The sequence below is a fragment of the Salvelinus fontinalis genome, chromosome 3, assembly GCF_029448725.1.
Source record: "Salvelinus fontinalis isolate EN_2023a chromosome 3, ASM2944872v1, whole genome shotgun sequence".
Lineage (NCBI taxonomy): Eukaryota > Metazoa > Chordata > Actinopteri > Salmoniformes > Salmonidae > Salvelinus > Salvelinus fontinalis.
Window position 1 is genome coordinate 19405271 of NC_074667.1, and position 72089 is coordinate 19477359.

The 72089-nt window shown below is 43.1% G+C and overlaps 2 protein-coding genes across 4 annotated transcripts; both read right to left on the reverse strand.

Annotated features, from left to right (window-relative positions):
• Window positions 1–17782: 17782 nt before the first annotated feature.
• LOC129840603 (proto-oncogene tyrosine-protein kinase Src-like) lies at window positions 17783–59077 on the reverse strand. 3 transcript variants are annotated; one of them, XM_055908598.1, is made up of 14 exons: window positions 58587–59077; window positions 57109–57447; window positions 47777–48049; window positions 42020–42119; window positions 41034–41051; window positions 40416–40514; window positions 38322–38425; window positions 33170–33319; window positions 32547–32702; window positions 31683–31862; window positions 31266–31342; window positions 30876–31029; window positions 19514–19645; window positions 17783–19119 (listed from the first exon to the last, which is right to left on the reverse strand). In XM_055908598.1, exons 3-14 carry the CDS (start codon window positions 48039–48041, stop codon window positions 18911–18913), a joined length of 1644 nt encoding a protein of 547 aa, XP_055764573.1. In that variant the 5' UTR covers window positions 48042–48049; window positions 57109–57447; window positions 58587–59077; the 3' UTR covers window positions 17783–18910. The 3 variants fall into 3 exon arrangements, with proteins under 3 accessions (XP_055764573.1, XP_055764579.1, XP_055764589.1); XM_055908604.1 differs by lacking the exon at window positions 57109–57447; XM_055908614.1 differs by lacking the exon at window positions 41034–41051.
• A 4261-nt stretch (window positions 59078–63338) lies between these two features.
• manbal (mannosidase beta like) lies at window positions 63339–66740 on the reverse strand. The gene is made up of 3 exons (XM_055908628.1): window positions 66597–66740; window positions 66141–66310; window positions 63339–65885 (listed from the first exon to the last, which is right to left on the reverse strand). The coding sequence occupies exons 2-3, from the start codon at window positions 66288–66290 to the stop codon at window positions 65775–65777; spliced, it is 261 nt and encodes an 86-aa protein (XP_055764603.1). The 5' UTR covers window positions 66291–66310; window positions 66597–66740; the 3' UTR covers window positions 63339–65774.
• Window positions 66741–72089: the final 5349 nt, after the last annotated feature.

Here is a 72089-nt window from a genome sequence, read left to right on the forward strand (position 1 = left end):
GTTTTGTTTGTTCTTCTTCAAATTAAAGAGAAGATGTATTTTGCACACGCTGCGCCTTGGTCCTCTCTCTCTCCCTTTGACGATCGTGACAGAATTCCCCACCAATCTACGACCAAGCGGCGTGTCAAGCGGCAACAGGATCCACCTACACAGGATTCATGGACATGGGAGGAGATACTGGATGGTAAGGGGCCTTGGGCACAACCGGGAGAATATCGCCTCCCTCGTGAAGAGCTGGAGGCAGCTAGAGCCGAGAGGAGGCGATATGAGGAGGCAGCACGGAAGCAAGGCTGGAAGCCCGTGAGTACAACCCAAAAATTTCTTGGGGGGGGGGGCTTAAAGGGAGTGTGGCAAAGTCAGGTAGGAGACCTGCGCCTACTCCCTGTACTTACCGTGGAGAGCGAGAGTACGGGCAGACACCGTGTTACGCAGCAGAGCGCATGGTGTCTCCTGTACGCATGCATAGCCCAGTTCGGTACATTCCAGCTCCACGTATCGGCAGGGCTATATTGAGCGTTGAGCCGTATGTCATGAAGCCGGCCCAACGCATCTGGTCACCAGTGCGTCTCCTCGGGCCGGCGTACATGGCAACAGCCTTACGCATGGTGTCCCCGGTTCGCCTACATAGCCCGGTGCGGGTTATTCCACCTCCCCGCACTGGTCGGGCGACTGGGAGCATACAACCAGGTAAGGTTGGGCAGGCTCAGTGCTCAAGGGAGCCAGTACGCATGCACGGTCTGGTATTTCCGGCGCCACCTCCCCGCCCCGACCCAGTACCACCAGTGCCTCCTCCACACACTAGCCCTATGGTGCGTGTCTCCAGCCCTTTGCCACTGGTGCCTACACCACGCACCAAGCCTCCTGTGTGTCCCCAGAGTCCTGTGCGTCCTGTTGCTGCTCCCCGCACTAGCCATGAGATGCGTGTCCCCAGCCCGGTACCACCAGTTCCGGCACCACGCCCTAGGCCTAATGTGCGTCTCCAGGGTCCAGTATGCCCTGTTTCTTCTCCCCGCACTAGCCTGAAGGTGCGTGACCCCAGCCAGGTAACACCAGTTCCGGCACCACGCACCAGGCCTACAGTGCGCCTCAGCCGGCCAGAGTCTGCCGTCTGCACAGCGGGGCCTGAACTGCCCGTCTGCCAAGCGCCATCTGAGCCATCCGTCTGCCAAGCGCCATCTGAGCCATCCGTCTACCCAGCGCCATCTGAGCCATCCGTCTACCCAGCGCCATCTGAGCCATCCGTCTACCCAGCGCCATCTGAGCCATCCGTCTACCCAGTGCCATCTGAGCCATCCGTCTGCCCCGAGCCGTCAGAGCCGCCCGTCTGTCCCGAGCCGTCAGAGCCGTTCGTCAGTCAGGAGCCGCTAGAGCCATTCGTCAGTCAGGATCTGCCAGAGCCGCCAACCAGACAGGATCTGCCAGAGCCACCAACCAGACAGGATCTGCCAGAGCCGCCAACCAGACAGGATCTGCCAGAGCCGCCAACCAGCTATGAGCAGCCAGAGCCGCCAACCAGCCATGAGCAGCCAGATCCGTCAGCCAGCCATGAGCAGCCAGATCCGTCAGCCAGCCATGAGCAGCCAGATCCGTCAGCCAGCCATGAGCAGCCAGATCCGTCGGCCAGCCATGAGCAGCCAGATCCGTCGGCCAGCCACGAGCAGCCAGATCCGTCGGCCAGCCACGAGCAGCCAGATCCGTCAGCCAGCCACGAGCAGCCAGATCCGTCAGCCAGCCACGAGCAGCCAGATCCGTCAGCCAGCCATGAGCAGCCAGATCCGTCAGCCAGCCATGAGCAGCCAGATCCGTCAGCCAACCATGAGCCATCCAGCCAGGATCCGTCCCTCAGTCCGGAGCTGCCGTCCCTCAGTCCGGAGCTGCCCCTTACCCTGGTGCTGCCCCTTAGTCCGGTGCTGCCCCTTAGTCCGGTGCTGCCCCTTAGTCCGGTGCTGCCCCTTAGTCCGGTGCTGCCCCTTAGTCCGGTGCTGCCCCTTAGTCCGGTGCTGCCCCTTAGTCCGGTGCTGCCCCTTAGTCCGGTGCTGCCCCTTAGTTTGGTGCTGCCCCTTAATCCAGTGGGGTTAAGGTGGAGGGTGGCCATGTGGAGGAGGCTACGGAGGTGGGTAGTGACTGTGGTGGGGTGGGGACCACGACCAGTGCCGGAGCCGCCGCCGTGGAAGGAAGCCCACCCAGACCCTCCCCTAGACTTTGTACTGGTGCGCCCGGAGTTCGCACCTTAAGGGGGGGGGGGTTATGTCACGCCCTGGCCTTAGTATTCTTTGTTTTCTTTATTATTTTAGTTAGGTCAGGGTGTGACATGGGGAATGTTTGTGTTTTGTCGGTTTTGGGTGGTTATATGGTAAAGGGGGTGTTGGGTGTAGTGTATGGGTTTGTGTTGAGTGAATGTGTCTAGCTGTGTCTATGGTTGAGTGTAGGTTCTAGGAAAGTCTATGGTTGCCTGAATTGGGTCTCAATTAGAGACAGCTGGTTATTGTTGTCTCTGATTGGGAGCCATATTTAAGGCAACCATAGGCTTTAGCTGTTGGTGGGGAATTGTCGAGGTTCTATGTTGCATGTGTTGCACTTAGTTCTTGTATAGCTTCACGTTCTTCATTTTGTTGTTTGGTTTGTTCTTCTTCAAATTAAAGAGAAGATGTATTTTGCACACGCTGCGCCTTGGTCCGCTCTCTCTCCCTTTGACGATCGTGACAACAGCTGTCAGTAGATATTAGATATTTGAGCAATATGAGATGGAAGGAAATTCCATGCAATAAGGGCTCTATATAATACTGTACGCTTTCTTGAATTTGATCTGGATTTGGGGACTGAAAAGACCCCTGGTGGCATAAGTGTGTGTGTCAGAGCTGTGTGTAAGTTAACTATGCAAACAATTTGGGATTTTCAACAACACATTGTTTCTTATAAAAAGAAGAAGTGATGCAGTCAGTCTCTCCTCAACTCTTAACCAAGAGAGACTAGCATGCATAGTATTTGTATCAACCCTCTGATATAAATACAATTAAGAGCAAAATGTGCCGCTCTGTTCTGGGCCAGCTGCAGCTTAACTAGGTCTTTCCTTGCAGCACCGGACCACACGACTGGACAATAATCAAGATTAAACAAAACTAGAGCCTGCAGAACTTGCTTTTTGGAGTGTGGTGTCAAAGAAGCAGATCATCTCTTTATTATGGCCAGACCTCTCCCCATCTTTACAACCATTGAATCTATATGTTTTGACCATGACAGTTTACAATCTAAGGTAATGCCAAGTAATTTAGTCTATTCAACTTGTTCAACAGCCACACCATCCATTACCAGACTCAGCTGAGGTCTAGAACTTAAGGAATGATTTGTAGCAAATACAATGCTCTTAGTTTTAGAGATGTTCAGGACCAGTTTATTACTGGCCACCCATTCCAAAACAGACAAATTAAAGAAAATCCTCTGAGTTATATTAGATAGCTCTGAATCCACGATATGGCAGAGGTTGAAAAGCCATAACACATATGTTTTTTCAACAACAGGTTATGATCAATAATATCAAAGGCTGCACTGAAATCTAACAGTACAGCTCCGACAATCTTATTATTATCAATTTCTTTCAACCAATCATCAGTCATTTGAGTCAGTGCAGTACATGTTGAGTGCCCTTCTCTATAAGCATGCTGAAAGTCTGTTAATTTGTTTCCAGAAAAATAGCATTGTATTTGGTCAAACACAATTCTTTCCAACAGTTTGCAAAAGCTGGCAGCAATCTTATTTAGGCCGATTTACCTCTCTTGGGTAGCGGAATTACTTTGGGTTCCTTCCAGGCCTGGGGTTCCTCTAGGCTCAGATTTAAAATATGACAGATAGGAGTGGCTATAATCAGCTACCATCCTCAGTAGCTTTCCATCTAAGTTGTCAATGCCAGGTGTGTCATTACTGATCAATAACAATAATATTTACAGCTCTCCCACACTAACTTTACAAAATTCAAACTTGCAAAATGCTTTTCTTTCGTTATTAGTTTTTTTATGCATGAATACAACTGCTCACTGTTCCTTGTTGCATTTCCTGCCTAAGTTTGCCCACTTTGCAAATGAAATATTCATGAAATATTAAATGAATAAGCCATCTGATTTGATGAAAGATGGAGTTAAATTTGCCTTTCTGCCCATAATTTTATTTGAAGTACAACGTTTTTCCCCATAATTCTTTATGTCATTGATCTTGGCTTCATAATAAAGTTTCTTCTTCTTTTGTTGAGTTTGGTCACATAATTTCTCAATTTGCAGTAAGTAAGCCAGTCAGATGTGCAGCCAGACTTGTTAGCCACTCCTTTTGCCCCATCTCTTTCAACCATACAGTTTTTCAAAACTTAACAGTTCTAACAGTCAGTCATAAATTCATCAGGTGCAGCGTCTGGATGCTTCTCATTAATCACATCAGATCAACAAATATTTTTAACATCATCCACATAAGAGTCACAGCAAAATATTTGTATGATCTCTTATACACTATTTTAGGCCCAGCTGTTGGAACTTTGGCTTTCCTGGATATAGCCACTATATTGTGATCACTGCATCCAATGAGTACGGATACAGATTTAGAACAAAGTTCTGTAGTATTAGTAAAAATGTGATCGATACTCCAACGAATGTAGAAAATAGTAAAAATAAAGAGACTATACTGTGCGTGTAAAGTCGGAAGTTTACATACACTTAAGTTGAAGTCATTAAAACTCGTTTTTCATCCACTCCACAAATTTCTTGTTAACAAACTATAGTTTTGGCAAGTCGGTTAGGACTACTTAGTGTATGACACAAGTAATTTTTCCAACAATTGTTTACAGACAGATTATTTCACTGCATCACAATTCCAGTGGGTCAGAAGTTTACACAGACTAAGTTGACTGTGCCCTTAAACAGCTTGGAAAATTCCAGAAAATTATGTCATGGCTTTAGAAGCTTCTGTTAGACTAATTGACATCATTTGAGTCAATTGGATGTATTTCAAGGCCTACCTTCAAACTCAGTGCCTCTTTGCTTGACATCATGGGAAAATCCAAAGAAATCAGCCAAGACCTAGGAAAAAATGTGTAGACCCTCACAAGTCTGGTTCATCCTTGGGAGCAATTTCCAAATGCCTGAAGGTACCATATTCATCAGTACAAACAATAGTATGCAAGTATTAACACCATGGGACCACGCAGCCGTCATACCGCTCAGGAAGGAGACACATTCTGCCTTGTAGAGATGAACGTTCTTTGGTGCGAAAAGTGCAAATCAATCCCAGAACAACAGCAAAGGACCTTGTGAAGATGCTGGAGGAAACAGGTACAAAAGTATCTATATCCACAGTAAAAAGAGTCCAATATGGACATAACTTGAAAGGCCGCTCGGCAAGGAAGAAGCCACTGCTCTAAAACCGCCATAAAAAAGCCAGACTGGCCTCCCGGGTGGCGCAGTGGTCTAGGGCACTGCATCGCAGTGCTAGCTCTCTGGGTTCGCGCCCAGGCTCTGTCGCAGCCGGCCGCGACCGGGAGGTCCGTGGGGCGACGCACAATTGGGCTAGCGTCGTCCAGGTTAGGGAGGGTTTGGCCGGTAGGGATATCCTTGTCTCATCGCGCTCCAGTGACTCCTGTGGCGGGCCGGGCGCAGTGCGCGCTAACCAAGGGGGCCAGGTGCACGGTGTTTCCTCCGACACATTGGTGCGGCTGGCTTCCGGGTTGGAGGCGCGCTGTGTTAAGAAGCAGTACGGCTTGGTTGGGTTGTGCTTCGGAGGACGCGTGGCTTTCGACCTTTGTCTCTCCCTAGCCCGTACGGGAGTTGTAGCAATGAGAGAAGATAGTAATTACTAGCGATTGGATACCACGAAATTTGGGGAGAAAAGGGGCAAAAAAATATATAAAAAAAGCCAGACTACGGTTTGCATCTGCACATGGGGACAAAGATCATACTTTTTGGAGAAATGTCCTCTGGTCTGATGAAAAACAATATAAATGTTGGCCATAATGACCATCATTATGTTTGGAGAAAAAAAGGGGGAAGCTTGCAAGCCGAAGAACACCATCCCAACCGTGAAGCATGGGGGTGGCAGCATTATGTTGTGGGGATGCTTTGCTGCAGAAGGGACTGGTTCACTTCACAAAATAGATGGCATCATGAGGCAAGAAAATTATGTGGATATATTGAAGCAACATCTCAAGACATCAGTCAGGAAGTTAAAGCTTGGTCGCAAATGGGTCTTCCAAATGGACAACGACCCCAAGCATACTTCCAAAGTTGTGGCAAAATGGCTTACGGACAACAAAGTCAAGGTATTGGAGTGGCCATCACAAAGCCCTGACCTCAATCCTATAGAAAATGCGTGGACAGAGCTGAAAAAGCGTGTGTGATCAAGAAGGCCTACAAACCTGACTCAGTTACACCAGCTCTGTCAGGATGGATGGGCCAAAATTCACCCAACTTATTGTGGGAAGCTTGTGGAATGCTACCCAAAACGTTTGACCCAAGTTAAACAATGTAAAGGCAATGCTACCAAATACTAATTGAGTGTATGTAAACTTCTGACCCACTGGGAATGTGATGAAAGAAATAAAAGCTGAAATAAATCATTCTCTCTACTATTATTCTGACATTTCACATTCTTAAAATAAAGTTGTGATCATAACTGACCTAAGACATGGAATTTTTACTAGGATTAAATGTCAGGAATTGTGAAAAACTGAGTTTAAATGTATTTGGCTAAGGTGTATGTAAACTTCCGACTTCAACTGTATGTATATAGACATACATACACACACACACACACACACACGTCAAAAGTTTGTACACACCTACTCATTTCAAGGTATTTCTTTACTTTAACAATTTTTTTGAAATATTTTCGACATTGTAGAATAATAGTGAAGACATCAAAACTATAAAATAACACATATGGAATCATGTAGTAACCAAAACAGTGTTAAAACAGTGTAGTCACTCTTTGCCTTGACAGCTTTTTATACTCTTGGCATTCTCTCAATCAGCTTCACCTGGAATGCTTTTCCAACAGTCTTGAAGGAATTCCCACATATGCTGAGCACTTCTTGGCTGCTTTTCCTTCATTCTGCGGTCCAACTCACTGTGGAGGCCAGGTCATCTGATGCAGCACTCCATAACTCTCCTTCTTGGTCAAATAGCCCTTACACAGCCTGGAGAGTGTTTTGGTCATTTTCCTGTTGAAATAATAAATGATAGTCCCACTGAGCGCACACCAGATGGGCTGGCGTATTGCTGCAGAATGCTGTTGTAGCCATGCTGGTTAAGTGTACTTTGAATTCTAAATAAATCACAGACACCATCATACCTCCTCCTCTGTGCTTCACGATGGGAACCACACTTGAAGAGATTACCCTTTCACCTACCCTGCATCTCAAAAAGACATGGCGGTTGGAACCAGAAATCTCAAATTTGGACTCATCAGACCAAAGGACAGATTTCCACCGGTCTAATGTCCATTGCTTGTGTTCCTTGGCCCATGCAAGTCTCTTCTTATCATTGGTGTCCTTTAGTAGTGGTTTCTTTGCAGCATTTTTGCCATGAAGTCCTGATTCACGCAGTCTCCTCTGAATAGTTGATGTTGAGATGTGTCTGTGATTCTGTGAAGCATTTATTTGGGCTGCAATTTCTGAGGCTGGTAACTAATGAACTTATCCTCTGCAGCAGAGGTAACTCTGGGCCTTCCTTTCCTTTGGCGATCCTCACGATGCCAGTTTCGAAGGAAATTCAACAAATGAACTTTTAAGAAGGCACACCTGCTAATTGAAATGCATTCAGGATAACGTACATTTTGGTCATTCATTTAGCAAGAGCAATTTACGGTCAGTGTATTCAATGTTTCATTAAATGTACACTTACTAAGAGACTTGAACACATGAAGATATGAAAACTCTCTTTAAATATCATTTATTGCACATTTAAAGATAACATAAAGTGGCACAATACCCATTTCAATACAATCCTGATACACATACAAAAAAGAGAAAAAATAATAATATCGTATACAAAATACTCAATCTTCTGATATAGTCCGTTTCAAACAATGAAAATGTTTCAGGAATAGTAAACCAGAAACTGCATAGGTTTATGAAACATACACAAGCTCCAATTTTGGACAGCGAGTCAAATCAAGAATCTAGTCGTTGGCTTGAAATTGAACAATTAACTTATTGTCCACTTTTTCATCCAATAGATTTGAAAGAAGAATAAACATTGTGGTCTATATTCCATGTGGGGCACCATCGCAAGATTAGAATCCATTCCAATGCTGGACATGTGGTACAATGGCCTAAAGTTATATTTATCAATGCACCAACAGGTTCAAATGTCCAATTGAAAGTATAAAGAAGCCTATGCATTATTACGCATCATTTTGGGTCTAAGAAAATGGCAAATTTAGAAATGTAGGAGATTAAAAAAATAACAATAATAACATGATAGTCAGTCATTCATTCATTCATGTTAGAGATATTAACACCTAGGAGGAAATTGCCTCCAATTAAGTGCCGTCCACAGGGTATGGCATGGCGTTGCAAAATGGAGTGATAGCCTTCCTTCTTCAAGATCCCTTTTACCCTGTACAAATCTCCCACTTTATCACCACCAAAGCACACCCAGACCATCACATTGCCTCCTCCCATGCTTGACAGATGGCGTCAAGCACTTATCCAGCATCTTTTCATTTTTTTGGCGTCTCACGAATGTTCTTCTTTGTGATCTGAACACCTCAAACTTAGATTCGTCTGACCATAACTCTTTTTTCCAATATTTCTGTGTTCTTTTGCCCATTTTAATCTTTTATTTTTATTGGCCAGTCTGAGATATGGCTTTTTCTTTGCAACTTTCCTAGAAGGCAAGCATCCCGGAGTCGCCTCTTCACTGTTGACATTGAGACTGCTGTTTTGCGGGTACTATTTAATGAAGCTTCCAGTTGAGGACTTGTGAGGCGTCTGTTTCTCAAACTAGACACTTGTGTACTTGTTCTGTTGCTCAGTTGTGCACCGAGGCCTCCCACTCCTCTTTCTATTCTGGTTAGAGACAATTTGCGCTGTTCTGTGAAGGGAGTAGTACACAGCGTTGTACAAGATCTTCAGTTTCTTGGCAATTTCTTGCATGGAATAGCCTTCATTTCTCAGAACAAGAATAGACTGATGAGTTTCAGAAGAAAGTTATTTGGTTCTGGCCATTTTGAGCTATAATCGAACCCACAAATGCTGATGCTCCAGATACTCAACTAGTCTAAAGAAGGCCAGTTGTATTGCTTCTTTAATCAGGACAATAGTTTCCAGCTGTGCTAACATAATTGCAAAATGGTTTTCTAATGATCAATAAGCCTTTTAAAATGATACACTTGGATTAGCTAACAAAAGGTGGCATTGGAACACAGGCGTGATGGTTTCTGATAATGGGCCTCTGTACGCCTATGTAGATATTCCATAAAAAATATGCCGTTTCCAGCTACAATAGTCATTTACAACATATTATCAATGTCTGCACTATATTTCTGATCAATTTGATGTTATTTTAATGACAAAAAAGGGCTTTTCTTTCAAAAACAAGGACATTTCTATGTGACCCCAAACTATTGAACGGTAGTGTACATTTAATGTTTCCAAATTGACACACAAGCCCTAGGCACTTACGCAGATCTAAAACTATAAAGATAGGTACAAGAAATATGGCGAAAAGTCCACCCAGCCCATTAGAGGACAAGGTAAAGCAATTGCCATATTGCTTAAATCTATCTGATTCTTTCAGATCTACAGGAGTTTCTATGGAGTAAGGGCTAGGGGCCCTGTTCAAATGATTTTCTTGTTTCCTTGAGTGAAGCACAGATCAGACTGGATAGGTGTCAGCAAGGTTACTACTTTCAGCAATCCCACCAATTCTGATCTGTGATTATGTCAACCGAGATAGGAAGGACTTATTTATTTCTGAAGTATTTGTACAGGGCCTCAACTTAGTGCACTCACATGACGCATCTAGACCACATACATTGAATGTATGAAGTGGACAGTTCATCATAGCTTCAAATGGTAGGCTACTACAGCTGCTGCTCTGGGACCAAACAACTCATACACAACCAAACAGCAGTGAATGCACTATCAAGATTGGCTTTTTGAAAAGGGACGATACAAAATGGATCATACAGGGCCTTTTGACATTGATGAATCAATACAAAAGTTGGATATCCGTTGATGGCACAAAGATTTGGAAGATTATGCTCCCCTAAAGTCATCTCTCATCCTAAACCTTCATGCAAAAGTAAACACGCATGATATGGGACCTGTTCTTCAAGGTACAGCTCAAATACAGAGTAGCTAATGGTAAGATAATCCTTATTTTATGAAACACAACAGCATGCTAAATAGCTCTAGAATTAGCTAAAGTAAAAAATTATTAAAATCCTCGCCGTATAGTTTTGTCGACTTGCTTACATACTGTGTCGGGATGGAAGATAATCAGTTTTAAAATCATAGGCCGAACAGGGCAATGTGCTGTTCACTTAGTCTGTTTCACTGGGAGCAATAGACTAGATGCAGGGCTATTCAACTCCTACGATACGAGGTCCGGAGCCTGCTGATTTTCTGTTCTACCTGACAATTAATTACACCCACCTGGAGTCCCAGGTCTAAATTAGTGCCTGATTAGAGGTGAACAATGAAAAAACGCAGTGGAACTGGCTTTGAGGTCCAGATTTGAGTTTGAGGGGACTAGAGTATATTGGGCCGATTGGTTGCCCTAGGAACTACAGTGAGTTCAGGAGTAACAAAAGTACACTATATACATGGACAGAAGTACAAATATATATATACAGTACCAGTCACAAGTTTGGACACAGCTACTCATTCAAGTGTTTTTTACATTGTAGAGTAATAGTGAAGACATCAAAAATATGAAATAACATATGGAATCATGTAATAACAAAAAAAAGTGTTAAATCAAAATATATTTAATATTTTAAATTCTTTAAAGTAGCCACCCTTTGTGTGCCTCGACAGCTTGGCATTCTCTCAACCAGCTTCATGATGTAGTCACCTGGAATGCATTTCAATTAACAGGTGGGCCTTTTAAAAGATAATTTGTAGAATATCTTTCCTTCTTAATGCGTTTGAGCCAATCAGTTGGGTTGTGACAAGGTAAGCGTGGTATGCAGAAGATAGGCCTATTTGGGAAAGACCAAGTCCATATTATGGCAAGAACAGCTCAAATAAACAAAGAGAAATGACAGTCCATCATTACTATAAGACATGAAGGTCAGTCAATTCGGAACATTGAACGTTTCTTCAAGTGCAGTCGCAAAAACCATCAAGCTCGATGATGAAACTGGCTCTCATGAGTACCACCATAGGAAAGGAAGACCCAGAGTTACCTCTGCTGCAGAGGATAAGTTCATTAGTTACCCAACCTCAGAAATTGTAGCCTAAATAAATGCTTCACAGAGTTCAAGTAACAGACACATCTCAATATCAACTGTTCAGAGGAGTGCGTGAATCAGGCCTTCATGGTCGATTTGCTACAAAGAAACCACTACTAAAGGACACCAATAAGAACAAGAGACTTGCTTGGTCCAAGAAACACGAGCAATGGACATCAGACCAGTGGAAATCTTTCCTTTGGTCTTATGAGTCCAAATTAGATTTTTGGTTCCAACCGCCGTGTCTTCGTGAGACGTAGAGTAGTTAAACGGATGAACTCCGCATGTGTGGTCCCCACCATGAAGCATGGAGGAGGAGGTGTGATGGTGCTTTGCTGGTGACACGGTCTGTGATTTACTTATAATTCAAGGCACACTTAACCAGCATGGCTACCACAGCATTGAGCAGCGATACGGCATCCCACCTGGAACTATCATTTGTTTTTCAACAGGACAATGACCCAAAACACACCCCCAGGCTGTGTAAGGGCTAGTTGACCAAGGAGTAGAGTGATGATGCTGCATCAGATGACCTGACCTCCACAATCACCCCACCTCAACCCAATTGAGATGGTTTGGGATGAGTTGGACCGTAGAGTGAAGGAAAATGTGGGAACTCCTTCAAGATTGTTGGAAAAGCATTATTCACGAAACTGGTTGAGAGAATGCCAAGAGTGTGCAAAGCTGTCATCAAGGCAAAGAACTTTGAAGAATCTAAAATATATTTAGATTTGTTTAACACTTTTTTTTGGTTACTACATGATTCCGTATGTTTTATTTCATAGTTGTGATGCCTTCACTATTATTTTACAATGTAGAAAATAGTAAAAACAAAGCAAAACCCTTGAATGAGTAGGTGTGTCCAAACTTTTGACTGGTACTGTATATATGGCTTTCATTGGCACACAATGCAGTTGGCTTTCAGGCCCACTGCAATCAGTTAAACTGGACAATGCAATCAGTAGCCATTTCACATAAGACCAATGCAACCTTGACTCTGAGACGTTCCAACTAGTATGATATGTTACCTTTCGTATGGTACGTATTCATTTGTGGCTTTCCATCATTAATTTCGTATGTTACGAATTGCAATTCACATGATATGTTACTAATTGCAATTCGTACAATATATACTTTATATGTTACAAAATTTCAAAACATATTTTAAGTTTTCCAATTTGTTGTTGCTAATGTTAGCTTGGCCAGGGTTAAGGTCAGTGAAAGTGAAAGCTAAAATGCTAAGTAGTTGCAAAGTAGCTGAAAAGTAGTAAGTAGTTGCAAAGTTGGTAATTAGCTGAATTGCTCTAATTATCTGTGATGAGATTTGAACACAACCTTTGGGTTGCTAGACTTTCGTGTTATACACCCATCCACCACAACAAATACCCTACCTTCTGTGTTATATAACTATACAAAACATATCATAGTAATTTGATTGTTCCAGATTTACATTTACTATATTACGTCTCATCTATGAGACCAGGTTGACCAATTCAGTTTCTTCTTTTGAGGTCCTTTGGTTGTGTCTTTTAGCAGTAGAGGTTTAGGATTGTGAAATTTTGGTAACGTCTCCAAAAGTCACAGGTTTTCCAGAATCCCCGGTTTCAATATTCCCAAAATCAGGAGATAATAAATCAGGAAATCTGGAATCCTTTAACCAGGATTTCTGGAAAACCTGGGAATTTTGGGAAAGTGACCGGAATTCTGCAAAGTTAAGCTCCCCTCTCTTTCTAGTTATAGACCTTTCTCCATCGAGCCGTCTAAATAACACTTTTCAACAGTGTCTCCCAAGAATGTGTCGCCCAAGTCACACAACATTCCAGTTAAATCATGTACATGTTGGAAAACACCAAAAGCTACTCACTGCAAACCAGATGTTTCATGAAAACACAAGGGATTGGATTCAAGCAAAGGAAAGAAAGAAATGACACAAACTGGCACAAAATACAGAGCAAAGTTATTATAGTAAACTAAAACACACAAACTATTTAGTAAACAGATAAAATAATTAACAAACTCGTTTGAAAAACAAGCTATACTGAAACTATTATATTTGACTCCAAAACAAACTCAAATAAAATCTATAATGATTGTTGTTTAATTTTAGTTTTTTGGGGGGCAAAAAGTAAATGGGGTTTTCAAGCTTCTGAAAATGGCAGGTCACATTGAGATTTAAATGATCAGTGTTGCCATTGATGATAAAAGGTTTTCTTTATGTCGAAATAAACATGTATCTAAACCCCATATCACACACTGACAAACTATACAATTATAATATTATGTGTGTACACATTGTACAATCAATTAGTGAGAGCCTCAAATATAACATACAGTGGTTCCAAAATTATTGGCACCTTTGATAATGAGCAAAAATTTGAATGTATGCCCCCTTCAAGAAGTTGAAGTGATATTAGTTTATATCCTTCCTTTATATCCTTGCCAATGGACTGCCCTCTTCAATTGACATGACAATAAAGCTCTTTGGCCACACATACCAGAGGTGGGTTTGGCGTCAAAATTAGAATGCAGGAGCAGAAAAGAACCCCATACCTACTGTAAAACATGGTGGAGGATTTTTGATATTACGGGACTATTTTGCCTCCACTGGCCCTGGAGCCTTTGTTAAAGGGATATTTCAAAATTTTGGCAATGAGGCCCTTTATCTACTTCCATTTTTATGTCTCTCCCAGACAAAAAAATGGTAGCCACGAGACAATAACCCCATGCGGCAGGTAGCGGTTAAGAGCATTGGCCCAGTAACCGAAAGGTCGTTGGTTCGAATCCCTGAGCCGACTAGGTGAAAGGCACTTAACCCTAATTATTCCTGTAAGTCACATTGGACAAGAGCATCTGCTAAATGACTAAAATGTATATGTAAAGTCTCCAGACATGAAATCCATTGAAAACCTGTGTTTTGAATTGAAGAGGGCATTAAATAGAATTCTGTATGGAGGAATGGTGTAAGATCAAATGGTCTAAGATCCCTCCTTATCTGTTCTCCAACTCATAAAACATTTTAGAAAAAGGCTCAGAGGCATTATCGTTGCAAGGTGGGGCATTGAAATGTATTGAAAATGGGTGTCAATCATTTTGACCCCTACCTTTTTAAAGATTTTTGGTTATTACTTGTTAAACTAAATCTTTCTCTGAGCAATTGTATAAGTATAAATACAGTATCCCTTTTGTTGTTGTTGCATACAATAAAGCTCAGTATTTGAATTATTTATTTAATGCAGTCATTTTTTCTCATCAACTTCAAGGGTGTTAACAATTTCAGGCCCCACTGTAAATCACTACAAATTGGTTCCTGTTTCAGTCATGTCTTTGGTGACGTTCGCTTGGATCAAACAAAAACACTCTAGTGATTGGTTAATAATATAGCCGCCCACAATGCAGGTGATGGCTGCAGGATGAAACTTGCACTAGACTGCAGTCAGAACTTCATGACCTTTGATCACATGATTTTTGTAAAGTTCATGAAGTCGAGATGTAGTAACATTCGTATGCCCAGAATTGAACACACCTTGAAAGGCGGTGACCAACGATAGTCACCAACTTGACAAAAATTATCTGCGCGAACGTACCCATTGAGATGAGCAAGATGCAATACTTTGCTTTCACACAGTCACACAGAGTATCTGCGCATGTGCACAGGTGCGCTTCACACTGCTACATGGTAGCTACTGGACCAAAACAGCTGAGAAGTTTAGCCTCAAGCTTCAATGCTCCATGTTTTTGCAGAAATTGGCCATGGTTGGGTAGGTTGTTTTCTAAATGTAATCCTTACAGTTACTAAACTCAGCAAAAAAAGAAACGTCCTCTCACTGTCAACTGTGTTTATTTTCAGCAAACTTAACGTGTAAATATTTGTATGAACATAACAAGATTCAACATCAGACTGAACAAGGTCCACAGACATGTGACTAACAGAAATATAATAATGTGCCCCTGACCAAGGGGGTCAAATTCAAAAGTAACAGTCAGTATCTGGTGTGGCCACCAGCTGCATTAAGTACTGCAGTGCATCTCCTACTCATGGACTGCACCAGATTTGCCAGTTCTTGCTGTGAGATGTTACCCAACTCTTCCACCAAGGCACCTGCAAGTTCCCGGACATTTCTGGGGGGAATGGTCCTAGCCCTCACCCTCCAATCCAACAGGTCCCAGACGTGCTCAATAGGATTGAGATCCGACCGAGCTCTTCGCTGGCCATGGCAGAACACACATCAGTCATACTGCTTGTTCTGTGCGTGGTGGCATTGTCATGCTGGAGTGTCATGTCAGGATGAGCCTGCAGGAAGGGTACTACATGAGGGAGGAGGATGTCTTCCCTGTAACGCACAGCGTTGAGATTGCCTGCAATGACAACAAGCTCAGTCCGACGATGCTGTGACACACCGCCCTAGACCATGACGGACCCTTCACCTCCAAATCGATCCCACTCCAGAGTACAGGCCTCGGTGTAACGCTCATTCCGTCGACGATAAACGCTAATCCGACCAACACCTCTGGTGAGACAAAACCGCGACTCGTCAGTGAAGAGCACTTTTTGCCAGTTCTGTCTGGTCCAGCAACGGTGGGTTTGTGCTCATAGGCGACGTTGTTGCCGGTGATGTCTGGTGAGGACCTGCCTTACAACAGGCCTACAAGCCCTCAGTCCAGCCTCTCTCAGCCTATTGCGGAAAGTCTGAGCACTGATGGAGAGATTGTGTGTTCCTGGTGTAACTCGGGCAGTGGTTGTTGCCATCCTCTACCTGTCCCGCAGGTGTGATGTTCGGTGTTGTTACACGTGGTCTGCCACGGCGAGGACGATCATCTGTCCGCCCTGTCTCCCTGTAGCACTGTCTTAGGCATCTCACAGTACGGACATTGCAATTTATTGCCCTGGCCACATCTGCAGTCCTCATGCCTCCTTGCAGCATGCCTAAGGCACGTTCACATAGATGAGCAGGGACCCTGGGCATCTTTCTTTTGGTGTTTTTCAGAGTCAGTAGAAAGGTTTCTTTCGTGTCCAAAGTTCTCATAACTGTGACCTTAATTGCCTACCGTCTGTCAGCTGTTAGTGTCTTAACGACCGTTCCACAGGTACATGTTCATTAATTGTTTATTGAACAAGCATGGGAAACAGTGTTTAAACCCTTTGCAATGAAGATTTGTGAAGTTATTTGGATTTGTACTAATTATCTTTGAAAGACGGGGTCCTGAAAAAGGGACACTTATTTTTTTGCTGAATTTAGTTACCTGTCCAAAATTATAAATCAGTAACGTAACTTTTGGATTACCCCAAACTCAGTAATGTACTCTGATTACTTTAAGAGCCATTAGAAGAAAACTAAAGGGATCCACCAAATGCGTTTGGTGTGTCATCATAGTGGACTCTGGCTTGTGGTCAGACTCAGTCAGATGGAACAAACTTAAACCTGCGGCTTTTTTCAATGCTGAATTGAATGACAATGTGTATTTTTTCACAAACATCCTTTCTGAATTTAAAAGTATTCCAAGAAGTAATCATCTAGTTTTTCAAAAGTAGCTAATCTGATTACAAAAATTTTGCTGGTAATGTAACTGATTAGTTCATTTTTTGTAATCAGATTACATAAACCCGTAACTGATAACATGTAATCAGTTACTCCCCAACCCTTAAATTGACCCACTACTGAGTCTACCTTCAAACCTAACCTATGACCATCACCTGAGCAGTACTGCGCTGGACTGGTTCCACATCCACCATAATGGCTGGAAGCGTGCTGGAAAGGACAATGTGATAAGAAAATATCCAAAGCCAGCACAGTACAGTTAGAAGCAGTACAGTTTGGGTCAGCACAATAGTGTGAAAAGTGTTTAAATTCACCACCCGTCATTCTGCCTATGAAAGATTGTAGTAGTTGAAGGATTGCCTATAAAGGATTGTTGTAATATTAAGATTTGTAAGGGATTAAGACATGCAAAGAATGTAGTGCCAGATTTGGTTCACAAAGATTCAACTAATTGTGCATGAATGCTATCCTTCATATCCGATTGGCTCAAAGCTTTACTTAAATGTTCATGTTTTTATCAGAAATGTATTGTTCATTCCCATAAACCCCCTAAATAGGAATGCATTTAAGAATTTAAGTTTTGGGTCCAAATGATTGTACAACTGAGCCCCAATAATCTCAGGGTGATTGCACCAAAACACAGGGCTGTGTTCAATAGGTACCAAACAGAATAAAACGGACTGAAACAGGCAGGGACAATGTGGCCATTTTTTACTAGAGTGAGTCTGTATTAACGCGGAGTATCCTTGACGTCACTTCTATGGGTATAATATAAAGCTGTCTTCCAAATGGTTTCGCGTGAAACTGTCTGAGGGCTTTACAATTTACAGTTTTATTGACATGGACACAGGAAGAAAGTAGCATCCGTAAAAACAACAAAAAAGAAGACAAACAAAGGAAAACCTTTAAAAAACATTTGTTTTGGAGACACCTGATGACCTGGAGTAAGCAGCACTTGAGAATACTGGAGAGATATAGAGAGGAGGAAATGGGAAGAGAGAGAGAGATAGATAAACAACGAGATAGAGGGACAGACAGAGCGAAACACACACAGAGAGGCTGAGTCCTAAATGGCACCGTATTCCCTACTAGTGTACCAGAGCCCTAGTGTACTACTTTTGACGAGGGTCTATAGGGCTCTGATCAAGAGTAGTGCACTGTATAAGGAATAGGGTGCCATTTGGCTCACACAAGAGAGAGGGACAATAGACAGATGGCACCTACAGTATGCCACGTTGGCAGTGCTCTGCAAAAAGAGGAGGTGAAGAGGTCAGATGCTGTGGCGCTATGGCTGCATCTAGATTCTCCAAACTCACAGATTTCAACAACGGGGGAGACTTCCTCTAGTCTAGCCAATGCTTGACAGGTAGTGCACACTCTGGGAGAAGTGTGAAGGAATCCGGACAGAGCCTTTGAGAAGAAGGGTACTAGGACAGAGAGGGAGGGTCAAAACAATGGCCATCTCATTATCCTCCGTCCTCCCTTTGGATTCTCCGCGGTGAAGTTTCCCCTAGCTACAGATTTAGGATGAGCTTCCTCTCCCCCAATCCTAACCTTAACTATTAGTGGAGAAAATGCTAAATTAAGGGGCAAATGCACTCTTCTCCTTAGGACACTACAGCTGCTCAACACCTTTCCCCCACATATCTGGGATCAGCACCTTTCACTCAAACACTACGACTGTCCCCACAAAAACTGTCTCGGGATCAGTTATTACCAACGCTTCCCACTTCCCCCAAAAGCTCCATGTTAGAAGCCACTCATAACCAAAGATCTAGGATCAGCTCATCCTCTCTCCCCAATCCTAAACCATCCTTAACCATTGTCCATTACAGGGAGGAAATAATGCAAAACCGTCCCTTGATCAGTGTTTAAAGTGAGCAGGGGTGGGCAAGTCCACCCATGTGGTCCCGTGGTGGGACCGATGTCCCTGAGACCTATAGGTTCTCCCCAGGCTGGTACTGGGGCTCGGTGGAGGTAAAGTAATCTTCCAGGAAGCCCTGGAGGTACTCGAAGGTGGGCCTCTCCTCTGCATCCTTCCTCCAGCAGGTGAGCATGAGCTCGTGCATTGAGCTCGGGCACTCGCCGGGACAGGGCATCCGGTATCCGCGCTCCACCTGCTCCAGCACCTCCCGGTTCACCATGCCTGAAGGGAGGGGTTGGGGGGGGGAAGAGGGGAGACCGCATTTGTCTATCAAGATTTTCTGAATTGTTTTAAAGAGCCATTTGTACAACTTTTCTATGGCATATTCTGAATCTGCCACTTGCCAATTTTGGGGGGGAATTATAGCTAAAAACAATATATTTTCAATGCAAACCCCTCCTTTATGAATACTATAATAAACACACAGAACATACAAACCCTGCCCTTTCCGTTCACTTCTCAGTGCAATTGTATGTAAAGGCTAATCTTGGGCTATTGTTTAGTCAAAGTCTATGGAACCCTGAAGAAGGCATTGTGTGTCGAAATATTGGTGTTTTATACCTATAGAGTGTGGGACTACATTTAGAATTGTTTCATAAAGGAAAGTAAATGGTACCTGGATATGGTACTCTGCCTTTGGTGGCGAGTTCAGTGAGCAGGACACCAAATGACCAAACATCTGATTTGATGGTGAAGCGGCCGTAGAGGGCAGCCTCTGGCGCCGTCCACTTAATGGGGAACTTGGCTCCTGGGGAAACAAAAATGTGGATTGATGACTCATGGTCTTTTATCAAATGTACCTTTGACTACGGTAGCCAAAATGTCAGTGCTTTTAACTCGAATAAATCCATAAAAGTACTTTTTCCTAAAACAAGGCTAGAGTTAAGCCTCTACAGTCTGCTGAAATAGAAAACGTGACTTACTTTTGTCGTTGTATTTTGCTCATTTCCAGTTGTCTGGATGCGATATACATTTTTCCTTTCACTGCATGTTATTTAGCCCCTTCATTACAATCACTGAAGTCACAGAGTGAGTCGTCAAGAGACCAGTTGGAATGAAAAACAGGTTCAACAGGGCCCTCCAAAACCAGGTTTAGTATTTTAATGTTTCAGGCAAGTCAATTAATAACACATTCTTATTTACAATGACGGCCTACCAAGAGGAAAAAGGCCTCCTGTGGGGACAGGGGCTGGTATTAAAAATAACAAAACAAACTTTAGGACAAGAGACACCACAACACTACATAAAGTGAGACCGAAGACAACATGGCCGCAACACAACATGACAGCAGCACAAACATGGTACAAACACTGTTAGGCACATACAATAGCATGAAGTGCAAAAATGTAGACAACAATCGATCACTCGAAGCAACCACAAGTGTCAGTTAGATGGAGATAAAACTGTGCAGTTTGAGTGTTATTTGCAGCTCGTTCCAGTCACTAGCTGCAGCAAACTGAAAAGAGGAGCAACCCAGGGATGTGTGTTTTACAATGACAGCCTACACCGGCCAAACCTTAACAAGGACGACACTGGGCCAATTGTGCACCGCCCTATGGGACTCCCGATCACGGCCAGTTGTGATACAGCCTGGGATCAGGGTTAGTTTGGCAGCCAGGGTGAAAGACAAGCGATTACAATAGATAAAGGAAATAAAGTCTAGATTTAAACTTAGCCTGCAGCTTGTGTTTTGGAGGTGTTCAGAACAAGGTTAAGGGCAGAGAAAGCTTGCTGGACACTAACAAAGCTTTTTTGTAGAGTGTTTAACACAAAATCCGGGGTGGGGCGAGCAGAGTATAAGACTATCATCTGCATATAAATGGATGAGAGAGCTTCCTACTGCCTGAGTTATGTTGTTGATGTAAATTGCGAAGAGCGTGGGGCTTAAAATCGAGTCTTAGGGTACTCCCTTGCTGACAGGTAGTGGCTGAGACAGCAGATGTTCTGACTTTACACATTGGACTCTGAGATAGGTAGTTAGCAAACCAGGCCGAAGTCCCCTCAGAGACACCAATACTCCTTAGCCGACCCACAAGAATGGAATGGTCTACCGTATCAAAAGATTTGCCCAAGTCAATAAAAACAGCAGCACAACATTGCTTAGAGTCAAGTGCAGTGGTGAAATAATGTAGGACCTTTAAGGTTGCAGTGACAAATCCATAACCTGAGTGGAAAGCAGATTGCATACCAGAGAGAATACTATAGACATCAAGAAAGCCAGTCAGTTGATTATTGACACGTTTTTCAAAACTTGATTAACAGGGCAAGATAGAAATTGGCCTATAACAGTTAGGATCAGCTTGATCTCCCCCTTTAAATAAAGGATGCACCGTGGCTGCCTTCCAAGCACTGGGAAACTCCCCTGAGTGGAGAGACAGGTTAAAAAGGAACATTGTCGTGAACCATGGGATGGATGTAACTCTCACGCCCGCAGAGCTACAACAGGTTCTGGGATGGAGAGAGCAGGAGTCCAAGAAGATGGAGAGTCAACAGGACGGGAAGAGGAACAGGAGGGAGAGAGCTGAGAGACATCGCAGCCAGCAGAGGAAGGAGGAGGCAGGCAGCCCCCAGTCTGTCCAAAACATCGTCACCGAAGATAGAGGCAGCATTTTTGCTTTATCTACAGAGCCTTTTTCTAGAACATCTCTCTCTTTTTGGGGCATTTTTTACTTTAGCTTTAATTGCTGTTTTTAGCTGTTGGGAAAGGAGCCTCTGCTTTTAACCCACAGGGAAAGGACCATATAATTTGTATTTTCCTTTAGGAAGAACAGGATTGGGTTTCCTCAAGGTTGGGAGCTAGGATATCCATAGGATAAGAAGACTCTCTGTAAAGGGCTTTGCTTGAAAAAACACATGCGGTGTGTTTCCTCTTGAAAGGCCACTGACCGAAATAGACCGGAGAGTTTCCTCCCTTTGTTACCGGTGTGGGCCCATGCTTGGGGTGTGTATGAGAAATGTCTTAGGACGTTAGTCTGAGGCATGACACGATGATTATACCTTGTTCGTCTCGTGGGACACTAGGTCCCATTACAGTGCATAACTCCAGGTCCACGGGTGAAGGGTTTGTGACGCGCACCCGTGGGTGTAAAACTAAGGTATTTATTAAATGATAAGGTGTTGAGAGGAGAAAGCATACTCACCACTCCATTTCCCCTGGTCTTATAGCCTTAGGAGAGCCTGACAAACTACGGGTCGCCCTACCTCAGAACTGGACGCCCCACTGAGTGGTTTTTAATTTAAAAAAAGGTTTCTCCCACTCCAGCTGTGACTGGTATCAGCGGGTTGCTGGGATCGGAACTGGGCTGGAAGGGCAACAGCCGTAGGTATTAGGCCTGAAGCAGGGGTAACCTAGGCTAGATCATTAATCTCAAGGGAGAGGCGTGAGTCAGGCAAGACAACATGCAGAGTTTCATTGTTTCAAGTTCTTTCTCGACAATGCAACAATGCAACAATAATAAAAGATCAGAATACGAACGAAGTAAATGGCTCAGTAGAAAAGAATAAACATGTTAGTATAATACAGGAAGGCACAATTTATAGTACAATATTTACACATTTATCAGAGAAAGGGGGGATTGGCGGGTGTTTTAAATTGAGCAGTATTAGTAATAGTAAATAAGCAATTGTGATGTGTGTGTAACTTGAATGTATTTGTGTGTGTGTGCGTGAGTGTGTGTGTGGCAAGTAAGTCCAGGTGGTCATTCCAGTTCAAGTGTTCAGTAGTGTTGGAGCCAGTTAATTTTGTCATTATTTTTCATTTATCAAAATATTTGTTTATTTGATGATATTGCTCATTTAGAACATCATATTTAATTTCTATATACAGGTATGGTGTATGCATTATTTGGTTATGTGGTCTCTTATTATGGTCCTATGATTTGAATTAAAAATAGGTCAACTCCGCCCTCTAGCCTCAATTAGTTGGCGGTACAGGTGGGCCCGCCCAGATGGCCATATACTGGTATAAGAGACGTTTGGGAAACCGGGTTGGCATACATTTTTTATCTTGATCTTTTTCCATTTACCTGGAATATTGGAACCTTTGTTTGCCATTGGTCCACATGACAGTATCTGCTGTATCAAAAAAGTCAGACGCATCCACCTCAACGTCAAGGGCATCCAGTGCTAGAATGAAAGCACAGGCTGAGCACACTGCTCTGAAAGCTGCAGTTTTGGAAAACAAACATGCCCTTTATATGGAAGAAACACAACAGGGCAAAAAAAGGAATTGGTGGAAATGGATGCTGAAGCTGGCTGCAGCTCAGCTTGATTGTGGAGATTGGTGATTGTGGCTCAGGAGATGATTGTGGACTACAGGAAAAGGAGGACCGAGCAGGCCTCCATTCTCATCGACGGAGCTGTAAGTGGAGCAGGTTGAGAGCTTCAAGTTCCTTGGTGTCCACATGAACAACACACTAGAATGGTCCAAACACACCAAGACAGTCGTGAAGAGGGCACGACAAAGCCTATTCCCCCTCAGGAAACTAAAATGATTTGGCATGGGTCCTGAGATCCTCAAAAGGTTTTACAGCTGCAACATCAAGAGCACCCTGACTGGTTGCATCACTGCCTGGTGCGGCAATTACTCGGCCTCTGACCGCAAGGCACTACAGAGGGTAGTGCGTACGGCCCAGTACATCACTGGGACTAAGCTGCTTGCCATCCAGGACCTCTACACCCGGCGGTGTCAGAGGAAGGCCCTAAAAATTGTCAAAGACCCCAGCCACCCCAGTCATAGACTGTTCTCTCTACTACTGCATGGCAAACGCTACCGGAGTGCCAAGTCTAGGACAAAAAGGCTTCTCAAAAGCTTTTACCCCCAAGCCGTAAGACTCCTGAACAGGTAATCAAATGTCTACCCGGACTATTTGCATTGTGTGCCCCCCCAACCCCTCTTTTTACGCTGCTGCTACTCTCTGTTTATCATATATGCATACTCACTTTAACTATACATTCATGTACATACTACCTCATTTGGGCTAACCAACCAGTGCTCCCCCACATTGGCTAACCTGGCTATCTGCATTGTGTCCCAACACCCACCACCCGCCAACCCCTCTTTTACGCTACTCTATGTTCATCATATATGCATAGTCACTTTAACCATATCTACATGTACATACTACCTCAATCAGCCTGACTAACCAGTGTCTGTATGTAGCCTCGCTACTTTTATAGCCTCGCTACTGTATATAGCATGTCTTTTTACTGTTGTTTTATTTCTTTATTTACCTATTGTTCACCTAATACCTTTTTTGCACTATTGGTTAGAGCCTGTAAGTAAGCATTTCACTGTAAAGTCTACTACACCTGTTGTATTCGGCGCACGTGACAAATAAACTTTTAAAAAATATATATTTTTATTTAAATTTTATCCCATTTTCTCCCCAATTTTCGTGGTATCCAATCGCTAGTAATTACTACCTTGTCTCATCGCTACAACTCCCGTACAGGCACGGGAGAGACGAAGGTCGAAAGCCATGCGTCCTCCGAAGCACAACCCAACCATCCGTACTGCTTCTTAACACAGCGCGCCTCCAACCCGGAAGCCAGCCGCACCAATGTGTCGGAGGAAACACCGTGTACCTGGCCCCCCTTGGTTGGCGCGCACTGCGCCCGGCCCGCCACAGGAGTCGCTGGAGCGCGATGAGACAAGGATATCCCTACCGGCCAAACCCTCCCTACCCCGGACGACGCTATGCCAATTGTGCGTCGCCCCACGGACCTCCCGGTCGCGGCCGGCTGCGACAGAGCCTGGGCGCGAACCCAGAGACTCTGGTGGCTGCGCCACCCGGGTGGCCGACAAATAAACTTTGATTTGATGCATCCGCTACCAAAATGTAAGTTTTAAAATACTGTGAAAAATCCTCTGTTGCACAAATAAGGAGTTAAGTGGGTTAACAGGGAGACCGACAAGCAGAGGTGTGGACTCGAGTCACATGACTTGGACTCTAGTCACAAATATGAGTCACAAATATGATGACTTGCAACTCGACTTTGACTTTAACACCAATGACTTGTGACTTGACTTGGACGTGAGCCTTATGACTCGACCTGACTTGATACCCTCCCCAAGCCCAAATATAAAACATTATGCTATTAAAAAAGGTGTGCAGTGCATCAACTCTTCATTTAACGGATTAAAGTTTGAATCAGACAGCAGCCAATCAAATTGTGCCAGCAGAGAAACATTTGCGATTGGCAGTGCAGAGGAACGTCGGCAGGTGAATTCAGATTGAGCAACTGGAAAGATGATACCCAAAATGATCATTTTCGGATATGCAGACTACGCTGAAGTCAACAAAAAATGTATTGCAACTTGCAAAACGTGTGGGAAGAAAATTGCAGATGGAGGCGCAACAACTTCCAACTTTGTTCGACATTTGAAGCTGCACAAAGAACGGTAAGTCGTGGCTAATTTAGCCGACAGCTATATATAACTTTGCTAGTATAGCATGTAGGCTAACATAACGTTAAATCAATGAGCCTTCACACAGTCAGCCAGGAACGTGATCATTGCACCCAAGATTGAGACCAGGCAAGATTGTGCTACTGCCCCGCTCAATTTTTTATTTTATATGCTTACAGATTTGAACAATACCAGATGAACAAAAGTGTCACAAGTGAACCACAACAGTCTCCAATCTCACAGTTCATGGAGACTCGTGTAGGGCAGTACAGCATGAATCATCCACAGCAGAAAGCGATCAACAATACAATACTGTCCGACCTGGTTTTCGATTGCAACTTGCCTCTGTCTATTGTGGAAAACAAGAGTTTGTCACTTCCTGTCAGTGGTTGACAGTAAGTACAACCCAGTGTGTAAGTACAGCCCAGTGTGTAAGTACAGCTCAGTGTGTCGCAGAACATAGACATCAAAAGTAGAGAACCACGCTACAGAGACCACGCTACAGAGAACCAGCAACACAGACCATGTTTGACATTTGTTCCGACCGAACGATGAGGGGGTTCCTTGGTGTCACTGTGCACTGCATGGAGAAAGATGGAGAAAGGATACAGCTCAAGTCCAATCCTCTTGGCCTGTGACCGCTTCAAACGCCCACACACGGCCGAAAGACTCTGAACAATTTGAGGCCATATGTGGTGAGTACAGCATTAAAGATAAATTGGACTATATCATCAGTGATAATGCTACCAACATGAGAAAAGCATTCACCGTGTGCTTCCCCATTGAACAAGAAGATGAAGTACATGACGAAGATCACCTTGATGACCCAGAGCTCTGGAATGACCTAACCCAGGAAGACCAGCAAACAGTGGATGCTGCTATTGCAAAAAAACAGCGCTTGCAGTGTTTTGCCCACACTCTCCAGCTGGTGGTGGGAGACGGCTTGAAAGAAACAAAAGTGATGACTCCCCTTTCAAAGTGATCAATAATCAGCTCACTGCTACATACAAGCACAACAGTCAAAGAGGTGTTTGAGGCATCCCTGCTGCTGTCATAAAGGCTGGGCACAAGGAGTTGTTGTTCACAGTATGGGAGTGGAATAAGTTGAAGGAGTTGGTGGACATCCTGAAGCCATTTGGAGAAGCAACAGATATGACACAGGGGGAGTAGATAGTCCCAATCAGTTATGTTGTTCCCTCGGTTCTGTCCCTGAATCACCACCCGGAGCAGTGGATACCTCAAGTCCATTTCCTGAGCGGCCTGGTCAGAAGTCTCCAGGCATCCCTGAACAAAAGATTTATTGGAATCTTCATCAATGTGAAAATGGCCAGGACACAAGATGGAATCACTGCCCCCTTTTTAGATCCAGTCTACCTCAATGCAGCTGCCTTGGATCCGGATTTTTCTCTGATGTGGGTGGAGCACCATGTGCTGGTCAAGGAGGAGGTCAAGGAGGAGGTGGCACAAAGAGTTAAAGGTAAATATTATTGAGTTTAATGTAACGTTTTCTCATTTAATCCAATTGACTGCAACAATAATACTTTTTCAGTTTAACATACTGCATCACCAATACCCTAATACCGGCCTTTTTGTTTCTGCTATGCTTTTACATGTTTTGCCAGAACTGATTCTGCAAGAAGCTACAGGGACTGAGCAAGCTGTGCCTCTTGTTGATGAGGAAGAGCGAGAGGACCATAGTCTTGTTCTGAGCAATGAACAGGAAGGCTCTTCCTTCACTGTCCCGAGTGGCCATCAGGGTCTTGGCAGTGCCTGCCTCCAGTGCTCCGGTGGAGCGTGTCTTCAGCCATGGAGGCATCATACTGCGGCCTCATCATGCACAAATGACTGACAGACTTTCATCGAATTTGGTCTTTTGCAAATGCAATGCATTATAGGGCCCGGAGATAAGAGAAAATAAATGAAACTGTTTATGCATTACACACACACACACACACACACACACACACACACACACACACACACACACACACACACACACACACACACACACACACACACACACACACACACACACACACACACACACACACACACACACACACACACACACACACACAGTCTCCATGTTCAGGTATTATCTCCCATCTTTGGGATCTGTATTGTTTTCTCAGACATTCAGGCCAGTGTTCAAATTGTAGGCCTACTTGAAGTTCAGTATCAGTTGTTTTGATGTACCTTTTAATAAATGATTGTAACTTTATGGCAGGATTGTTTTAGGTGTCTAGAGTATATCTGGAGAGAGAGAGAGCACTACAATACTTGGTTTTTGTTGTCATATTGATGGGTCTTTCTCATGGCTACCCATGTATTTCTCTAACGCGTTTTTAAAAATGTATAGCGTAGTACAGTTAGTGTTCTGTTAGCTGGCTTGCTCTCTAACTAACATTATGTGTATGCTCTCCACTTTCTGGAGGATTGAGTTTTGAAATCAGTGGGATTCGAGTATGATAGCTAATGAGATGGAGAAAAGACCTGTCTCCGGATTAAATCTTCAAACTAAGGGCAACCATGGCCCTTCAACACCACTTCCAGCAGCATCTGGTCTCCCATCCAAAGACTGACCAGGGACAACCCTGCTTAGCTTCAGAAGCAAGCAAGCAGTGGGATACATTTTTCCAAAGAAAACTTTTGAAAGAATGTATAAAGACATTTTTATAATATGGTACTTAGGCTCCATTTATGGTTATGGTAATTGCTTTGCATAGAGCAGTTAGCAATTGTGGGTTGTTGGGTTGGAGCCAGTTTTCATATTTCCTTGGTTATGCAAATATTTGTTTATTCAAATAAAATTATATTTGTCACATGTGCCGAATACAATGCGTACTTACAAGCCCTTAACCAACAGTGCAGTTCAAGAAAGAGAAAATATTTACTAAATAAACTAAAGTAAAAAATATATAAAAAAGTGACAATAAAATAACAATAATGAGGCTATATATAGGTGGTACCAGTACCGAGTGAATGTGCGGGCATACAGGTTAGTCAAAGTAATTTGTACATGTAGGTAGGGGTAAAGTGACTATGCATAGATAATAAACAGAGAGTAGCAGCAGTGTAAAAACAAAGGAGGAGGGGGGGGTGTCAATGCAAATAGTCCAGGTGGCCATTTTATTAATTGTTCAGCAGTCTTATGGCTTGGGGGTCGAAGCTGTTAACGAGCCTTTTGGACCTAGACTTGGTGCTCCGGTACCGCTTGCCGTGTGGTAGCAGTGAGAACAGTCTATGACTTAAGTCACTGGAGACAATTTTAGATGACATTTGGAATTTCATATTTGATTTCTATATACAGGTATGGTGTATGCATTATTTGGTTATGAGATCTATTAATATGGACCTATGATTTGAAATAGAAATAGGTAAATTATGCCCTCTAGTCTCCATTAGTTGGTGGTACGGGTGGGCCTGCCCAGATAGCCATCTATTGGGTATAAGAGACAGGAAGTATATGTATTTGTATTTATTATGGATCCCCAGTAGCTGCTGCCAAGGCAACAGCTACTCTTCCTGGGGTCCAGCAAAATTAAGGCAGTTACAATACATTCACAGGCTGTATGCCCTCAGGCCCCTACTCCACCACTACCACATATATACAGTACAAAATCCATGTGTACATGTGTGTATAGTGCGTATGCTATCGTGTGTGTGTGTATGCATGTGTCTGTGCAATCCATGTGTACGTGTGTGTATAGTGCGTAAGCTATCGTGTGTGTGTATGCATGTGTCTGTGGCTATGTTTGTGTTGATACACAGTCCCCGCTGTTCCATATTGGGTTTATTTGATCTGTTTTTTAAATACAATTTTACTGCTTGCATGAGTTACTTGATGTGAAATAGAGTTCCATGTAGTCATGGCTCTATTTGGTACTGTGCGCCTTCCGTAGTCTGTCCTGGACTTGGGGACTGTGTGACATGTCTTGTGGGGTATGAATGGGCGTCCGAGCTGTGCGCATGAGTAGTTCAAACAGACAGCTTGGTGCATTCAACATGTCAATACCTCTCATAAATACACGCAGTGATGAAGTCAATCTCTCCTCCACTTTGAGAGATTGACATGCATATTGAGAGATTGACATGAATATTATTAATATTAGCTCTCTGTGTACATCCAAGGGCCAGCCGTGCTGCCCTGTTCTGAACCAACTGCAATTTTCCTAAGTCCTTTTTTGTGGCACCTGACCACATGACTGAACAGTAGTCCAGGTGCGACAAAACTAGGGCCTGTAGGACCTGCCTTGTTATGGACATACTTCTCCCCATTTTAGCTATTAGTTGTATCAATATGTTTTGACCATGACAGTTTACAATCCAGGGTAACTCCAAGCAGTTTAGTCACCTCAACTTGCTCAACTTCCACATTATTTATTACAAGATTTAGTTGAGGTTTAGTGAATGATTTGTCCCAAATACAATGCGTTTAGTTTTAGAAATATGTAGGACTAACTTATTCCTTGCCACCCACTTTGAAACTAACTGCAGCTCTTTGTTAAGTGTTGCAGTCATTTCAGAAGGAAGGCCTACCAGGGGTGAAAAATGTTTGGGATACCGAGTTGGCATACATTTGAACCACATATGTTTTACCTTGACCTTTTTAGTTTACCTGGAATATTAGAACCTTTGTTTACCTTGCACTTATCATTATGGATTCTACAAATAAAATGTTTTTAAGTTTTATTCATGAAGTCATCGGTTTCATTTGAATTCTAGGGTTTCTAATTGGATTTTGGATGTGCGTCTCAATCTTGCAACTGCTTTTCCCACGGCTATTCGAAATCCGCTACAAGCAGTCTGACGGCTTGTAGATAGAAACTCCCTGAGCCTGTTGGTATAAGATCTCATTCTCCGATACCGTCTGCCTAAAAGTAAGGGAGTGAACAGCTCGTGGCTGGGGTGTGTGGGGTCCTTGATGATGCTGCAGGACTTCCTCTGGCACTGTTTCAAGTAGATGTCCCGGATGGGTGGGAACACGGCCCCAGTGATGTACTGGACCGTCTTCACCACCTGCTGGAGGACCTTGTATTCGTGGACGGAGCAATTTCCGTACCAGGCCGTGATGCAACCGGTCAGGACACTCTCGATGGAGCAGCGGTAGTATTAGGAGAGTACCCGGGGGTGGCAAAACACATTTTTTCAGCTGCCTTAGGAAGTAGAAGCACTGTTGTGCCCTCTTGACAAGAGGGGTGGTGTTGTTGGTCCATGTCAAGTCCTTGGTGATGTGGACGCACAGGAACTTAAAACTGTAGTCTCTACTGCAGTCCCGTTGATGTGCGATGTCTTTGCTTCCTGAAGACAACAATCAACTCCTTTGTTTTGCTGACGTTGAGGGAGAGGTTGTCCTGGCATCACAATGTCAGTTCACGTACCTAGAGATATTGGACCCGGACCAGAGCCTTACCCTGTCTGGCAGTGTAAACATTATCCTCTAAGAGGAGGGGAAGTTGGCCACTTTATACACAGAGACCAGTTGGAAGGAAAACCAGATTAAACACTTGTCCTCCAAAACCAGGTTTAGGACACACAACTACAGATTTGACCTGGACTGAAGCCTTACCCTGTCTGGCAGTGTACTCGTTGTCCTCTATGAGGCGGGCCAGGCCGAAGTCGGCCACTTTACACACCAGGTTGTCTCCTACGAGGATGTTGGCAGCCCTGAGGTCTCTGTGGACGTAGTTCATCCTCTCTACGTATGCCATCCCTGCTGCAACCTGGGAGAGTAGAGGGGAAATTAGATGAAATGAGAGAAAGAGAGTTAGAGGATGAGAATGGGTAGAGGGAAAAAGGATAAAAAGTGAGAGGAAGAATAGATACAGCAGAAAGAGGGACCATCAGGGGATAAGGTGAAGAAAGGAGGGGAACAAAAGAAGATGGCAAAATAACTTAAATTGCCTTAAATAATATAATTACATGAAAGGTATAATCAACATTGCACTGAATGTCCCACCTGAGATGCCATATCCACTAGCTGGGGTAGACGTAGCAGCTTGCCCGTGTCACCTTTGAGGAAGTCCAACAGGCTACCTGTGGGAGCAACAGCGTTATCAGCATACTGAGAGAGAGAAGGCAGGAGGGAGGGAACACAAGAACATGATGTGTGTGAGCATGCACATGCCAGCTTGAACCATAGTCCATTGTAGTCAGTGATGATGATGATGAAGAGTGCTTGTGCCTCATGTACTAAGTGATTATGATGATTATGATTACGTGGCACCCTATTCCCTACTTACGTGATAATGTATGTGTTTGTAACAATAGTGGTAGCCACATCTGTTCTACAACTCATCCCCAGAAGCAACATTATTTTTGGAAACGATGGACAGCCATACTGATAATAATGATGATGTGTGTGGTCTACAGTTACCTTGGGTCATGTACTCAGTGACGATGTAGATGGGTTCCTCAGACACCACAGCGTAGAGCTGCACCAGTTTCTCGTGTCTCAGCTTCTTCATGACCTGCGCCTCCTGGAGGAAGGCCTCTGGGGACATGGTGCCCGTCTTCAGAGTCTTGATGGCCACCCGCGTTGTACCGTTCCACTTCCCTGTGGAAACACAGAAGCTATAGGTCAGAGACCCGAGCCAACGTAGCTAAAGGAGTACATTATTTCTCTCGGCGACCCAGACGACCCATGGTACAGGCGCACGTTTCTGCCACAAGCAACCACACAGTTCTTATATGAAGTTATAGGTGAAATACATGAAATTGGAATGATTTTTTTTTTAAACAAATCTGTATGATGGGCTTAAAACAGCCCTTCAAAAGGTACTCAGAAAGCAGATTTTTTCATTTGAGGAAAGAGCATTAATGTAAGAGCCACATAGAATTTAAAAGCACAAGAAAGACAAGATTTTTTTTGATGGAAAAACTGTGTGTTACTCTAGTGAAAGGAGGATAAACTGCACTGATTCCAGCAAAAAAAAATGTGTATCTGAAGACTGAGCTGCCTCATGCTAGCCAGCTGGAAAACAACGACATAGGACACATTTTCAATGTATTGGTATTTAGCCATCCGTCCTAGGCCTTCGGACCGCATTGCCGGATCAAGCATAAATCGACTTTTATGCAGTGTCCAGCCTTGCTGTAGCGTGCCAAGGCAAGATAGGATTAGAATGTCTTTTTCTCTCCAAGCGTGTTCTCTGCATTCTATAATATCAATCCTTTTTGGTGGATTAAATGCAGATACAAATATATCTGTAAAAGGCTAATGTGTGCACGCGCATCTTACCCATCCAGACCTCTCCAAAACATCCCTGGCCCAGTTTGAGGTCGAGGTGGAGCGATTCCCGTGGGATTTCCCAGGCATCGCGGGCCAGGCCCTGGGTCTGAGGCTTCAGCACGGGACACACCTCCGTCAGACAGTGGCACAGCCCGTCTGCGTGCTCTGGGGTTAGGTAGGGAGAGATAGAAAGAGGCATACTGTTACCACCTAGACATTTAGCACTGTCCACCCTTGTTAGCACTATCCAGATTAGACAGTAGAAGCAGAGTTGTCTGCGAGACATTTCTGATAATTGTCAGATGTGCCAATCTGTTTGATATTCTTATTGAGTTATTGAGCAATGTCTGTGTAGCCTCTATTCTGTTTCACTTTGAGGCATGATCAATATGCTTGACAAAGACACTGCATACCATGTAAGAAAAAGTAGATAGAATGTACTATTCACTTTACACTAGTTGGAAAACAGAATGACAATTGCCCCCATCATGACCTTGACATGCATATTATAGTACATGGACAAATAAATACAAAAACACTCACTTCAAGTTTGATGTTACTCTCTGTATAATAGGAATTTTTGTAAGTAAGTAGCAAAGGCGTTACAAATGTGATTATAATGTGTTACTTACTGCGATAGTGGAAGACCAGCTGCTGCAGACTGCTGAACTGGGTGCGCGAGGTGATATAGAAACCGCCGCTGTCTAGCTTGCGTATCTTGTAGTGTTTGACGTTGAGACCTTTAGTGTTGTCATAGTCCAACACGGACAGGCAATAGGCTCCTGTTCATAAAAACAGAATTAGAAAATAATTACAAAGTGTGTGTGTGTGTATATGTGTGTGTGTGTGTGTAACGAGAGATGGGTCAAAACAAATTTAATTAAATTGAATTCAAACGACATTGTCCCAGCAGAGAAATTCATTGCACAGCCATGAGTACATAATAGAACAACATAATAGAACAAAATTGATCTCCAGAATTTGGAACGGCTGATGCTAAAAACAACTTGTACACTACAACCAGTACAGAGGGTAAGCCTCAATAGCACTGTGCCACTCCCTATGCCTTTATAAATCACTAAAACACATCAACAGTCAGTACTCACAGCTGTACCACTACCAATAGAATCCATGGTGAATATCAATCACTGGTGGGTGCATACGAAGAGCAAATTCTGATTACGCACTTCCCATACACTTCAGTTGTGAGACACTTGCATGTTATAATATAAAATAGTCATCAGACACTTTTATCCGAAGCCACTTACAGAACTTTAAGAGTGACATATACACTCAGTGGCCAGTTTTGTATTTGTTATGGATCCCCATTAGCTCTTCCTGGGATCAAGTTTATTAGTTACAACCATCTACTACCGGGTTGGACCCTCCTTTGCCCCTAGAAAAACCTGACTTTTTTGGGGCATGGAAATATTGCTCAATTGGTATCAAGGGACCTAATGTGTGCCAGGTGTCACGAATCCCGCTTCCTGAGTCTGTTTTTTCCTGTGTTCTGTCCTGGAGTGTTTTTTCCGGTGTCCTGGAACGCACCCTGTCTGGTTGCCGGGCGACGTAGCTAGATGGAAGATCTCTGAGTACCTGCACCTGTATCCCATCAGCTATCTGCACACCTGGTCCTCATCATCACCCCTCCACTTCATAAGCACTGACCTGACATCCATTCCCTGGCGGATCGTTAGCCATGAACAGTATGTTGTGCCAGTGTATCAGCCTCCAGTTTGATAGAGTTTGTTTTGTTGTTTTGTACGTCTTGCTTGCCTTGAACTCACCTCCGTTTTTTTTCTGTCTACAGTCATTCACCCGGAACACTCATCTCATCCCTACCTGGTCGTCGGTGACTTCAGTTACTTCATTGGATCTGCCTATTCAATCCCATCAACTCACCTCCGCTGCCCGCTCCGTCACTTGGATTTTTCTATCACTACATTCAAACTTGTAAATAAATACTCACCTTCGTCTTACTCTCCTTGTCCTGGTCTGCTTCTGGGTTCAACTTTAGAAAACCGTGACACCAGGAAGACATTCCCCACACCATCTCCACCAGCCTGTATCGTTGACACCAGGCAGGATGGGGCCATGGACTCACGCTGCTTACGCCAAATCCTTACTCTGCCATTAGAATGATGTCACAGGAAACGGGACACAGCAGACCAGGCAATGTTTTTCCACTGCTCAATTGTCCAGTGTTGGTGATCGCGTGCCCACTGGAGCTGCTTCTTTATGTTTTTAGTTGATAGAGTGGAACCCGGTGTGGTCGTCTGCTGCAATAGCCCATTCGTAACAAGGACCAACGAGTTGTGCGTTCCGAGATGCCGTTCTGCACACCACTGTTGTACTGCACCGTTATTTGCCTGTTTGTGGCCCACCTGTTAACTTGCACAATTCATGCCATTCTCCTTCATCCTCAGGACTACAGCTGACTGGATGTTTTTTGTAACCATTCTCGGTAAATCATAGACACTGTTGTGCGTGAAAAGTCCAAGAGGCCAGCCGTTCCCGATCTCAAGCCAATTGATATGGTTTGGGATGAGTTGGACCGCAGAGTGAAGGAAAAGCAGCCAACAAGTGCTCAGCATATGTGGGAACTCCTTCAAGACCGTTGGAAAAGCATTATTCATGAAACTGACTGAGAGAATGCCATGAGTGTGCAAAGCTGTCATCAAGGCAAAGGGTGCCTACTTTGAAGAATCTAAAATATATTTAGATTTGTTTAACACTTTTTTGGTTACTACATTATTCCATATGTGTTATTTCATAGTTTTGATGTCTTCACTACTATTCTACAATGTAGAAAATAGTACAAATAAAGAAAAACCCTTGAATGAGTAGGTGTGTCCAAACTTTTGACTGGTAATGTATAATACAATATTTGTTTTATGAACATGGCCTTATTTCTATTAATGTATATTGGATGACTGTCATTCATATTCCATTCACCCAGCTCATCAACATCAACAGGTCTACTGCATGATACTCAAATTTCAAGCAACAAAGAAAGAAAGGTTGCTACAACCTAGCCTATGAATTAAAGTTTACAATGTAATTGCACAGGTTTAGAGAAATTTGAGTAATCAAGGTGACAGACATTGACACATTCAATACCGGCTTGCACACTCTTGCCCTTATCTAGCTGATCTAGGGTGTAATCATTAGTCCAACAGTTGAAAACAAGAGTTTCTATTGGGCAAATTCATGTATGTTTTTCACCCTGTTTTGTTCTGTTTGCAGCCACATACAAACAGCATGATCCCTTTGATTGTTGTATAATTCCTTCTCGCATCTACGTGCTCTCCTCCTCTCACCTTTCCCATCGCTTATAGACTTCAGTGTACAACACATCAGCTTTCTGTGACCAGGCGGAGATTTTTTTTTATCATAACCGCTACACACAGCCTACATCGTTGTCACCATATTAACGACATAGTCAACATAACTACTAGAACTAACACATTTGTAGACACGCTACAATCATTCAGTACAGTCAGCAGCAAGCAGTTACACTGGTGGGCCCCGTTCGCAATAAATTAATAAAACCAAAAGCTTACCTTGACTTGGAAGAGTTCCAGTGTTGGATAGCCATAGCCAGCTAGCTAACATAGCATCCCTCTCTGTTTGAGTAGGCTAAACTAGCTAGCTGCATTCACTAAGTAAGTGAAGGTCATTTTTGAATAAATTATTTTGTTCAGACTGTTCAACTATTGTCTTTCTCTCTCTTTGAGTCAACTACTCACGACATGTTATGCACCGCAGCGCTAGCTAGCTGTAGCTTGTGCTTTCAATACTAGATTAATTATCTGATCCTGGGTGGGAACAATGTGCCTCCTAGGTTTTGTATTTAAGTCAACGTACCCAGAGGAGGAAAGAAACTAAGTGTCCTCCAGCTACACCATGGTGCCAACCTACAGAGTACTGCTAAGGCTACTGTTTGACTTTATATGCAATTCACTGAGGATGGTCCTCCCCTGAGGATCCTCCACTGCTCAAAGTCGTTTAGGTCACGAGTTTTGCCCATTCTAATGTTCAATCGAACAGTAACTGAATGCCTCACTGCCTGCCCGCCTGCTTTATATAGCAAGCCACGGCCACGTGCATCACTGTCTGTAGGAGCGAAAGATTTGTGAACGGGGTGGTGTACCTAATAAACTTGACCACTGAATGTACATGTACAAAATACACTGGGTAAACAAGAAATGTGGAACACCTTCCTAATATTGAGTTGCACCTCCTTTTGCCCTCAGAACAGCCTCAATTCATCAGGGCATGGACTCTACAAGGTGTCAAAAGCATTCCACAGGATGCTGGCCCATGTTGACTCCAATGCTTCCCCACAGTTGTGTCAAGTTGGCTGGATGTCCTTTGGGTTTTGGACCATTTCTTATACACACGGGAAACTGTTGAGCGGGAAAGACCCAGCAGCGTTGCAGTTCTTAACACACTCAAACCAGTGTGCCTGGCACCTAATACCATACCCCCATTCAAAGGCACTTTAATATTTTGTCTTGCCAATTCACCCTCTGAATGGCACACATACACATCCATGTCTCAACGCTTAAAAATCCTTCTTTAACCTGTATCTCCCCCTTCATCTGCACTGATATGAAGAATATTTAACAGGTGACATCAAAAAGGATCACAGCTTTCACCTGGTCATGGAAAGAGCAGGTATTCCTACTGTTTTGTACACTCCGTGTATGTGGCCCATGTGGGAATCAAACCGGTAATGAAAGTAAGCATCATCATGCTCTCCGGACTTCAGATCAAACCGGCGGCAAGACGCCGTCTCTAATGGTACCCCCAGGACTGAAGGAATGAAGCACACTACCAAGAGCATGCAAACCTACTCTACCCTCTAAAGCAGGGGAGTCCAACTCAATTCCAATCCGGTCTGCAATTTGTTTCCAATTAAGACCTAGACAACCAGATGAGGGGAGGTCACTAATCAATGACCGTAATTATTAAAAGCAAGTACAATGAAGGAGTAAAAACCTGCAGACAATCGGCCCTCGAGGATTGGAGTTTGACACGTGCTCTAAAAGCATGAACCCTGCACACTTCTGCATGCATCATACACCCTATGGCATAAATACTACAAAACTACAACACAAGCCTTTCTCACTAAAATGTTAGTGCACATTAGTATACTTGCACCCTCAACACTATGGCATAGATCATCCCCACTATAACACAAGCCCTACACACTACTATGCACCCTACACACACACACATCAGCATACACCATGCCTACAGACCAAACTACACACTACACTATATGAACTCTATACCTTAGAACATGAGCTCTATGCCCTGCAGAATGGAATCTAAAGCACCCTACGCATTAAATCCTTTCCCTAGACCCTCCCCCTGTATGTGCTTGTGTGTGTGTGTATGCGAGAGACAGTGTGTGTGTGACTGTGTGTGTGATTGCGTGTGTGTGCACGCAGAGATTTTATAGCCAGAGGTAATCCAGCACCCTCGCACGGTGATTTAGCTCTGCCTGTGTGATTCACTGCCCCCGTCCATTCACAGGTGCTCCACTCCCCAATTCCTCCAAAATAACCCCCACCCTACGCCACCGATTCACAGCTAGAGGCCCCCGGGACAAAAAGACCCAAAAAGTATCTAGTCACGCATTTGGTCAGTACATTCTGTGTTAGAAAGGACTACTTCACAAAAGAAAGGAGAACATCAAGAAGGAATTTGACAATAATCAAAGTGCTTCTAATCTATGTCTAAAATGGCCGTCGCTCTCTCAGAGGTTCTTCTCACCTTTAGTGGTTTCGCTCTCTCGGAGCAGGAAGGTTCCTCGTCGGTTCTGTAAACTCAGAAGGAGCCTCTCCGAGTTACGCCGAGTTATCTTCCCAAAATACCACCTGCGAAAGTGGGCCAGAGTGAGTAAGAAAGAACAGTGAGAACCTGCCACTAAGCAGCTTTAAAGGAACATCGTCATAGTTGGTGTCATGTTTTCAGACTTCAAAAACAGCGTAATGTTAAGAAGAGTTTCCATCTCGTGCTATTGATTGTGTAGATCCAGTTATATGCCTCAACCAAATAAATGGAAATAATAAGCACAGAAAAAACTGGATGTTATATGGTTCCTAGCCTCTCTTGGGTAGGGGGCAGTATTTTGACGTACGGATGAAAAGCGTGCCCAAAGTAAACTGCCTGTTACTCAGGCCCAGAAGCTAGGATATGCATATAATTGAGAGATTTGGATAGAAAACACTCTAAAGTTTCCCAAACTGTTAAAATAATGTATGTGAGTATAACATAACTGATATTGCAGGCGAAACCCCAAGGACAAACCATCCCCCCAAAAAAAGAAAAATCAGCCTACCCCTATTTTCAATGGTTATCACTTTTATTATAAGGCCAAGTCCTCCCAGATTGCAGTTCATAGGGCTCCACTAGATGTCAACAGTCTTTAGAAAGAGTTTCAGACTGGGTTTTGGAAGAATGAGCCAGAAATGTGAGTTTTTCTAGGTGGCCCCCATTTTGGCTGTAGTGTTTCCAAGCGCGTGGAAGAGAGCGCGTTCTTTGGTATTTTTCCTCCGGGAAGACAATAACGATTCTCCGTCTTAAATTTGATCATTTATTTACGTATTAGGGTACCTAAGGTTTGATTCTAAACGTTGTTTGACTTGTTTGGAAAAGTTTATTAGTAACGTTTGGGATTCATTTTGTATGCATTTTGATAGAGGGAAACTGGGTCGATTATTGACTGAAGCGCGCCAGCTAATCTGAGTTTTTATGGATATAAAGAAGGACATTATCAAACAAAAGGACCATTTGTGATGTAACTGGGACATTTTGGAGTACCAACAGAATAAGACCTTCAAAGGTAAGGCATTTTTTATATCGATATTTCTGACTTTCGTGGCGCACCTGCCTGGTTGAAATATGTTTTTCATGTGTTTATATGCGGGGCGCTGTCCTCAGATAATCGCATGGCTTGCTTTTGCCGTAAAGCCTTTTTGAAATCTGACACGGCGGCTGGATTAACAAGAAGTTAAGCTTTATTTTGATGTATTACACTTGTGATTTTATGAAAGTTAAATATTTATAATACTGTAGTTTGAATTTTGCGCTCTGCAATTTCACCGGATGTTGGCCAGGTGAGACGCTACCGTCCCACCTGCCCATAAGAAGTTAAAGATGGTGCTTATCTTTTTCATTCATTTTGGATTGTGACATATTGCTGGATCTACAAAATAGATGGCCTGTGATGTGGAGTTCTCTCAACAGAAAACCACTTTTCAGCTCTGAAAACACCTGACAAACTTTGATTTTGGAGGGTAAATGTCCCTTTAATGGCCCTATGAAGCACTGCTTTTGCCCATTCAGAGCCACTGAAGTACATCTGTGAATAGGGTATTTTACTGTTCACATGGGTCTGTGTGTGTGTGTGTGTATGTGTATATATATATATATATATATATATATATATATATATATATATATATATATATATATATATATATATATATATATACATATATATATACATATATATATATATACATACATACATACACACACACCTACCTTAGAGAAATCAAGAATTTCTGGAAAACCTGGTATTTTACACTAAATTTGGGAACCACTAGCTGGCACAGCCACAAAGTCATAAAATCTGATTTTAAACCTAACGTTAACCACACTGCTAAACCTAATGCCTGACCCTAACCTTACATTAAGACCATAAAGCAACAACAACAAAAAATCACACATTTTTACAGTTTAGCCAATTTTGACTGCAGCTGGCCCATCTATTGGAAATCACTCAGTTCTGCCTCCAGGACAAGATTCATGACAATAAACGGCAATCTGCAAGAAAACAGGAAGAAAGAAAAGTTGAGGTACTCTTCTGCCTGGATGGAGTCAGAGGGGGCCACGTAGTTGCTGGGGATATAACCGCTTTCTCCGGTGGTCAGAGACCGAGCGAGCCACCAGTCCCCTTCCCTGCAGCACGACAGAGGAGAGGAGGAGACGACAGGGTTATTGACTGGGACAATCAGAACCCTTCCCTGGGTTAATTCACGGTACTAACTGGTCATTCGCATCAGATACAGACTATTTGACAGTGGTTGAAGCCTAAAAACACCACCGTGAGTCAACAAGTGTAGTACACCGATTTCTGTGCTCATGTCATGAAACTCACAGGATAATAAAATAATCTTAAAAACTCTCTTGACTAAATAAGAATTAATAAAACAGGGATACCAAGTGAACACAATATGACTGATTATACCATATTCTGTGCCAATTCACCTTTGCCTTCATAAGCACAATTGTTTGGTTTGCTTGTAGTGAGCAGTAAATCGTACAACAACAAAATAAGACTGGTTACTCCACATGCTGTAGCTTGGGTTTACAAATATTACCTCAGTGCACATTTTGAGGATAAACAGGTTCAATGGAAAGAGGAACGGTGGAGAGATAAGTTAAGACAGGGGGCTCAGAAAGGACTAGTTCACTGACCTGAAGCTGTACTTTCTCCTAAGAGAAACCATGAAGCGTGAGAGAGGGAAATAACAGAAACAGCAGAGAACATCAAACACATATAGAGAGAAATGCAGCAAACAGCACTGCACAGCACACAAGACAAGACCATACCTCAAGCATTTCAGACCATTGAACAATAACAGGAAAACTGAAAAAAAATACAAACGGCATCTAACTCCAAAATGGCTTGACCTGAAATGGTTGTATTTGAACCATGCATTTTAAATGTCTTCCTATAGTGTCTTACGAGTTATGTCTTTAACGCAACTCTGTTGTACTTGTGTATTTTTTCCTGCTGCAACCATAAAATACCCAGTGAAGGAACAAATAAAGATTTTGGAAACAAACTGGCTTGCGTCCTTTGAAGAGATGCTTTGGAAAGGTCATAAACTTGTAAATGAAAACAAATTTTAAAAAATCCTTTTAAACTATTACACCAAATCAACACTAGAAGGGCTAGAATCAGGGTTGTGTTTATTAGATCACGCAACATTAAAACGTTATTTTACATTTTCAACAGAAAAATTTAAATGTGTGATTTTGTATAGAACAGGCAATGCTTTTAGTTTGTTTTCTTTCATTTGGCGCCTAATGAACATGACCTGACAAGGCTGTCAATGTAAGATCTGAAAGCATTAGTAGTAGTGTTGTACCGAGGTGATGGGGTCGAGAGAAAGGGGACAGACATTGTTGTCTGGCTAACGAGGAATTATGAATAAGTGGGCACTCTGTGACTGTGTGCGTGTGTGTGTGTGTGTGTGCGCACACGAGTGAGTGAGCGAGCGAGCGAGCGAGCAAGCGAGCTCATGGGTGTGTGTTTATACAGCGTGCTTGCTGTGTTTACAGAACAACGGGTATGTTTGGGTTTGTCTATGTCTGGATGAGTGTGTGTGTCTAGGTGGAAGTAGAGCGTGGATATGTTGGATCTAAACAGGAAGACGGTGGCGTGGGCATCTCCTTACGTGTTGTTGACGATCTGCAGCCGCTCGCCTTTCTTGAACGTCAGGTCCGAGGCAGTCCGTGACTCATAGTCGTAGAGCGCCACAAATGTAGTGACACCTCCTGTGGGACAGACACACACACACACAAACACTGCTCCAGAGTACAGGCCTCGGTGTAACACTTATTCCTTCGGCGATAAACGTGAATCCGACCATCATCCCCGGTGAGACAAAACCACGACTCGTCAGTGAAGAGCACTTTTTGCCAGTCCAGTGATAAGATCCGGTTTGGAGCGAGCGGTCGCATTTGCATTCGCTCTGCAGGTAGTATAACTTTTCATTACATTTTATTACATTTCATTATAGTACAACGGTTTAATTTGTCTAACCTTAGCAATTTCTTCTTAGCTAGCTACTTAGCCGTCTGTGTATAAAAGATAATTGCGTAATCATCGTATTTCGTCGCCTATCGTAGTCCACACTGCTATCTGCCCAGCAGCTAGCAAACGTCCACCGTCTACCGTATAACTTTTCATTACATTTCATTATAGTACAACGGTCTGATTTTCATTTTCATTACAGTACAACGGTTTGATTTGTTTGATCTTAGCTAGCTACATAGCCGTCTTTGCATCAAACATAATTGTGTAGTTATTGAGGTTCGCCAGCCAGCTATTTTCGCCCTAACGTAACGCAACGTAGCCAACACGGCTAGCTAGCCAGCTTGCCACCGAATAGCAGCATTGTAGAAACGAGTGCATTACAACGGAACGACTTGATCAGTGTAGTGTTGGCTGACTACACAGTTGTCTTTGCTATCTTTGATTTGTATTTGTTCGATCTTAGCTAGCTACTTAGCTGGCTACATAGCCGTCTTTGTATCGGTGATAATTGTGTAGTTATCAAGGTTCGCTGAGGTTCGCTAGCCAGGTATTCTCGCCCTAACGTAACGTAACGTAGTAAACCCTGCTAGCTAGCCAGCTAGCCACCAATTAGCAGCACTGTAGAAACGATTACATTACAACGGAACGACTTGACTTGTGTAGTGTTAGCTAGCTACATAGTTTTCTCTGCTATCTTTGTATCTAAGATAATTGTGTAGCTTTGAGTAATTATCGGTTAGCTAGCCAGCTATTTTTCGCCTGCCGCGCTGCCGTCCTCCTACCTAGCCAACGCTGCTAGCTAGCCAACTTCTACCGAATAGCAGCACTGTAGAAACTTACATTACAACGGAACGACTTGATTAGCGTAGTGTTAGCTAGTTGTCTTTGCTGTCCTTGTATCCACGATAATTGTGTAGTTTAGAGAAATTTAGTGAAATTGTCGAGGTTACCTAGCCAGCTTCACTTTCAACAACGTAGCCACTGCTAGCCAGGCTACTTCACCAGCCAGCAGTACTATATCATTTTAGTCAATAAGATCTTGTATTTTATTTTTATTTTTTTGCAACGTAAGCTTAACTTTCTGAACATTCGAGACGTGTAGCCCACTTGTCATTCTAATCTCCTTTGCATTAGCGTAGCCTCTTCTGTAGCCTGTCAACCATGTGTCTGTCTATCCCTGTTCTCTCCTCTCTGCACAGACCATACAAACGCTTCACACCGCGTGGCCGCGCCCACCCTAACCTGGTGGTCCCAGCCCGCACGACCCACGTGGAGTTCCAGGTCTCCGGTAGCCTCTGGAACTGCCGATCTGCGGCCAACAAGGCAGAGCTCATCTCAGCCTATGCGTCCCTCCAGTCCCTCGACTTCCTGGCACTGACGGAAACATGGCTCACCACAGATAACACTGCTACTCCTACTGCTCTCTCTTCGTCTGCCCACGTGTTCTCGCACACCCCGAGACCTTCTGGTCAGCGGGGTGGTGGCACCGGGATCCTCATCTCTCCCAAGTGGTCATTCTCTCTTTCTCCCCTTACCCATCTGTCTATCGCCTCCTTTGAATTCCATGCTGTCACAGTTACCAGCCCTTTCAAGCTTAACATCCTTATCATTTATCGCCCTCCAGGTTCCCTTGGAGAGTTCATCAATGAGCTTGATGCCTTGATAAGCTCCTTTCCTGAGGACGGCTCACCTCTCACAGTTCTGGGTGACTTTAACCTCCCCATGTCTACCTTTGACTCATTCCTCTCTGCCTCCTTCTTTCCACTCCTCTCCTCTTTTGACCTCACCCTCTCACCTTCCCCCCCTACTCACAAGGCAGGCAATACGCTTGACCTCATCTTTACTAGATGCTGTTCTTCCACTAACCTCATTGCAACTCCCCTCCAAGTCTCCGACCACTACCTTGTATCCTTTTCCCTCTCGCTCTCATCCAACACTTCCCACACTGCCCCTACTCGGATGGTATCGCGCCGTCCCAACCTCCGCTCTCTCTCCCCCGCTACTCTCTCCTCTTCCATCCTATCATCTCTTCCCTCTGCCCAAACCTTCTCCAACCTATCTCCTGATTCTGCCTCCTCAACCCTCCTCTCCTCCCTTTCTGCATCCTTTGACTCTCTATGTCCCCTATCCTCCAGGCCGGCTCGGTCCTCCCCTCCCGCTCCGTGGCTCGACGACTCATTGCGAGCTCACAGAACAGGGCTCCGGGCAGCCGAGCGGAAATGGAGGAAAACTCGCCTCCCTGCGGACCTGGCATCCTTTCACTCCCTCCTCTCTACATTTTCCTCTTCTGTCTCTGCTGCTAAAGCCACTTTCTACCACTCTAAATTCCAAGCATCTGCCTCTAACCCTAGGAAGCTCTTTGCCACCTTCTCCTCCCTCCTGAATCCTCCTCCCCCTCCCCCCCCCCTCCTCCCTCTCTGCAGACGACTTCGTCAACCATTTTGAAAAGAAGGTCGACGACATCCGATCCTCGTTTGCTAAGTCAAACGACACCGCTGGTTCTGCTCACACTGCCCAACCCTGTGCTTTGACCTCTTTCTCCCCTCTCTCTCCAGATGAAATCTCGCGTCTTGTGACGGCCGGCCGCCCAACAACCTGCCCGCTTGACCCTATCCCCTCCTCTCTTCTCCAGACCATTTCCGGAGACCTTCTACCTTACCTCACCTCGCTCATCAACTCATCCCTGACCGCTGGCTACGTCCCTTCCGTCTTCAAGAGAGCGAGAGTTGCACCCCTTCTGAAAAAACCTACACTCGATCCCTCCGATGTCAACAACTACAGACCAGTATCCCTTCTTTCTTTTCTCTCCAAAACTCTTGAACGTGCCGTCCTTGGCCAGCTCTCCTGCTATCTCTCTCAGAATGACCTTCTTGATCCAAATCAGTCAGGTTTCAAGACTAGTCACTCAACTGAGACTGCTCTTCTCTGTATCACGGAGGCGCTCCGCACTGCTAAAGCTAACTCTCTCTCCTCTGCTCTCATCCTTCTAGACCTATCGGCTGCCTTCGATACTGTGAACCATCAGATCCTCCTCTCCACCCTCTCCGAGTTGGGCATCTCCGGCGCGGCCCACGCTTGGATTGCGTCCTACCTGACAGGTCGCTCCTACCAGGTGGCGTGGCGAGAATCTGTCTCCTCACCACGCGCTCTCACCACTGGTGTCCCCCAGGGCTCTGTTCTAGGCCCTCTCCTATTCTCGCTATACACCAAGTCACTTGGCTCTGTCATAACCTCACATGGTCTCTCCTATCATTGCTATGCAGACGACACACAATTAATCTTCTCCTTTCCCCCTTCTGATGACCAGGTGGCGAATCGCATCTCTGCATGTCTGGCAGACATATCAGTGTGGATGACGGATCACCACCTCAAGCTGAACCTCGGCAAGACGGAGCTGCTCTTCCTCCCGGGGAAGGACTGTCCGTTCCATGATCTCGCCATCACGGTTGACAACTCCATTGTGTCCTCCTCCCAGAGCGCTAAGAACCTTGGCGTGATCCTGGACAACACCCTGTCGTTCTCCACCAACATCAAGGCGGTGGCCCGTTCCTGTAGGTTCATGCTCTACAACATCCGCAGAGTACGACCCTGCCTCACACAGGAAGCGGCGCAGGTCCTAATCCAGGCACTTGTCATCTCCCGTCTGGATTACTGCAACTCGCTGTTGGCTGGGCTCCCTGCCTGTGCCATTAAACCCCTACAACTCATCCAGAACGCCGCAGCCCGTCTGGTGTTCAACCTTCCCAAGTTCTCTCACGTCACCCCGCTCCTCCGCTCTCTCCACTGGCTTCCAGTTGAAGCTCGCATCCGCTACAAGACCATGGTGCTTGCCTACGGAGCTGTGAGGGGAACGGCACCTCAGTACCTTCAGGCTCTGATCAGGCCCTACACCCAAACAAGGGCACTGCGTTCATCCACCTCTGGCCTGCTCGCCTCCCTACCACTGAGGAAGTACAGTTCCCGCTCAGCCCAGTCAAAACTGTTCGCTGCTCTGGCACCCCAATGGTGGAACAAACTCCCTCACGACGCCAGGACAGCGGAGTCAATCACCACCTTCCGGAGACACCTGAAACCCCACCTCTTCAAGGAATACCTAGGATAAAGCAATCCTTCTGCCCCCCCCCCCCTTAAAATGATCTAGATGCACTATTGTAAAGTGGCTGTTCCACTGGATGTCATAAGGTGAATGCACCAATTTGTAAGTCGCTCTGGATAAGAGCGTCTGCTAAATGACTTAAATGTAAATGTAAATGTATTTTAGACATGGGAGAGTTGGGCTAACACACATCTGAGAAACAGCAAAAGGGAAAAAGTACAGTATCCTCTTCCTGCAATATACAGCTCATATTGATATAAATCTGAATACTAACATAGATTCATAGAACTGGGTATTATTTTTTCCCTAACCATTACTTAAGGCAGGAGGATTACTAGCTCTGTTGCCCCCGCTTACATATGTTATCTCAATTTAATATTTTGGCATTGGCATCTTAAAACATTACATTGGAGGTCTTTGCACAGACAGAAAAGAGGAAACACTGAGCTGTATAATACAATTTAGCATCTCCCGCTAAGAGATATCGGGCATTTACATTAGGGCTGCCCAATAGTCCTTGAAGGTCACAACATATATAGCTTACAACAGCCACCTGATTTAGAACGTGGCATCTCGGGCCTACATTGATTGGTTAATTAGTTGCCGGGCGGATAACCCGAGCCTGCAGAAAATTCCCAATATGAGAGGGCAACCAATCTCTATACAGGAGATGCAAAATAATTACTGACCTGTCCAGACACATAGTTAAGATGCTTGGCGCTGAACTTGGATATTATAACATTGTCTGGTCTGTGAGTCTTCAAAGTCAAACTGAAGATGGTTTTGCACTCTAAGCAGTTGCAGCCTTAAGGGAACACTTCAAATATGTTTTACTTCCTATATATGTGAAAATGGTGTGTTTCTTTGTTTTGTAGTCAAAAAGATAAGACACTGGTAGGTGCTGGATATCATGAACACGAGGTAAAAAATAAGCAAAGTGTTCCTTTACCTTCATTGTGAATCAGGGTGTTTTTCTAAGCTCTGCTTTAGAGCGACGGTGCCCAAACTCTGAACTACGCTTTAGGGCCTAAGGACATCAAATCCAGTTTAGTCGAGTTGATAAAAAAGGGGCATTCATGTGAATGATGACATTTTGGATCTTCCTCAAACAAAATTCATAGAAAGATCCTTCGGGGGAAGGATGTTTGCTTTACACTTAATCTCTACCCAAAATGATTATTGAGAAATAATTATTTAAAAGAAATGGGTGACATTTACATTCCAAAGAGACATGTAACATATTTCATCTGAACATTCCACAATGTTTTGCCCTGCTTCACGCAGCCCTGCTCCACTTACCTGCCAGTGGTCCTCTGTGAGGAGAGATGATGCTGCCCGTGTGGTCCACCCCGCCGAACAGTGCCAGCTCAGGGGTGTTGGTAGGGGCATGCCCGGGGTGGTGGCCGCGCCTCGTGCCCCCTACGGCGGGACTTCTGTTGGGGGTCTGGGTCTGCTGGGCTGGGCTGAGGTGGTGGTGCATGCTGTCCAAGCCTGTTCCAATGGTTCCATCCAGACTCAGTGAGCGCTGACCCGGCTCCTTAGGCTTGCTCTTGCCCGCTCCCATCAGCAGGCCTGAGTAAAAGAAACAATGATTCAAATCTCAAGTTGATCCATTTCAATCTTTCTTAATGCAGATCAGACCTGTTTGATTCAATGCAATCTCTCAATTCAATTCTATACACTGAATTCAATTCACTCAAGCCAGAACTGATGATTGGATGGAGAGACACCTCTCTTCCTGACTGGTTCTATATAACCCCTTTCCGTGCAACGGTATAATCATTCAGCAGGGTGGGGTTCATTAGGAACCAAACAAAATAAAACAGGCTGAAACAAGGAGGGGACTACCTGGACTTGTCCAACACAGCACACTTATTTTGTTTTCTATTGCAAAACATTTGAAAATAATGAAAACCAACCTGGTGAACACCAACCATAAATAAATACAGATATACACAATAAGACAGTGTATAACTGTGATGAACGGAAATACCGGTCTCGGTCGAAGTTGGCAACAACACTTTGTCGTCATCACCTGTAATTTTAGTATTAGATCAAAACCGCTTCTTTTCAACTTGAATCCTGTTCTTACGGGTCTCTCAGTTACAAACATGGACACAGACACCAGTTCAATTCTTCTCTCTGCACAACAGAATGAGTCACAGTGAGGAAGCCTATTACAGGCTAGATGATACACACACAGCTTGTTCCGTTGTGAGCAGCAGGCCTCTCAGTTCCAGACAGTTAGTGTGTGTGAGCAGCTGTTATGATCTGTCCCTGAGAACAGAAGCTCTGACACACACACACACGTGTCTCTCAAATCCAGTTTCCAACACACTCACTGTGACTGTGTGTGTGTACAGACAAGTTAAGTTGGTTTACATTGTCCAATGAAATGCTTACTTACAGGTTCCTTCTCGAAAACCCAACAGCAATAAGAAATGGTAAAAAACAAGAATATGAACATAAAGTAAATGGCAGTAGAGTAGAATAAACATTTTAGCATAAGTAAAATTCAGGAAGGCAATTTATAGTACAATATTTACTTGTGTATTGGGGAAAAGGGGATGGTGGGCAAGTGTATAAATTGAGCAGTATAATAAGAGTCTGGTAGCAGTTAGTTGTGCAAAGGTTGGGAGAATCAGAGCAGCTGGCCTGTCCAGTTCAAGTGTTCAGCAGTCTGATGGCTTGTTCAGCAGTCTCATGCTCCGATACCGTCTGCCCGGCGGTAAGGGAGAGAACAGCTTGTGGCTGGGGTATGTGGGATCCCTGGTAATGCTGCGTGCCTGCCTCAGCCATCGTTTCGAGTAGATGTCCTGGATGGGTGGAAGCACGGTCCCAGTGATGTACTGGGCCGTCTTCACCACCCACTGGAGGGCCTTGCGGTCGAGGACTGAGACATTTCCTAACCAGGCCATGGTCCAACCGGTTAGTACGCTCTCGATAGTGCAGTGGTATTATTTGGAGAGAACCCAGGGCGGCATGCCGAATTTATTAAGCCGTCTTAGGAAGTAGAGATGCTGTTGCACCCTCTTGACAAGAGGGGTGGCGTTGTTGGTCCAGGACAAGTCCTTGGTGATGTGGACGCAGGGGAATTTAAAAATCGTGACTCTCGACTACAGTCCCATTGATGTGGATCGGGACATTTCCCTCATCTGCTTTCTGAAGTCAACAATCAACTCCTTTGTTTTGCTCCCGTTGTTGTCATGACACCGTAACGCCATTTCACTTACCTCCTCCCTAAAGACTGATTCGGCGCTGTCGGCTATCAGGCCTACAACCGTGGTGCCGTCAGCAAACCTTATGATGGAGTTGGTGACGTGCAAAGCCACGCAGCCGTGGGTGAACAGGGAGTACAGCAGAGGACTGAGGACACCCCTGGGGCACTCCAGTGTTAAGAGGTGTTGTTGCCAATCCTTACAGCATGTGGTCTGCCCGTCAGGAAGTCCAGGATCCAGTTGCAGAGGGTGGTGTCCAGACCCAGGACTCTGAGCTTGGTGTCGAGCTTGAAGGGAACAATAGTGTTGAACGCTGAACTGTAGTCAATGAACAGCATTTACACGTGTTCCTCTTGCCGAGATGTGTTACGGCCGTGTGAAGACAGACAGGGTTGAGTGTGACTAACAGAGGGTGGGGGAGGAGCAGATTTACTGGGAAGAGCTAAAAACGGAATGGGGGGGGGGGGGGGGGGGGGGTATGCTGCAGCATCTGAGGTTGTGGTTGTGTCTGTGTTGCCGCATTTGTCCATGAGTGTGAATGGATTTTGACACATTCGAGTGCAGGTGTGGAGATTTCTTCTCTGTTTTGGGGTTTGTAATACATTGTTGTGTGTGTGTGTGTACTCAGATGAAAAGGTAAGGAACATGCTGTGTGTGTGCGTTCATGCGTGTGCATGAACGCACACACACAGCATGTTCCTTACCTTAGAGCTGGACGATATGGTCAAAATATTATATCACGGTATTTAATTATTTTCTTTTTTTTACGGTATTTTTGGTTTTTGAATGATAAAAGTACTACTACATTTGCTTTATGAGTGATCCTAGGGTGGCAACACATACACTCTAAGTGATTTCAATAAGTCTTTCTCCATTCTGATTGTTTTATACTGTTCAATTCGACAAAAAAAAAATTAGCAGCACTTTGATCATTTCTGCAGTTGCTGCACTCAATTGCAGTGGTGGAAAAAGTACCCAATTGTCTTACTTGAGTAAAAGTAAAGATATGTTTATAGAAAATTACTCAAGTAAAAGTGAAAGCCACCCAGTAAAATACTACTTGAGTAATAGTCTAAAAGTATTTGGATTTAAATATACTTAATTATCAAAAGTCAATGTAATTGATAAAATGTACTTAAGTATCAAAAGTAAAAGTATAAATAATTTCAAATTCCTTATATTAAGCAAACCAGATGGCACCATTTTATTTTTTTAATTTACAGATAGCCAGGGGCACACTCCAACACTCACAAAAACATTTGTGTTTAGTGAGTCCTCCAGATCAGAGGCAGTAGATAACCAGGGATGTTCTCTTGACAAGTGCATGAATTGGACCAAGTAAAAGTTGTCAAAAATAAAAAATAGTAAAGTACAGATACCCCAAAAATGATTTTTTCTTAAAGTACTTTACACCACTGCTCAATTGAGATCATTTCCACACTGCCACGTAGGGCTGCACGATATGGGCAAATAATCTAGGACTTATTTTTAGCCAAATGTTGCAATTGCGATTTTACTTGCGAATTTGAGCAAAACTGTTGGAATCATGGAAATAGAATGACCATTTTAATTCTATAATTAGAATATAATAGTGGGCACTTTGAATACATTGTTGTTTGACATGACAACAAATTAAAATGACAAGGAGGAGTTATTGTGACAGAGTAGGAACAAAGGTGTGTTTAAGTGTTTCCTATAAGCTTTGGCTACATTGCATGCTTTCTCTTAGCTACTTCATGTAGCTAACATTTTCTTGCTTGCATATTCCTCTTTGATTTAGAAGATACTCTCGCGCAAACAACATGCTGATTTAGGTCTACACCGTCACTGTTATTATCAGCGGCGGCTTCCCGCATGCGCGATTCATTTGCAGTCTGGACGTGGAGGGGTGAACATCTCCTGCTCTGACTGCAGCTGGGAGAGACTGCTGCGCCAGGACTGGGCCGCCTGTGAGTGCTTTGGGACGGGGGTGGGGCCCACGCAGCACCCACTGCTCGTTGAGAAGAGTAAGAAAGATACGTGCTTTTATGTCAGAGTCTCCAAAAGTCTCCAATAACACCAGAAAAAGTTGCTAGATTTGTCGCTAGTCGCTTTTTTGAAAATGTATCGCTAGAGGGGTCTGAATACCCGCTAAATATAGCGACAAAGTCCCTAAGTTGGCAACACTGCTCGTGGTTGAGGAATATCAAATGTGCTCCTTGAGTGACAGGGGGCGTGGCTAGATCTGTGTGGAAAGTGGCACGGCGGAAAGAGCGGAGAGAGATGACTCAAGAAGCGAAGTAAACTATAAAAATGTACATTACACATGGCGTATCACATTTAACAACCCAAACACCGGTATAGAAGGTAAAGTAAAAACCCAAACTGGTCCCTGCATCAATACCGGTATATCATAAAATTCTGTATACCGCCCAGCTCTAGTTCATGCATGCACACACACCTTCAGAGGAAAAGGAAAAACATCCTGCTGTGTGCATCTATAAATACGGATGGGAATGTGTGTGAGAATGCATGGCTCTAATTTATCTGTAGTCAGAATGAAGGCCAGCCCAGTGGGGGGAATAACGTTTTCCTCAGTGTCATGCTGCTTAGTCACACAGAGAGACACAGCCGGGGGGTAGATGAGAGCTCAATGTTAGTGGGCATTTGATGAGACTACTGCAGGTCACTGGAATTGTGGAACCAAAGGACAAAATAATGTACACAAGCCTGGCCCTGGACAAAATACCATCAGCTGGGGTCTAAAGTCTGTACCAACGTATTAGCTTAGCATAGTGGTGGCTAGCTAGTTAAGCTAGCTTGCGCATAGGCTGGGCCCTGGACCAAACAGCATCCAGGCCAAAAGCCATACCAATGTTGTAGCATTAACTATATAGTTGAAGCTAGCTTAGCTATCATGTGCACATGTCTGGATTGGGATAAAACACCAGCATCAAAGGCCAAAAGCCTATACCGATGTCCTAGTATGGTGGAAGTTTAGCTGGTTCAAGTGACATCACCTTCCCTGAGAACTGGTTCATTATGTTCAGTAGGCTACAAAATGAATTAAGCTAATTGAAACATAGGATGTACTACCCAAACTTATCTACTGAGAATACCCAATTTATTTTTCTTTTTTTCCAAAAAAGCTTTGGTTCTGAAGAAAAAAAAAGCTTTGGTTTTAGTGGTGTAACAGTAAGCCTACTACTGACAGTAACTTTACAGAGTGCAGAGTTCTGATGGAAGGCAGTGTTGTGCAGAATACTGGTGTGGTTGCTAAACTAGCACATGCTACATTAGAACAGCATGCAACTTATTGTAGAAAACCCTACATCCCTAATTAATTTTGCATGACCTGATTTAAAGAACATTCCAATGAACCTGTGTCCCAGGCTACTGATCATAGAAAGATGGCTTTCCAGGGTTACGGGTTTGGTTCATCACAAGGTTTCTCTCAATGAACAACACATGGCCATTTTTCTTGCCCCTAAGCTTGCATTTGAAAAATGAGTGTATTGCTCAGTGAACTGTGACAAAAGATAAGCACAGTGCCATATAAATCGATTGAAAAACTATAGGAAGAGAGACCATAGTGACGGAACAAGGTTGAGATACATCCCAAACCCTTTTGCCTTCAACTGGAGGTAAAGCTTAATCGCTAGAACTGTCTGCTGTACAGTATGCACTAAATAACCATCACAACCATCACAGACGTCTTTCCTCCACGACCACACAGAGGTTGTGTCGTGATTCTCGATCTTTCTCCCGAGGTGTGCACTTCCGCACTCCTAGTCATTGATTTAAAAGCTTTTGATTGGTGCAAGCATTGGCTGGAAATTTCCCACCATTGTTCCTACACATCAATGAGGGAGGATTGTGCATTAGGTAGAAGGGTAGAGAATCGGAATGCAACCATGCTCCTGTTCAGTGATATCACCTGGGCCACCTTTAGTACACAACTAGCACGTAGAAATGTCAGGAACAGAGCTGACTTGAGTCCTTAATCTACATGTCAGAGAAGCATGTTTGTTCTACTTACTGCATTTCTATTTGAACGTTCCACAATATTGTGCCCTACTGTCACCAATCAGTAGCAATGAGGCTTTTGAAGAGAAGAGGGAAGGAAGCAATTTAGGAGTTTCGAGACACTATCGAAACCCCTCAAGGGACTGCGACTGCTCTTTGACAGGATGACAATGTGACCAGCACACCCTTAGTAGCCTCAAAGTTAGTGTGTAAACAACGGAACTAATGCTGCAGCTGCACAACTAGTACCACATCCCCTAATATTGAGCAAGAAAGCTTGAACAACAGGATCTGTGATCATGTGATTTGTTCCCAGTTACAATACTCAGAGATAGGAAGAGAGAGAGCGAGAGAGAGATTGATAGGAAGAGAGCGAGCGAGAGAGAGAGATGGAAAGGTGGACAGAGGAAGGGGAGAAAAGGAGAGGGACTGATTTGGTGGTTGGTTGAAAACCAGAATCAACCAACCAACCACTCCTCTCACTGCCAACCGATGTGAACAGGCACCTGAGGATGAAGACCGATCAACACCTTTTCTCGTTCCATAAAAAAAATGCAGGTTCTCCATTCCATAGGAAGTCTAGCGTGTAGTTTCAATTCATGTTGCTGGTAGCAATCAATGGAAGAAATACAAAATGTTTGAATGAATGAGGGTGTGTAAATATGTGGTGGTAGTGAGGGGAATTGTTTTGTATTAGGAATCAACATATAGGTTTAGGGGCAGTTCCTTTGAGTTGCATACAGGGGAAACCAAACTCATTCGAGTTCAAAGTCTTCAAAGTCTGTGCATATTAGAGGTCGACCGATTATGATTTTTCAACCCCGATACCGATACAGATTATTGGAGGACAAAAAAAGCAGATACCGATTAATCGGCCAATAAAAAAAAAAAAATATATATATATATATATATATATCATACACACACACACATTTTTGTAATAATGACAATTGCATTATAGTGTAAAAAAACAAAAAACAAAAAAATAAATTAAATAAAAATCGGCACCCCAAAATACCGATTTACGATTGTTATGAAAACTTGAAATCGGCCCCGATTAATCGGCCATTCCGATTAATCGGTCGACCTCTAGGCATCCATAGCCATGTGTACTGTAGAGTATGTGAATGTACTGTGTGCATGCATGTACAGTGCCTTCGGAAAGTATTCAGACCCCTTGACCTTTTCAACATTTTGTTACGTTACAGCCTTATTCTAAATAAAACATTTTTCTCAGCAATCTACACACAATACCACATTAACAAAGTGACAACAGGTTTTTAGAAATTTTTGCAAAAAAAAATACATATACCTTATTTACATAAGTATTCAGACCCTTTGCTATGAGACTCGAAAATTTAGCTCATGTGCATCCTGTTTCCATTGATCATCCTTGAGATGTTTCTACAACTTGATTGGAGTCCACCTGTGGTAATTCAATTGATATGACATGATTTGGAAAGGGACACACTATATAAGGTCCCACAGTTGACAGTGGATGGCAGAGCAAAAAGCAAGTCTAAGGAATTGTCCGTATAGCACCGAGACAGGAGTGTCGAGGCACAGGTCTGGGGAAGGGTACCAAAACATTTCTCCAGTATTGAAGCTCTCCAAGAACACAGTAGGTTCCATCATTCTTAAATGGAAGATGCTTGGAACCACCAAGACTCTTCCTAGAGCTGGCCGCCCGGCCAAACTAAGCAATTGGGGGAGAAGGGCCTTGGTCAGGGAGGTGACCAAGAACCCGATGGTCACTCTGACAGAGCTCCAGAGTCCATCTGTGGAGATGGGAGAACCTTCCAGAAGGACAACCATCTCTGCAGCACTTCACCAATCAGGCCTTTATGGTAGTGGCCAGACGGAAGCCACTCCTCAATAAAAGTCACATGACAGCCTGCTTGGGAGTTTGCCAAAAGACACCTAAAGACTCTCAGACCATGAGAAGCAAGATTCTCTGGTCTGATGAAACCAAGATTGAACTCTTTGAACTGAATCCAAAGCGTCACGTCTGGAGGAAACCTTGCACCATCCCTACGGTGAAGCATGGTGGTGGCAGCATCATGCTTTGGGGATGTTTTTCAGTGGCAGAGATTGGATCGAGGGAAAGATGAACGGAGCAAAGTACAGAGAGATCCTTGACATAGACCTGCTCCAGAGAGCTCAGGACCTTCGACTGGGGTGAAGGTTCACATTCCAACAGGACAACGACCCTAAGCACACAGCCAAGACAACGCAGGAATGACTTCGGGACAAGACTCTGAATGTCCTTGAGTGGCCCAGCCAGAACCTGGACTTTGACCCAATCGAGAATCTCTGGAGACCTGAAAATAGCTGTGCAGCAATGCCTCCCATCCAACCTGACAGAGCCTGAGAGGTTCTGCAGACAAGAATGAGAGAAACTCCCCAAATTCAGATGTGCCAAACTTGTAGCGTCATACCAAAGAAGACTGGAGGCTGTAACCGCTGCCAAAGGTGCTTCTACAAAGTACTGAGTAAAAGGTCAATACTTATGTAAATGTGATATTTCAGTTTATTTTTGATAAATTAGCTAAATTGTCTAAACTGTTTTTGCTTTGTCATTATGTAGTATTGTGTGTAGATTGAGGGAAAAAACTATTTAAGCAATTTTAGAAAAAGGCTGTAACGTAACAAAATTAGGAAAAAGTCAAGGGGTATGAATACTTCCCGAATGCACTGTATGTATGCGTGTGCGTACAACATGAGGGAAAACACAGTTGAGGGAAAACACAGTTGAGGGAAAACACAGTTGAGGGAAAACACAGTTGAGGGAAAACACAGTTGAGGGAAATGCAGTTCGATGGCATGCCAAGGCAAAACAAAAATAATGTAATCCCCACATTCAACGAATTATGGTCATAGTTCCTACATGTGCTACTGCGCCATTGATGAAATTAGTTGGGACTTTGCTTGAGGCTGATGGGACAATCAAAAGATTCATCTTGTTTTTTCCCTGGAGGGGGAAACAAGCATGTTTTTCAAGATCAAAAGTGAACAAAAAAAGGAGTGTGTGCTTCTCATTCTGGCTTAGGTCTACCCTGTTCCACGGAGCAAATACAAACATGGTTAAATGGAAAAATATTCAGATCTTTTCTACTTAGAATATATCCATAATCCTCAGAACAATCCACAATTCTGATAAATATAGCCTTGCCACTGAATTGAGGCTTGGTTCACAGAAGAACATACAAAATGGCAGTGTTATTCATTTTCAATAATGCTTGGACTTGCCAGATAGGTGGAACATGGGTGTGTCAAATGGCACCCTATTCCCTATATAGTGCACTACTTTTGAGAATAAGGCTATAGATCTCTGGTCAAAAGTACTGCACTATATATTGGAAATAGGGTGCCATTTGAGACGTAACCCAAGATTGGACCAAGAATCACCTTGATGTTGTCTCGTGGTCCCTGTAAAAGGATGTCAAAAGCTTTGATAAAAGAACTCCACAGGAGACGGCAGTGTCTCCACAGTCCTGGAGTCCTTGTCTCACCCCAACTCTCCAGAAAACTAGGTTTTATCGGCCTGTCCCATCTAACCTTCTCTCTTCCATGGCAGTGCACAGAGAATGAATGGAGAGGGGGAAGAGGGGGAGCGGAGCAGAGGAGTGCAGCCAGGGGAGAACCCAGCAGATAAACTTGACGCTGGATCCACTTCCTCTGTCCGTCACTTAATGTGGTACTCTCCCTGAAGCAACGAGAGTAGGCATCGTTAAGCCATGTTCCACACTGTAAGAAGGGGAAGTAGATACACAGTATCAACCATTGGAAGACAATGAGCCATGAAAACAGACTTAAATTGGAACTGGGCTTCTGTTCCCTTTTAATGAGGCACATTATATAGGCTCTTTTGAACCCATATCAGTCCTTGGAGAAATCCTTAGGGGAAGCCCATCAACAAGATCCGATCGACATTGAAAGACTCAACAGCACATACAGTACATCTGATATTAAAAATATCCAATTGACTAAAACGATCCTTATATTGGTAAGGGTGTTATGAACCGGTGTATGGGAGCATATCAATGCATTTGAGGCTGTGTTGTTCTATTATAATGCAATGGTGTATTTAAGCCACACTTGAACAATAGCCTCCATTTAGATATGCTGACACTTGGCAACATCCCATGCCAAAATTCCCAGGGATGCACATCTGTTTCATTCAAACCAGTAAATGTGGGCTGTCGCAAAAATATATATATATCAAGCGATTGGGGTCAAGCATAAACTGTATGTGATGTACACAACTGTGCCCCTGTCCAAATCCTAATATTTTTATAACCAAAATGCCGGAAAAAAAAAATGTTGCGTACCAGACGGTCACTATTTACGCAAGTTAACGCATTGTAACCTCATTGGTGAAAGATTGGTTATTATAAAGGTTATTAGCTAGGGTATATGTAAGTGCAGATCATGCACATACATACTGATCTTAACCCGCTTTAATTGGTAGGTTATAATTGGGCTGTATGAATCAGAGTAGGTGCTGTTTACAACTCCATGTTGAATTACTATGGTCAGTGTGTGTGTATTGATTATCGTACACCTTCAGTTCAATCGAGGAGGGGTCGAACATGCATTATTGTATAGTAGCCTATGTTGGCTATGCGATGGGGGTAAAATCTGTCAACAACATAGTCAATGAATGACGCAGGATATAAATCCTAGGGTGAAATAGCCAAAAATGATACTGTCAATTCAAAACACTGTGGGGGTGGTGGGGTGGCGAGCAATGTGAACCAACAAGAGAAAAGCTGTCGATTACGAATCCTTTGTGTAATGTCAAGCAAATGTATTATACTAAAATGTCTTGACATTCCTTCACCTGGCCTCAGATAAACTATTATTGTAGGCTAGTCAACACTCACCTTTGAAGCAAGCGTCTTGAGGTTCACGCAAGTCACAGAAGAAGAGTGAGTAAAGAACCAAATCAAATCCTCACAATCGTCTTCATTTCATGAAAAGGATTCGAAAACGAACGATATAGAACTTATTTGAGGAAATTAGTAGTGAAAGAAAATTCCATTTAGAGAATTTAGGAAGTGTTGAGAGGTAATGAAGAGCAGAGGGCACAACTTAGATTGCGGTAGCGATCCACTTCGCTAAAATAAACGCAAGTAGGCTATGGAAATGAATATGAGTAAAATTAAGTAGGCTTAGTGAAAGGCGCAGTGATAAATTAGAGCTATGAAATTAATCCTTGTGCCATATACGAGGGATATGGTGAAAACATTCCTTGTATTGAAAAAAGGCAAGATCATGTGCATCAGTGACGAAACAGACAGCACAAATATGATAGGGGAGAATGGACCGTATTACGTTTTTTACGCAACTAGATGGAGTCATGAATAACACAATTACGGTCCAAACACTTAAAAGACACACCATATCCCCTCAAATTAAGTGGACACTTCTGATGACGTATCATGACGTCTGACGAGTATACACTTGCAGGGCGAGGGAGGAAGGATTTTATTTTATTTTAATATATACATTTTTTATTAACAACAAATCAATGCAGGAAGTACATGTGGGAAAACAATTATATATATAAATAATATACAAAGAACAATTGGGCTAGGGGGTACAATATCACATTACACAAGGACCTTAAAGAACATACATACACGTATTATTCTAACAGCTTTTTTGTTAGTAGAGTATTTAATTGTCTTAAAATACAGTTCAATTTATTTCTGTAAGGTAAGAAAATGTGGTGTTTTGTTTGCAAATTTACATTTGTGACTATGAAATTTGTCCAAAAGAATAATGAAATGAATTACATAAAAATGTTTCAGCTTATTTCTATGGTAGGTAAAGAATCCAAGCAGTACATCTCTCCACAATAGTGTAAGATCTTCATAAATGTGTTCAATTATAAATCTACTGATGTCTTGCCACAGTTTTCTTGAATACAATGCCAAAAAAAGATGCAACACTGTTTCTGGGTGGTCATTACAAAAGGAACAATTTGAGTTGATGTTTTCCTTAAACTTCTTCATATTGTGGTTGGCAGGATAATATTTATGAATAATTTTAAAGAAAACTTCCTGAATTTTGGTAACAAGTAGGTATGTGTGTGGGAACATCCAAACTTTTTTTCCAACAGGTATTATCAATAAATCCATTCCAATAAGGCATGACATAAGGTATAGATAGATACAACATCCTGCTGAAACAAGGGTCATATCGCTCTGTTGTTGAATGGACCAAAATGGTAGGTAAAGAATCCAAGCAGTACATCTCTCCACAATAGTGTAAGATCTTCATAAATGTGTTCAATTATAAATCTACTGATGTCTTGCCACAGTTTTCTTGAATACAATGCCAAAAAAAGATGCAACACTGTTTCTGGGTGGTCATTACAAAAGGAACAATTTGAGTTGATGTTTTCCTTAAACTTCTTCATATTGTGGTTGGCAGGATAATATTTATGAATAATTTTAAAGAAAACTTCCTGAATTTTGGTAACAAGTAGGTATGTGTGTGGGAACATCCAAACTTTTTTTCCAACAGGTATTATCAATAAATCCATTCCAATAAGGCATGACATAAGGTATAGATAGATACAACATCCTGCTGAAACAAGGGTCATATCGCTCTGTTGTTGAATGGACCAAAAGAGAAACAAATCTTTCCTACTGATGAGTCAACAGGGTCAATGGAAGGTAGGCTCTGAAGGTCAGGTCTTGACACGTTCCTGAATAATAAAGCAACACCTGAGGGAATGGCATCTAAAACAATTGCAAATTCTTTAGGTGTTACAGGGACCTTGTAGTGCGATAAGTGATAAGAATTCCTTATAACTAAGTAAAAGACCCTCTGCATTTACCAGTTGGCTCACCAATAAGATATTATTTCGGAATCAATATTCTAAAAACAAAGAAGTATTTTTTACAATATATCTCGATTATTCCATATATAATATCTGTGTGGAGAAATGATATGCTTATAAATTAAGGACCATGACAAGAAAACCTGCCGATGAAAAGCAGAAAGTTTCACTGGAACTTTGTCAATATTATAATTGCAAACCAACATGAAGTTAAGGCCACAAAAAGTAAAGAAGACATGATGAGGAATAAAATTCCACATAGAAGTGGGTCTTCTTAGGAATTGTTTTATCCAATTGATCTCAAAAGTATTATGTAAGGTAGTAAAGTCCAGAAAATTAAGCCCACCATTCTTATAAGTGTTCATTACAACAGTTTTCCTAATGTAATAGGTACGGTTTCTCCACAGAAAGTTGAAAAGCATCTGGTCTATGTCCTCGCTTATTTTACCGTCAAGATATAAAGATAGAGCGCCATATGTTAGTCTAGAGATACCTTAAGCATTGGTTATTAGGACTCTTCCTTTTAAAGATAAGTCCCTCTGTAGCCATTGATGTAGCTTCTTCTGTTTTTTTTAGTAAGAGGGTTAAAATTTAGCAAGCCTGATCCTGATCCTTTGTAATGGTCATGCCTAAATATGTAAGGTCTTCTTTCACTGGAATACCATAATATGAGGGTGTCACACAATCTTTGACAGCCATTAGTTCACATTTATTAATGTTAAGTTATAGAGCAGACGCTTTGGAAAAGGATTGTAATCACATTGATCGATATGGGAATTTGGTTAGTGTCTTTCAGACAGTGTAGTATCGTCAGCCAGCTGGCTTATAATAATTTCTTTACCAGCTATGGAAATACCTTGTACAGGACTATTATTTAAAATAATTTGTAAGCTGTTGGGTGATTAATAAAAATGGGTACGGAGAGATAGGACAACCTTGTATAATTCCTCTCTTTAACTCAAATCTAGGTGAGGTGCCATATTTCAAATTGATAGAGCTGTTACCATTTGTATAGAGTCTTAATAGCCTTACAGAAAAAATCCCCAAAGCCAAGTCTCTCAAGGGAGTGGAAGAGGAACTGATGCTCTACTGTGTCAAAAGCTTTATAAAAATCTAAAAATAATATGAAGCTATCCTAGGTTATTAGGTCTGAGTAGTCAAGTATGTCTAATACTAGTCTGATATTGTTAGAAATATGTCTGTTCCTCATAAAGCCAGACTGTGTTTCATCAATGATTACATCCAGGACTTCTTTAATTATTTTTGAAAGTAGTAAGGCTAATATCTTATAGTCATTATTAAAAAGACAAATTGGACGCCAGTTATCGATGAGCAGCACTTCTTTTTTAGGCTTAGGTATCAGTGTTAATAACCCCTGACTCATTGTAGGAGGGAGAACATTGTTTTTAATACTCTCTAAAAAGACAAATAGGAAGGGAGCTACTTGTTCAGAAAATAATTTGTAAAATTCTGATGTAATTCCAACAACACCTGGTGATTTATTGTTCTTTAGATGTTTGATAGACTATAATCTCTTCAACTTTGATGGGTTCATCACACTGTTTAGATTCTATATCACTGATAGAGTGAACATTATTCAGTGAGTCATAAAACATATCTGTGGATTCCTGACAATACGTAGAGCTTTATAATTTTCTGTAAAAATTGCTACAGTATTTTGCGATTCATTTTGGTCATCTGTAATAACACCATCAAGGTTTAACTTATGGATAGTGTTATTTGTTGAGTGAAATTTCTCATGTCTAAAGAAATAGGATGAATTCTGTTCTCCCTCCTCAATCCATTTTTTCCTAGATCTAATAAAGGCTCCTTCTGCTTTTAATCTATATATATTATCCAGTTTATTTTGTAACTCAATCAGTTCCATCTTCTCCTCCCCCGAGAGGCCGGCTGGGGATCTCTGAGAAAGGGAAGTTATCTTAATGATCACCTTTTCCTCCTCTGCTCTTTTGGTCTTAGCAAGATTACTACCAGATTACTACCATAAGGTATTTGGACACCTCTAATTTAAAGAGCTCCCAGTTCTTGCAATAAGATTTTTCTTTACAAGCCCTTTCCCAAAAGTGTGAAAGCAGATCTTTAACCTCAAACTTAACTATATCATTATTTAATCACAAGCTTCCAGTAGGATTTTTTATTTTACCTTTATTCAACTAGGCAAGTCAGTTAAGAACAAATTCTTATTTTCAATGACGGCCTAGGAACACTGCCTTGTTCAGGGGCAGAACGACAGATTTGTACCTTGTCAGCTCTGGGAATCGATCTTGCAACCTTTCGGTTACTAGTCCAACGCTCTAACCACTAGGCTACGCTGCCGCCCGCATGCTCTACCAAGGTTAGTATCAGGGGTAAATGTTTTGATATCAATGTAAATGGCCATATGGTCTGTGAGGGGAGTATTTCAAATATGTGTAGTAACACTCACTATCAATACATTTGGATATAAGCCAAAAGGAAGGAATGATTTTTAAATGGACCACCCTTGGACGGAAATTCGTCACTCGTTCATCCCGCGATGATTGTGTTTTCAGCTACCGGTAGGTTGTGGGTGCTTTATATGCGCTACAGTCAATTATGAGTGCATGTATACTTATATATAAATATATATATATATATATATATATATATATATATATATATATATACGCCTACTGTATAATAGCTAGCAAATTAATTAGCTAACTAATGTTAGCCTGCCTAGCTGGAACTTCTGAAGAAGGAAAATGTTTTATTTCTACAATTTCCAAAAGATAACCAAACAAAATTCGACGAGGGTGTGTCTTTAATGAGTTTGAACCGTAGCCAATGTATTTCACATAGACAATTCCAATAAATTAACAACCATTTATGCAAAACCCATTAAGGACAGTTTCCCTGACACAGATTAAGCCTAGTCCTGAACAGCTCTTTTATAGAGATTCTAATTGAGCATACTTCTTAGTCTAGGATGCTTAATCTGTGTCTGGGAAACCTGCCCTTACACTTCGGAATAGATATTAGGTTAGGACTGTGAAAGAAAAGGGCCTTGGAACACAATGCATCCTACTTTCCATCAACCATCTGATATAACTGTACTGTATTTGTGAAATTGAATTTAGTAACTATCACCATAGAACAGAGATCGCATAACCTATATCATGAAAAGTGAGTCACAGTCATTTGAACAGGAATCTGAATAGTTTACCAGTACATAATTTGCACAAGCACAACACCAGCAATCTATTGGTGAGGAGTGGAACTGACAGACCTGGGATCACACGTTCAAGTCCTAGTTGGGCTACCCCCAAATTTCGCGCTACAATGGTGGTAAAAGTGGGATAGCGCTACCATGAGATATGCCAGAGCACGAGGGACTTGAGGTACAGAGGGAAGGACTGGGTTAGTGCACAGAAGGTAAGGTGCAGAGGGAAGGAATGGGTTAGTGCACAGGAGGTAAGTCCTTAGTACAACACCAACTCTCTCATCAATGGACCTCTTCTTGTTGTAAAAGCGAAAGTGTTGGACTGACACAAGGTTGTGGGTTAGGATCCAGGCAGGCTACCATCCGGATTCACAGAAGTCCTTACATTTTCATTCTCAGAAAATGCTATTCATCCTTATTAGCAAGGTCGATTTCGTAAAAAAATAAGTGTTTTTAATCTTATCTGAGAAATATTTCAAATAAAGTATTTCCCATAAAATGTTTTGTTACAACATTGAGAATATATGCACAGTGTACGGGTTATAAGGTTGAATGAGACATTTTAAGATTAAAAAGGTAGTTGTATGAATTTTTTTCAACCTCTTATTGATATAACAGAGAAAGAGGGTACTTATTCTGGGTTTTCACAGAAATGTTAGTAATATGTAGAAGTAGTACCTTCTAAAAGTATTCACACCCCTTGTATTTTTCCAGCCTTAAACATTTATTAAGTTGAGATTGTGTCCCTAATCACACACAATACCCCATAATGTCAGACATTTTTTTACAAATTAATTACAAATGAAAAGCTGAAATGTCATTAAGTATTCAACCTTTTTGTTATGGCAAACCTAAATAAGTTCAGGAGTTAAAGTTAAATAATAAGTTGCATGGACTCACTCTGTGCTCAATAATAGTTGCTAACATGATTTTTAAATTGACTACACCCAATTTCTGTACCCCACACATACAATTATCTGTAAGGTCCCTCGGTCAAGCACTGATTCAACCACAAAGACCAGGGACGTTTTTTAATGCCTCATAAAGGCACCTATCGGGACATAGAAAAGCACACTGAAGTTAGCAATTATGCTTTGGATGGTGTATCAACAAAACCAGTCACTACAAGGATACAGGAATACTTCCTAACTCAGCTGATTTTCAAGCATGGTGTTGACTGCGTCATGTTATGGGTATGCTTGTCTAGGGATACAAATAAACTGAAGAGCTAAGCACAGGCAAAATCCTAGAGGAAAACCTGGTTCAGTCAGCTTTCCAACAGAAATTGTGAGATAAATTCACCTTTCAACAAGACTATAACCTAAAACACGAGGCCAAATATACACTGGATTTGCTTACCAAGATGACATTGAATGTTCCTGAATGGCCCAGTTACAGTTGACTTAAATTGTCTTGAAAATCTATGGCAAAACTTGAAAATTGCCATCTAGCAATGATCAAACAACCAACTTGACAGAGTTTGAAGAATTTTAAAAAGAATAATGTTTGAATATTGTACAATCCAGGTGAGCAAAGCTTTGAGACATACCTAGAAAGACTCACATCTATAATAGCTGCCAAAGTTGAGTAACATGTATTGACTCAGGGGGTTGAATACTTACCTAATCAAGATATACTAGCATTTATTTTTTATTAATTAAACAAATCATACATCGAGTTTGACATTACAGAGTATGTGTGTAGATCATTGACAAGAAAAAGGACACTTTGTAACACAATGTTTTGAGAAAAGTCAAGGGATGTGAATACTTTCTGAATGCACAGTATGTCCCCAAAGTTTTTGGTTGTGTTTAGGCCTTTACAAGTTTTAGATTAACAAATTACATTTGATAGCAGACTAATTGAATAAAACAGTTGATCAAATGCACTTCTGTTCTTTCATAAATCATGGTTGAGACATCATTGAATTTGATGGAACAAAAATGATTCAGTTTACATAATTTGAAATGTAGCAATAATTTTGGGTGCGCTGCATGGACAGCACAAAATCCAACACACCTATCGCTTCTTCTTGCTCTCTTTCTTTAGTTTCTGACGAATCTGAGGCGCAGGTCCTTTTGACTTCTTATTCTGGTCACCAGCTTTCATGTCATTTGGCTCCGTCTCCTCCTAAAGATAAAACAGAATGTGAGTCCCAGTGACACTCGACACATATGGAACAATAACAGTAGGTTGCTGAATAGTAATGGAGAATTTGCTTGCTCAAGCCAAGTTCAAAAGAAGACTACAATAGGACAGAAAGGAAAAAATACAAAGCATCAGGCCTATACGGATTTAACACATAATGCTATAAGTAAACCTACAGTAAATAATGACAATATTATACCGCATTCTTTCAACTGCCAACAGGACTGTTTACCATACCTGTTCATGCCCCTTGGAGGTCGGTATTATGACAGCCAAGATGCAGATGAGTTGGAAAATAGCTCCCAGAAAGAGTCCATAGCGCAGGAGACTCTCAAGCAAAGTGGGTTCAGGTACCTCTGGGGGCGAAAGGTCCAGTTCCGCGGACATAGTAGCCTACTTTCAGGTCCCTGTGTGCAAGAAGACGAAATGTATGTAAACAAAGATACGTCTGCTCTGCAATGCTCAATATATTTTTCCAAATCAAATTCTCTATATTTGCCATATAATTGAAGGCCATATTGTAATACGCGCATAACTGTTATCTGCGTTGCTGTTTACAGAAACTACAAAGTAACAGTGGCTGCAATAATGTTTCCACGCTTCTAAAATTGAAGCTGTCGGCCTCGATACAATAACACCACTTTTCTGTTCGGCAAATCTAATCGTAGGCTACAATTTCAAACAAAAGCTTACCAGGGCCCTAAGTCAACTCGTCCTTCGTTCTTTTTATAGCACCAAACACGATCCTGAGTGTAAAATCGTGAGTTTAATGTAATTCGTATCAGCACAAAAAATATCTTACTGTCGTAAAATTTGCATCGGAAGTGAAGTCACTGTGAGATCCGCTTATTTTCTTAGCTATGTGAAACTAGCCACAATAACGATTAGCCACAATAGTGGAATTTGCGGTTCGCTTTCAAAATAAAAGTACCCCATTGAAAGTGATGCAAACAGATACAACTAATGAAATAATCATACAGATCCTAATAAATGACTAATTCCGAATTATATGGGAATAATGCCATATTTGGACCATTGTTTTATTTCAGATTACATTATGTGATGCTCCTCCCTCAACCGATCCGTCTTGGTTCGTGCTATCCGGGATCTTTGGGATGGTCCTACCCCATTGAAGTTTTAATTTAAAATGGTTTAAGGAGTAGTTCAATATTTTACAACTTGATGTTAGAGGGTTCCTCACCCTGAAAGTAGTCTATGGGCCAGGAGAAACTGTAATCCATGATTCAGTTATCTTTAAACAGCCACTGCAAACTCCAGGAAACTGTAATCCATGATTCAATTCTCTTTAACAGCCACTACAAACTTCAGCTAACTTTAGCCACCACAAGCTAACATTCAATGGGAGTGATTGGGGCATGTGAGCATGTAAAAAAATAAAACGAAAAGCACCTTTAAATAGCATGAAACCAAATGTTGTGTTGATTTTAATTGATTTCAGGTGATTTGAACATATTTTATTTTAAACATACTCACATATGCCCCCATCACTTTCATTAATTGTTAACTAGTGGTGCCTAAAGTTAGTTTAAATTTGTAGTGACTGTTTAAAACGATTAGCCACAACAGTGGAATTTGCGTTTCACCTTCAAAATAAAAGTACCCCGTTGAAAATTGAAACCTGGATTACATATTCTCTTGGCCCGTAGACCACTTTCAGTGTGAGGAACAATCTAACGTCAAATTGTAAAACAGTGAACTACTCCTTTAAGGGTAGAGGTCCCAAGGATTCTGGATAGCACTGGCCGACCCTGTCTTGGGGGTAGGGATGTCCCAAGGATTTCAGATAGCATGGACTATCTGTAGGATGTGGGACTCATAAAAAATATATATATCCCCGAGCATCCGGTCATTCAAAAATGAAAATATATTTCTTAATTTATGATATCACTGCACGCTTGCATTACTTTCCATGAAATAGGCAGAATAACTAGCTAAATTGTTACAAACGTTGTGGCAGTGATTTAATAATTTGTAGTTGTGAGAAAATACAAACAAAGCAAAAAGGCTTCCTCCTGCAAAAATTCTGTGCAAGGACGTCGGTCGCCACTGCCGGTGTAGTGACTTGGTCGACTGTATTAGCGTCATGCAAGTCACATTAGCGTCCCGGCAGCAAAATTAAGACTTCCGGTGTTCCGATTTTGACTTCAAAATGAAAGTTTACGGTAAAATGCTATGGGAATGATACAAAATCAATAATTTTGCAGTTTTGCCTAGTGCATAATCTTACAATTATGTTACAAAATTACAACTAGATCGGGGAAAAATCTAAACTAAAGAGAATTAGTACTTTATATAAAATAGAATTATTAGGTGGAGCACATTGGGAATTGGTTAGATCTTAAGTAAAGAAATGTAAAGAACATTATATTCTACAGACATTGAGCTTAAGAAAATACATGTAAACAACATAATATTCTACAGACCCTACTGAATTAGCACTAGTCTCTATATGGTGTCATTTATTGGGTGACTGTGGTCTAAATACCCAGCAGCACTTAATTATTTGTATTTTTTTTACATTTCACCTTTATTTAACCAGGTAGGCTAGTTGAGAACAAGTTCTCATTTGCAACTGCGACCTGGCCAAGATAAATCAAAGCAGTTCGACACATTCAACAACACAGTTACACATGGAATAAACAAACATACAATCAATAATACAGTAGAAAAATCTATATACAGCATGTGCAAATGAGGTAAGATAAAAGGGGTAAGGCAGTAAATAGGCTATGGTGGCGAAGTAATTACAATATAGCAATTAAACACTGGAATGGTAGAATGTGCAGAAGATGTATGTGCAAGTAGAGATACTGGGGTGCAAAGGAGCAAGCTAAATAAATAAATAGAGTATGGGGATGAAGTAGATTGGATGGGCTAATTGACAGATGAGCTATGTACAGGTGCAGAGATCTGTGAGCTGCTCTGACAGCTGGTGCTTAAAGCTAGTGAGGGAGGTAAGAGTCTCCAGCTTTAGTGATTTTTGCAGTTTGTTCCAGTCATTGGCAGCAGAGAACTGGAAGGAGAGGCGGCCAAAGGAAGAATTGGCTTTGGGGGTGACCAGTGAGATATACCTGTCGGAGCGCGTGCAACGGGTGGGTGCTGCTATGGTGATCAGTGAGCTGAGATAAGGCGGGGCTTTACCTAGCAGAGACTTGTAGATGACCTGGAGCCAGTGAGTTTGGCGACGAGTATGAAGAGAAGGCCACTTGCTACTCCACCCATTCCATTGGTCCCAATAAAATACACTGTAGGCCTATAAATGACATATTGGCTTATAGAGAGTACTATTCTATGTGCATAAATTAAATATTGGCTTATAGAGAGAACTATTCTATGTGCCAATGTAAAAGTGGGGTTGGGAATACTCAGTATGGTCTGTAGAATCTATATAGGGGATTATTTCATGAGGGACTAAAGCAATATTAACACATATGTGCTTAATATTAGGAAAGTTTATAAATAAATATAGTAGACCTAGCCTATAGAAAGCTGATGGATCCTCCTCTTTTTAATAGAGGCCATCAAAACTCTGTTTTCTCACGCAATTGCAAAGCCTATAGAAATGTTGCACATCATGAGCTCATGGGCTCTCATATTTGATTAGATTTGCATTGATGTCAGAGTGATTAGAGGGACAATAGAGTGCTGAGTACCTGGCAGTTAGGAATTGTGGTAGGCTACTAATGACCATCAGCAGCCTAATAACCGTGACAAAATTTGACTGCTGTCATGACTGGTGACCGCCGGTGTGGCGATAATATGGTCACCTTAACAGCCCTAATAATGACTAAATACAGGTAAATTTTTCTACTATTACGTGGGGGACTTTTTTTTAGAACATTTCTGAAATTCTGTGATCCGGAAGTACTTTTTTAGTGTTGCTAACAAGTTGCTGGTATCAGCTGCTTAGCTTATGCTGTAGCTAGCTTACTAGCTCTACTTTACTGACATAAAAAGCTTGCTGATCAGCCTATTTCAATTACCCTGAATTTGAAGACATGCGGCCCCAAAATGGTGAAGGTGCATAAAGATGGTGGCCCCCATGTACTTACCACAAACACATTATTTGCTAAGTTTGCCGTATTGTACAGTGCTCTCTGTTACTTATAGGCACATTGAACCACGTTGCGCACCATACTTTAAATGGTGTGGATAGTGCTCAAACGAAGACTTTATATTTGAATTCCTCCATCTATTTGCACCTTCGCCATTAAGAGGGTATGTTCACTGTTATCAGAAATCACTCCACAGACTGCGGACCCAGCTTCTGGCAGGGCAGGCGGAGGGTCAGGTTCCGGGTCGAGAGCCAGTCCGGGGCCTCACTGCGGTGACGGTCGGTGCTCGCCTTCTGCCGCCTCACGGCCCGTTGCAGTTGCACATGGGCGGCGTCCAGGTCTCCTCTGAGCGCTTAAACCATTCGTCCACCGCAGGAGCTTCGATCTGGCTCTGATGCCACGGTGCCAGAACCGGCTGATACCCCAGTACGCACTGGAAAGGAGAGAGGTTAGTGGAGGAGTGGCGGAGTGAGTTTTGGGCCATCTCTGCCCAGGGATGAACGCCGCCCACTCCCCCGGCCGTTCCTGGTAATAGGACCGCAGAAACCTACCCACATCCTGATTCCCTCTCTCCACCTGTCCGTTACTCTCGGGGCAAAAACCTGAGGTGAGGCTGACCGAGACCCCCAGACGTTCTATGAACACTCTCCAGACCCTGGACGTGAACTGGGGACCCCGATCAGAGACTATATCCTCAGGCACCCAGTAGTGCCGGAATACGTGAGTGAACAGGGCCTCCGCAGTCTGTAGGGCCGTAGGGAGACCGGGCAAAGGGAGGAGACGGCAGGACTTAGAAAACCGATCCACAACGACCAGGATCGTGGTGTTGCCCTGTGATGGAGGAAGATCTGTCAGGACGTCCACCGACAGGTGCGACCACGGCCGTTGTGGAACAGGTAGGGGTTGTAACTTCCCTCTGGGCAGATGCCTGGGAGCCTTGCACTGGGCGCACACCGAGCAGGAGGAAACAGAAACCCTCACATCCTTGGCCAAGGTGGACCACCAGTACTTCACACTAAGGCAACACACCGTCCGACCGATGCCAGGGTGACCAGAGGAGGGTGACGTGTGGGCCCAATAGATCAAACGGTTGTGGACAGCAGACGGAACGTACAGGCGCCCAGCTGGACACTGGGGGGGAGTGGGCTCTGTGCGTAACGCCCGCACGATGTCCGCGGCCAGCTCCCACACCACCGGTGCCACCAGGCAAGAGGCTGGAAGTATGATCCATGGACCGCTCCTCTGTGTCATACATCCGGGACAGTGCGTCTGCCTTAGCGTTCTGGGAACCTGGTCTGTAGGATAGAGTGAAAACGTGTAAAAAACATGGCCCACCTTGCCTGGCGAGGGTTCAGTCTCCTTGCCGCCCGGATATACTCCAGATTGCGGTGGTCAGTCCAGATGAGAAAAGGGTGTTTAGCCCCCTCAAGCCAATTAGCCCCCTCAAGCCAACGCCTTTAGTGCCTTGACAAAAGCCAACAGCTCTCGGTCCCCCACATCATAGTTTCGCTTTGGTGGTGTGCCCGAGCGCTGAGATAGCATGGCTCCTATCCCAGCCTCGGACTCGTCCACCTCCACTATGAACGCCAAAGAGGGATCCGGATGAGCCAGCACGGGAGCCGAGGTAAACAGAGCCTTCAGGTGACCAAAAGCCCTGTCCGTCTCAGCCGACCACTGCAGCCGCACCGGTCCCCCCTTCAGCAGTGAGGTAATGGGAGCTGCTACCTGACCAAAACCCCGGATAAACCTCCGGTAGTAGTTGGCAAACGCTAGAAACAGCTGCACTTCCTTTAACGTGGTGGGAGTCGGCCAATTACGCACTGCTGAAATGCGGTTACTCTCCATCTACACCTCGGAAGTGGAAATGCGGGTAACCTAGGAAGGAGGCGGACTGTTGGAAGAACAGACATTTCTCAGCATTGACGTACAGGTCATGCTCCAACAGTCGACCAAGCACCCTGCACACCAAGGATACATGCTCGGCGCGTGTAGTGGAGTATATCAGAATATCGTCGATATACACCACTACACCCTGCCCGTGCAGGTCCCGGAAAATCTCGTCAACAAAGGCCTGGAAGACTGATGGAGCATTCATCAACCCGTACGGCAT

Excerpts from the sequence above, each read along its gene's own strand:
- manbal (XM_055908628.1), bottom strand. The coding sequence starts at position 66,290 with ATGTCCGCGGAACTGGACCTTTCGCCCCCAGAGGTACCTGAACCCACT. Across the intron at positions 65,886-66,140 it reads CCTCCAAGGGGCATGAACAG|GAGGAGACGGAGCCAAATGA; the intron begins GTATGGTAAACA and ends TTTTATCTTTAG.
- LOC129840603 (XM_055908604.1), bottom strand. The coding sequence starts at position 48,041 with ATGGGAGCGGGCAAGAGCAAGCCTAAGGAGCCGGGTCAGCGCTCACTG. Across the intron at positions 32,703-33,169 it reads GCTGGTCTTCCACTATCGCA|AGCACGCAGACGGGCTGTGC; the intron begins GTAAGTAACACA and ends ACCTAACCCCAG. Across the intron at positions 31,343-31,682 it reads CACTGAGTACATGACCCAAG|GTAGCCTGTTGGACTTCCTC; the intron begins GTAACTGTAGAC and ends TTGCTCCCACAG.